Here is a 72089-nt window from a genome sequence, read left to right as displayed (position 1 = left end):
CAAGCCACGATGCAACCGGTCAGCATGCTCTCGACTGTGCACCTGTAGAAGTTAGAGAGAGTCTTCCTTGACAATCCGACTCTCCGTAATCTTCTCAGGAAGTAGAGGCGCTGATGAGCTTTTTTGATAATTGCGTTAGTGTTCTTGGACCAGGAAAGATCTTCAGAGATGTGCACCCCCAGGAATTTGAAGTTCTTGACCCTTTCAACCATCGACCCGTTGATATAAATGGGGCTGTGGGTCCCCCTCCTACTCCTTCCAAAGTCCACAATCAGTTCCTTGGTTTTGCTGGTGTTGAGGGCCAGGTTATTGCGCTGGCACCATATGGACAGTTGCTCGATCTCTCTTCTGTACTCTGACTCATCCCCATCAGTGATACGCCCCACAATAGTGGTGTCGTCAGCGAACTGTCATGGGTATAGAGTGAGTACAGCAGGGGGCTGAGCACGCAGCCTTGAGGTGCTCCCGTGCTGATTGTTATTGAGGCTGACACATTTCCACCAATACGAACAGACTGTGGTCTGTGGACGAGGAAGTCGAGGATCCAGTTGCAGAGGGATGCGCAGAGACCCAGTTCTGCGAGTTTGGTAACCAGTTTGGAGGGGATGATTGTGTTAAATGCCGAGCTGTAATCAATGAATAACAGCCTGACATATGAGTTTTTGTTGTCCAAGTGGTCCAGTGCGGAGTGGAGGGCCAGCGAGATCGCATCCACCGTTGATCTGTTGTGGCGGTACGCGAACTGCAGTGGGTCCAGGCTTTTGTCGATGTAGGAGTTGATTTGCTCCATGATCAACCTCTCAAAGCACTTCATCACCACCGGCGTTAGTGCTACTGGTCGATAGTCATTGAGGCACGTTTATTAGTGATTGGTTACTCTGTTTGTAACTAAATCCATTCACTAGCTTCAGCCTCCACTTGTTGATCTGATGATTTACCTGCACGTATTTTCAATGATACTAATTGCCTGTTTCTTGGTGACAACCAAGGGCTAAGGATATTCATGTGAAAAGACAGGTCAAAGAATTTTTATTTTATGCAAAAACAACCCAGACGTTATTGTTGAAAATATTTTAATTTATTTGGCAGACTGGTTCCATTAGATTGATGATAAAATAACAATGATTTCCATTAAGGAAGTCACCTTTATTTAATTCTAATACTGTAGGACCATTGACTTTAGACTCATGAGTGAATAACTGTATTTACCATCCACTGAGTCCAATGTATAATTGCAGGAGATAACCTATCAATATTGCGTACATGACCATACATAAAACAGAGAGATAGACAGAATTGTAAGTGGGATTAAATCAGTAAACCAGATAAATTATCAACCTAACCTCTTGGAATTTCCAATGATAACAATAGCCTGATTATTTTTCTTCCTCTTCCTGGTTAAGAAGTCATAGAACTATAGAGCATGGAAACAGGCCTAACTGGTTCATGTCGAGCAAGGTGGGTTTCTGGGCTAATCACAGCTGCATCATGATTGGTCATGGCGTCATAGTGTGAAAACAGGTCCTTCAGCCCAACTTGTCCGCATTGACCAACATGTTCCATCTACACTAGTCCCACCTGCCTGTGTTTGGCCCTTAACCCTCTAAACCTACCCTACCCATGTACCGGTCCAATTGCTTCTTAAACATTACGATCGTCCCTACCTCAAGTACCTCCTGTGGCAGCTCGTTCCATACACCACCACCCTTTCTGTGAATAAGTTAACCCTTAGATTCCTATAAAATCTTTCCTCCTTCACCTTAAACCTTTGCTTCTCAATTTTCCCCTGCTCTGGGCAAGATACTCTGTGTGGCTACCCAATCAATTCCTCTCATGATTTTATATACCTCTATAAGATCACCCCTCATTCTTCTGCACTCTAGTTCTAGTCTGCTTAACCTCTCCCTATAGCTCAGAACCTTGTGTCCTGTCAACATCTTTGTAAACTTCTCTGTACCCTTTACAACTTGACAACATATTCCCTATAACATGGTGCCCAGAACTGAACACAATACTCTAAATGCACCCTCACCAACATCTTATATAACTGCAACATGATCGCCCAGCTTCTATACTCAATACTCTGACTGATAGAGGCCAAAAGCTATTTTGACCACCCCTGCAACTCCATTTTCAAGGAACTATGCAACTGCACTCCTAGATCCCTCAGTTCTACCACTCTCCCCAGAGCCGTACTATTCAGTACTATACTATACACATCTTATAGAAACTTACAAAATTCTTAAGGGGTTGGACAGGCTACATGCAGGAAGATTGTTCCCGATGTTGGGGAAGTCCAGAATAAGGGGTCACAGTTTATGGGTAAGGGGGAAATCTTTTAGGACCGAGATGAGAAAAACATTTTTCACACAGAGAGTGGTGAATCTCTGGAATTTTCTGCCACAGAAGATAGTTGAGGCCAGTTCATTGGCTATATTTAAGAGGGAGATAGATGTGGCCCTTGTGGCTAAAGGTATCAGGGGGTATGGAGAGAAGGCAGGTACAGGATACTCAGTTGGATGATCAGCCATGATCATATTTAATGGCGGTGCAGGATTGAAGGGCCGAATGGCCTACTCCTGCACCTATTTTCTACGTTTCATTGTTTCTATGTTTCACTGTATAAGTCGTACCCATGTTAGACTTCCCAAAATACAACACCTCACATTTCTCTGTATTAAATTCCATCAACCATACCTCAGTTCACCTGGCCAACTGATAAAGTACCTGCTACATTTTTGGACAACCATCTTCACTATCTGCAATACCACCCATTTTTGTATCATCTGCCATGTACATTGTCATCGAAATCATTGATATAGAAGACAAACAGTAATGGGCCAAACACCGAACCCTGAGGCACACCACTAGTCACAAGCCACCAGCCTGAAAAGGAACCTCTTTCTCTCTTGAGAAAGATAAGAGGGGAGATTGCACAAGCCGGACCTCCAGGGTTGTTATCTCCGGTTTGCTTCCAGTTCCTCGTGCTGGCGAGAGCAGGAACAGGGAGATACGGGACCTGAACGTGTGGCTGAGGAACTGGTGCACGGGGCAGGGATTTAGATTCTTAGATCACTGGGATCTGTTTTGGGGTAAGGGGGAACTGTACAAAAGGGACGGATTGCATCTTAACAGGTGTGGGACCAGCATTCTGGCAGGCAGGTTTGCCACTGCTACACGGGTGGTTTTAAACTGAATAAGGGGGGTGGGGTGTCGAATGGGCTAGTGGAGGATGGAGTTAAAGGGAAAGGGTTTCTTAAATGTGTGAGCGTAGAGACAGAGGGGTGTAAAATGAGGGTAGAAGCAATAGGTAGCAAGGTGAAAAGTAAAAGTGGCAGGCCGGAAAATCCAGGGCAAAAATCAAAAAGGGCCACTTTTCAACAAAATTGTATAAGGGGTAAGAGTGTTGCAAAAACAAGCCTGAAGGCTTTGTGTCTCAACGCAAGGAGCATTCGTAATAAGGTGGATGAGTTGAATGTGCAGATAGCTATTAATGACTATGATATAGTTGGGATCACGGAGACATGGCTCCAGGGTGACCAAGGCTGGGAGCTGAACATCCAGGGATATTCAATATTCAGGAGGGATAGAGAGAAAGGAAAAGGAGGTGGGGTAGCGTTGCTGATTAGAGAGGAGATTAACGCAATAGAAAGGAAGGACATTAGTTTGCAGGATGTGGAATCGGTATGGGTAGAGCTGCGAAACACTAAGGGGCAGAAAACGCTGGTGGGTGTTGTGTACAGGCCACCTAACAGTAGTAGTGAAGTTGGAGATGGTATCAAACAGGAAATTAGAAATGCGTGCGACAAAGGCAAAACCGTTATAATGGGTGACTTCAATCTACATATAGATTGGGTGAATCAAATTGGCAGGGGTGCTGAGGAAGAGGATTTCTTGGAATGTATGCGGGATAGTTATCTAAATCAACATGTAGAGGAACCAACGAGAGAGCAGGCTATTTTAGACTGGGTATTGAGTAATGAGGAAGGGTTAGTTAGCAGTCTTGTTGTACGTGCCCCCTTGGGCAAGAGTGACCATAATATGGTTGAGTTCTTCATTAGGATGGAGAACAACATTGTTAATTCAGAAACATTGGTTCTGAACTTAAAGAAAGGTAACTTTGAGGGTATGAGACGTGAATTGGCCAAGATTGACTGGCAATTAATTCTAAAAGGGTTGACGGTGGATATGCAATGGAAGACATTTAAAGGCTGCATGGATGAACTACAAAAATTGTTCATCCCAGTTTGGCAAAAGAATAAATCAGGGAAAGTAGTGCATCCGTGGATAACAAGGGAAATCAGGGATAGTATCAAAGCGAAGGATGATGCGTACAAATTAGCCAGAAAAAGCAGCATACCGGAGGACTAGGAAAAATTCAGAGACCAGCAGAGGAGGACAAAGGGCTTAATTAGGAAAGGAAAAATAGATTATGAAAGAAAACTGTCAGGGAACATAAAAACTGACTGCAAAAGTTTTTATAGATATGTGAAAAGAAAGAGATTAGTTAAAACAAATGTAGGTCCCTTGCAGTCAGAAACAGGTGAGTTGATCATGGGGAACAAGGATATGGCGGACCAATTGAATAACTACTTTGGTTCCGTCTTCACTAAGGAAGACATAAATAATCTGCCGGAAATAGCAGGGGACCGCTGGTCAAAGGAGTTGGAGGAATTGAGTGAAATCCAGGTTAGCCGGGAAGTGGTGTTGGGTAAATTAAATGGATTAAAGGCCGATAAATCCCCAGGGCCAGATAGGCTGCATCCCAGAGTACTTAAGGAAGTAGCTCCAGAAATAGTGGGTGCATTACTAATAATCTTTCAAAACTCTTTAGATTCTGGAGTAGTTCCTGAGGATTGGCGGGCAGCAAACGTAACCCCACTTTTTAAGAAGGGAGGGAGAGAGAAAACGGGGAATTACAGACCAGTTAGTCTAACATCGGTAGTGGGGAAACTGCTAGAGTCAGTTATTAAAGATGGGATAGCAGCACATTTGGAAAGTGGTGAAATCATTGGACAAAGTCAGCATGGATTTACAAAAGGTAAATCATGTCTGACGAATCTTATAGAATTTTTCGAGGATGTAACTAGTAGCGTGGATAGGGGAGAACCAGTGGATGTGGTGTATCTGGACTTCCAGAAGGCTTTCGACAAGGTCCCACATAAGCGATTAGTTTACAAACTTAAAGCACACGGCATTGGGGGTTCAGTATTGATGTGGATAGAGAACTGGCTGGCAAACAGGAAGCAAAGAGTAGGAGTAAACGGGTCCTTTTCACAATGGCAGGCAGTGACTAGTGGGGTACCGCAAGGCTCAGTGCTGGGACCCCAGCTATTTACAATATATATTAATGATCTGGATGAGGGAATTGAAGGCAATATCTCCAAGTTTGAGGATGACACTAAGCTGGGGGGCAGTGTTAGCTGTGAGAAGGATGCTAGGAGACTGCAAGGTGACTTGGATAGGCTGGGTGAGTGGGCAAATGTTTGGCAGACGCAGTATAATGTGGATAAATGTGAGGTTATCCATTTTGGTGGCAAAAACAGGAAAGCAGACTATTATCGAAATGGTGGCTGACTAGGAACAGGGGAAATGCAGCGAGACCTGGGTGTCATGGTACACCAGTCATTGAAAGTGGGCATGCAGGTGCAGCAGGCAGTGAAGAAAGTGAATGGTATGTTAGCTTTCATAGCAAAAGGATTTGAGTATAGGAGCAGGGAGGTTCTACTGCAGTTGTACAGGGTCGTGGTGAGACCACACCTGGAGTATTGCATACAGTTTTGGTCTCCAAATCTGAGGAAGGACATTATTGCCATAGAGGGAGTGCAGAGAAGGTTCACCAGACTGATTCCTGGGATGTCAGGACTGTCTTATGAAGAAAGACTGGATAGACTTGGTTTATACTCTAGAATTTAGGAGATTGAGAGGGGATCTTATAGAAACTTACAAAATTCTTAAAGGGTTGGACAGGCTAGATGCAGGAAGATTGCTCCCGATGTTGGGGAAGTCCAGGACAAGGGGTCACAGCTTAAGGATAAGGGGGAAATCCTTTAAAACCGAGATGAGAAGAACTTTTTTCACACAGAGAGTGGTGAATCTCTGGAACTCCCTGCCACAGAGGGTAGTCGAGGCCAGTTCATTGGCTATATTTAAGAGGGAGTTAGATGTGGCCCTTGTGGCTAAGGGGATCAGGGGGTATGGAGAGAAGGCAGGTACGGGATACTGAGTTGGATGATCAGCCATGATCATATTGAATGGCGGTGCAGGCTCGAAGGGCCGAATGGCCTACTCCTGCACCTAATTTCTATGTTTCTATGTTTCTAAGCCACAAGAAAGAACTTTGGATCTTGCCTCAAAAGCCTCTGGAGGACCTGCAAGTAGCTAATGTGATTCCTTTTTTCAGAAGGTAAGTAGAAAGAAACCAGGACCTTATAAGCCAGTGAGCTTCATGTCCGTGGTAGGGAAGCTATCGGAGAGGATTGTATTTATTTCCATTTGGAGGAGAGTAGGTTAATTAGGGACGGTCGGCATGTCTTTGTACACAGCAGATTGTGTCTTACTAACTTGATCGAATGTTTTGAGCAGGTGATGAAGGTGATTGATGAAGATTAAAACTCACTGGATTAACAGTGACAGTTGTATGAATTCAGAATTGGCTTACTGATAGATCAGAAAGTTGTGGTGGAAGGGCAATATTCAGTCTGGAGGTCTGTGAGCAGCGGAATTCTGCAGGGATCTCTATAGTTTGTAATATATATATAAATGATATGGACGTGAACATTGAATTGAACTGAATACTTTATAGTCATGTGACAAAGCACAGTGAAATTCTTTACTTACATACATACCCAAGGTATGCGAATAGTGGCAACATAAATAGTAAGATTAAACGAGAACTTACCAGTTTGAAGTTTGATCTGTATTTTATGAGGAGTTACGATGAGGGATTACGTGAAGAAGCCCGCCAGGACGCATGCGTGTCATACCTCAAAGCAGCGGAGTGAAATCACAGATAACTGTAATGACTAAACATAGTAAGATTAGAGAAGAGATTCCAGTTAAGTATATGATCAGGGTGGGAGCGGAGGGCACGTAATCCCTCATCGTAACTCCTCATAAAATACAGATCAAACTTCAAACTGGTAGGTTCTCGTTTAATCTTACTATTTTACTTCGGAGTCACGTGAGTGACTATGTGAAGATTTTAAAGTCTGTGATTTCATGCCGTGGAAACGAGTCCATGCTTCACGTCTGCCTTGGCTGTGGGAGGAATTATGTTAACATAATTTGGACATGAGTTCGACATTGAAATCATGAAGTTTATTAACACAAATTATAACCCTTTTTTGGGTTTGAATTAATTTACAGAACTTAAATTTTTTTCTGCAAACGTTCCAGGTTTCATTACTGGTTTATTATAAAATAATGGGAATGTTCTTTCCCCGGACCATCCTGCTGCTTCGAGGACTTGGTCCATTGGTACATCCAATTGTATTGCTGCCAATGTAGCTGCAGCTCTGGTGGAATGAGATTTAAAAATGTTAGTATCCACCCCAGCCTGTGTAAGCACCTGTTTCAGCCATCTAGAGATGGTCTGAACTGTCACTCTTTTGTGTGGTTGCTTGTGGCTGACCAAGAGTCCCTTCTCATTGCCTCTTAGGTTTTTTGTTTTCTCTATGTATAATGACAGGTGTCTGACTACACAGAGACGGTCATCTGTAGGGTATGACCTAAATTGTATATTTTGTCCTGCTGATCCCTGTCTGTTCTGCTTTACTAGTTCGTAGATATGGAACGTAATATTGTCAGGTGTGGAGGTCATGTTGTCCAGTCTAAGTTTGTGCAGTGACTGTACCCTCTGTGCCATGACCAATGCCATTAGCATTAGCATGACTGTTTTTAAAGTCAGTCTGTGTAGTGACAGAGCTGTTGCTGGGGACCAATTTCTTAGCGTCTTCAGGACAATGCTTACATCCCAAATTTGGGAGTACCTGGTTTTTGGGGGATTTGTATAAAAGATTCCCTTCATGAGCTTTGTTACCAGGGGGTGTGTCCCTACAGAATAACGCTCTGTTCCTTGCCATAGGTAAGTCGATATGGTACTTCTGGCGCTGTTGATAACCATATAACCATATAACAATTACAGCACGGAAACAGGCCATCTCGACCCCTCTAGTCCGTGCCGAACACATAATCTCCCCTAGTCCCATATAGCTGCGCTCAGACCATAACCCTCCATTCCTTTCCCATCCATATAACTATCCAATTTATTTTTAAATGATAAAAACGAACCTGCCTCCACCACCTTCACTGGAAGCTCATTCCACACAGCTACCACTCTCTGAGTAAAGAAGTTCCCCCTCATGTTACCCCTAAACTTCAGTCCCTTAATTCTCAAGTCATGTCCCCTTGTTTGAATCTTCCCTACTCTCAGTGGGAAAAGCTTTTCCACGTCAACTCTGTCTATCCCTCTCATCATTTTAAAAACCTCTATCGTCCCCCCTTAACCTTCTGCGCTCCAAAGAATAAAGCCCTAACTTGTTCAACCTTTCTCTGTAACTTAGTTGCTGAAACCCAGGCAACATTCTAGTAAATCTCCTCTGTACTCTCTCTATTTTGTTGACATCCTTCCTATAATTAGGCGACCAAAATTGTACACCATACTCCAGAATTGGCCTCACCAATGCCTTGTACAATTTTAACATTACATCCCAACTTCTATACTCAATGCTCTGATTTATAAAGGCCAGCACACCAAAAGCTTTCTTTACCACCCTATCTACATGAGATTCCACTTTCATGGAACTGTGCACAGTTATTCCCAGATCCCTCTGTTCACCTACATTCTTCAATTCCCTACCATTTACCATGTACGTCCTATTTTGATTTGTCCTGCCAAGATGTAGCACCTCACACTTATCAGCATTAAACTCCATCTGCCATCTTTCAGCCCACTCTTCCAACTGGCATAAATCTCTCTGTAGACTTTGAAACTCTACTTCATTACCCGCAACCCCACCTATCTTAGTATCATCTGCATACTTACTAATCCAATTTACCACACCATCGTCCAGATCATTGATGTACATGACAAACAACAGTGGACCCAACACAGATCCCTGTGGCACCCCACTCGTCACTGGCCTCCAACCTGACAAACAACCATCCACCATTACTCTCTGGCATCTCCCATTCAGCCACTGTTGAATCCATCTTGCTACTCCACCATTAATACCCAACCATTGAACCTTCTTAACCAACCTTCCATGAGGAACCTTGTCAAAGGCCTTACTGAAGTCCATATACACAACATCCACTGCTTTACCCTCATCAATTTCCCGAGTAACATCTTCAAAAAATTCAAGAAGATTAGTTAAACATGACCTTCCAGGCACAAATCCATGTTGACTGTTCCTAATCAGACCATGTTTATCCAGATGCTTATATATATTATCTCTAAGTATTCTTTCCATTAATTTGCCCATCACTGACGTCAAACTAACAGGTCTATAATTGCTAGGTTTACTCTTAGACCCCTTTTTAAACAATGGAACAACATGCGCAGTACGCCAATCCTCCGGCACTATTCCCGTTTCTAATGACATTTGAAATATTTCTGCCATAGCCCCTGCTATTTCTACACTAACTTCCCTCAATGTCCTAGGGAATATCCTGTCAGGACCTGGAGACTTATCCACTTTTATATTTCTCAAAAGTGTCAGTACTTCCTCTTCTTTGATCCTCATAGTTTCCATAGCTACTCTACTTGTTTCCCTTACCTCACATAATTCAATATCCTTCTCCTTGGTGAATACCGAAGAAAAGAAACTGTTCAATATCTCCCCCATCTCTTTTGGCTCTGCAGATAGTTGGCCACTCTGACTCTCTAATGGACCAATTTTATCCCTCGTTATCCTTTTGCTATTAATATAGCGGTAGAAACCCTTCGGATTTACTTTTACCTTACTTGCCAAAGCAACCTCATATCTTCTTTTAGCTTTTCTAATTTCTTTCTTAAGATTCTTTTTACATTCTTTATACTCCTCAAGCACCTCATTTACTCCATGCTGCCTATAACTATTGTAGATCTCCCTCTTTTTCCGAACCAAGTGTCCAATTTCCCTTGAAAACCATGGCTCTTTACAATTTTTACGATTTCCTTTCAACCGAACAGGGACATAAAGATTCTGTACTCTTAAAATTTCACCTTTAAATGTACTCCATTTCTCTTCCACATCTTTCCCATAAAACAAACTGTCCCAATTTACTCCTTTTAAATCCTTTCGCATCTCCTCAAAGTTAGCCTTTCTCCAATCAAAAATCTCAACCCTAGGTCCAGTTTTGTCCCTCTCCATAATTATATTGAAACTAATGGTATTGTGATCACTGGACCCGAACTGTTCCCAAACGCATACCTCTGCCACCTGACCCATCTCATTTCCTAACAGGAGGTCCAGTACCGCCCCTTCTCTAGTAGGTACTTCTATGTATTGTTGCAAAAAACTATCCTGCACACATTTTACAAACTCCAACCCATCCAGCCCATTTACAGAATGTGTTTCCCAGTCTATGTGTGGAAAATTGAAATCTCCCACAATCACTACCTTGTGCTTACTACTAATATCTGCAATCTCCTTACATATTTGCTCTTCCAATTCTCGCTCCCCTTTTGGCGGTCATAATACACCCCTATAAGTGTTGCTACCCCTTTCCCATTTCTCAGTTCCACCCAAATAGCCTCCCTAGACGAGCCCTCTAATCTATCCTGCCAAAGCACTGCTGTAATATCTTCCCTGATAAGCAATGCAACACCTCCACCTCTTGCCCCTCCAATTCTATCACACCTGAAGCAACGAAATCCTGGAATATTTAGTTTCCAATCACAGCCCTCCTGCAACCATGTTTCACTGATCGCCACAACATCATACTTCCAGGTGTCAATCCAGGCTCTAAGTTCATCCACTTTTCTTACAATGCTCCTAGCATTAAAATATACACATTTAAGAAACCCACTCTCTCTTATTCTCTGATTATTTTCTTTTTCTTCTCTCTCCCCTACATTTTGGGTCAGAGTGCTACCATTCTCTGCCCCCTGCTTCACACACTGACTGCTAGCTTTCCCAATTTGAGTCCCTCCCCCCAACCATACTAGTTTAAAGTCTCCCCAGTGCCATTAAAGTGATGGCACTGTAATTGAGCCCCTCATCATAGTGGAGGCCTGCCAGATATTCCAGAACAGACGGGATGTTCATGTTCCTGCTGGTGATGTTGTTTTTGTGGCAGAACATTTCCCACTTCCTGATATAGACCAGATACTGTTTTTTAGTTGATTGTGTTTGGGCCGCCGAGATCATGTTTGCTGTTCGGTCCGTTAGTCCCAGTTGTAGCAGTGGTGTTTTCAAACTCTACAAATCAATAAGTTGTGGATCAAGTCTGTGGATCATGCCTTATTGTTACAAAGACTATGCAGCATCGGTTTGTCTGATCAAGCTGTCTGTTGGTTTAAAAACTATCTATCAGGCAGATCCCAGTGTGTGCGAGCAGAAGGTATTACATCTAGCTCTCTTAATGTATCCAAGGGTGTGCCACAGGGATCGGTTTTAGGACCTTTATTATTTACTATTTATATTAATAGTCTAGATCATAAAGCTCCGAACGCAAATTTTCACTTTTATGCTGACGACACAGTGATATATTGCTCTGCGTCTACCCCAAATCAGGCTCTCTGCCAGCTCCAAACTGCATTTAACACTGTGCAACGTAACCTGTGTGATTTAAAACTTGTTTTAAATGCTGACAAGACAAAGGTCATGCTGTTCACTAAAGCTAAATCAAAGCCCTCGGACCTCCCTCCTATCACCACTTTGCAGGGCTCTGTGATTGAATCTGTGTCTCAATATAAATATCTGGGAATTATAATTGATGATTCTCTCTCTTTTAAACCTCATATCCAGCAACTTGTGAAAAAACTAAAGATAAAATTAGGTTTTTACTTTAGAAACAAATCTTGTTTTTCTTTTGAAGCCAAAAAAAGACTTGTTGCTGCAACGTTTATGTCTGTGTTGGACTATGGTGATGTTTTATATATGAATGCATCTTCAAAATGCCTACAGTCTTTGGACACGGTCTACCACGGAGCACTGAGATGTGTTACAAATTTTAAAACCCTCACGCACCACTGCTCTTTGTATGCTCAAGTTGGATAGTTTGCCCTGTCCACCCGCAGACTCCATCATTGGCATATCCTTATTTATAAGACTATCCTCGGTGTTCTTCCTTCATACCTGCAGAAGTATGTAATTCGAAAAAGCACAGGAACCTATCAGCTCCGCTCTGAGGACTTGTTCTTACTAACTGTACCTAAAGTCCGTACTGAACTGGGGAAAAGGGCATTTAGTTATGCTGCTCCTTTCGCATGGAACCAGCTGCAGAATGAACTGAAACTTAAGGAGCTGGTTTCTATAAACAGATTTAAATCCCTTCTTAATGATGTTGAAGCGGACTCTTCTGTCTGTACATGCTTTGTTTGATGATGTTCTGATTGTGACTCTATTTATATGTTCTCTGTTGTTTTTAAATTATTGTCTGTAACTGTGGAACTGTGCTGCTGCCTGTCTTGGCCAGGACTCTCTTGTAAAAGAGATTTTTAATCTCAATGAGACTTCTCCTGGTTAAATAAAGGTTAAATAAATAAAATAAAAAATTATGGCATGGGTGGCTATCCCTTGTTACGGGATGTAGCAATAAGTCTGGTCTATGTGGGATAGTAATACATGGTTCTAATGCCATGTTTTGTACCACTGGGAACCATGGTTGAGTAGACCAATCGGGTACTACCAAAATACCAGACGCAGAGTCTTGTTGTATTTTCCTTAATACCCGATTGATGAGGCAGAAAGGAGGGAATGCGTAAATGAACAATTTCCCCCAATGCAGCGAAAATGCATCTGTCGCTGCTGCCCCAGGGTCTAGTTCCCATGAAACATAATTTGGTATCTGATGGTTTAGTCTGGATGCGAATAGATCGATATCTGGTGTTCCATATTTTGCTGTAATATCAGCAAATACTTTTTTGTTCAACATCCATTCGGTGTTTTCATTAAATTTGCGTGACCTGGTGTCTGCCACTAAATTTAGTCTTCCTGGTAGGTAAGTGGCTGATATCCAAATATCTCTCTGGATACACCATTGCCAAATTGAATTAGCCAGATTGTCACATGATATCGATTTGTTTCCACCCATGTGGTTAATGTATGCTACCACGGTGGTATTGTCTTTTTGTAATCTGACATGCTGGTGATATGACCCAATACAATATGACTTTAGGCCATGGAATGCACCCAACATTTCCAAGTAGTTTATGCCAAATGTGAGTAAAAAAGATGCCTCCTGTGCAGTCCATCTAACTCCACAGCTGGTGATGGTATTGGTGGCTCCCCACCCAAGTGCACTGGCATCAGTTTGTAGTACCATAGAAGGGTTACTGACAATGATTGGGTTGGAACAAAGCCAGATGTTATCTATCCACCATTTTAGTTCCATTTTGGCTTGGATTGGTAGTTTCATAGGTCTGTCAAAGTGACCTCCATTACTTTTGAGTGCTTGTATTTTTGCTCTCTGTAAGTTTTGGTAATGTAGAGGTCCAAATTATGTGGCTGGAAAGGCAGCCACCATTTTACCAATTACTTTTGCTACCAATCTGATGGATGGTTTCCTGATGTCAATGAGGTTATTGCAAGCCTCTATTAAATCTCTAGCCTTCTCCTTAGGGAGTGTCACCGACATGTGAATTGAGTCAATGGTGAACCCCAAATAGTCCATAGTATTGGAAGGCGTTAGTTTAGATTTAAGTGGATGGATGATAAATCCCAGTTTTTCAAGTAACTGTTTTGTGGCTGTTACTGTTTGTATGGCCAATTCCAAAGTTTTGCCCACAATGAGTATGTCATCTAAATATGCCATAACCATGTGTTTACGTTTCCGTAGAAACGCTAGGGCTGGTTTTAAAATTTTTGTGAACAGCCTGGGGGCTGATGATAGCCCATTTGGCAGTGCTTTATACTGGCAGAGTTGTCCCATCCAGTTAAATTTTAAGTAACATCTGTGGTCACCTCGTATAGGCACTGTATAGTAAGCATCTTTTAAATCGATGCTTGCCATGAAGTAACCTTTGGAAATTAATTGTTTAGCAGTAACAAAGGTTTCCATTTTAAAGTGAATATATTGTACAAATGTATTAAATTTTGTCAGATCGATGATGATACGGCAACCATCATCTTTTTTGATTTTGGTAAATATATTAGACACGAATTCTAATGATTCGTGTGGTGTTTCCTCAATTACACCTTTTTTGTAAAGACGCTCCAGTTCTGCTTGTGCCTCTGATTTTTCTTTATCAGAGAGTACGAACACTCGGTTTGGTATATGTTGAACTGGAGGGCTATACTGGTGTATAAACTCTATTGTATATCCCTGGATACTGCCTAAAATGTAAGTATCAGTTGTTAACATGCTCCATGCATTCAGAAAATTGTGTAATCTCCGCCCAACCTCCATGCTCTCCATATTTTTTAGGGATCCAGACCCACCTACCTCCATTGTTACCAGTGGCAGGTTTACTTCTTTTTGTCGTTCCATCGTTGTTGTTGTTGCGCTGGTGTCTGGTTTTTCTGTTTGGTTGGCGTTGGAGGTCCCCGCATCTTCCAAGAAGGCCGGCCTGGGCCATGGCCTAAAAAAGACTCATGTTTGGAATACCGTGCCTTCGAGCTTTCACCAGTTCTACTGGTGGGCGCGTAGGGGTGCTGTCTTTGGCTGTAGTGGGTTTTCGTTGGTGTTCCTTTTATTAGTCCCAGGGTTTTGGCTTCCTCATCGAGTTCTTTTATTTGTTTCGACAGGTTGCCTCCAAACAAGAGTATAGGTGGTTTTGAGGTCCCGGGTTTGCACAGTCCTGCGAATTTTGGGTTCAGTGTAGGTTGTATGGCACTTTTCCTGATGATGTTTATCTCATACTGGGTATTACAGAAAAGTGCCAGTGCGTCTTGTTGGTCCTGGGACATGTCCTTTTCGTCCACTGTACGGGCAAATGCTGTTATCGCTGCGGTCAGTAATTTCAGTACTTTTTGCAATTTTACATCCATACTCCTGACTCGTGTTCCAATGTGTTTCCATATGCAGTTGTTTATGATTGGAACGTTTAGAGATATGCAATTGCCTGGTGCCTGGTGTCTCGCTGTGGTGTCCAGTACAGCCTGCTCTTGTAGCTGGTTTATAGACATGTAGTCTATGCTGGCAGCAAGCTTTGGCTCCAGATTTTTACCAGTCTGATCCTGCTGTATGAAATTGGACACCATGTCCAGTAGGTTCTCTTCCTGCACTCCATGCACACTTGTCTGTTCTTCTGCGGACCCCTCTTCCAGGTCAGCCCAGAACTGACCCGCAGTGCTCCTCTCCTTGATGAGGTGGAAGCATTGTGCAGCCCTTGAAAAGGTACTCCTGTGGGTTTATCATAGGGCCCACAGTGACCCGACTCCATCTCCCGGAGCCTGTCACGTTGAAGCAAATGCTCCATACACCGCTCCATTCGGCTCCAGCGTTCTCGGTCGCTGGCCGCCCGCGGTTGTTCAAAGTCGGACTCCTCTGAGTCCACGACCTTGTTCGTTTTGTGTCTAGCCTTGCCGGCCGGCCGCGTGGATTTGTCCGGTGCGGAGGCAACATCGGGCACAGCTGATCCCACTACGGGTGATCCAAGTGCCATCGGCTGCTGCTGCTGGCTGCCCGCCCGCTGCTCCGCGGTCCTCCCTCCCCAGCTTTGTCGCAGCCCTCGTCTTCTTTGTTTTGTCCATTCCTCCTGTAGCGGGAAATGGGAAACAAATAAGACCGCAGAGTAATCGCTTACCTGCTATTAGCGGCTTTTAAAGCTGCCGCTGCGGGGAACGTCTTTCCACCGCGTCTGACATTTCGCAATGCGTGTAGCGTAATGACACGCATGCGTCCTGGCGGGCTTCTTCACGTAGTCACTCACGTGACTCCGAAGTAAAATAGCGCTGACAATGTTACAAAGTATCCGCACCAGGTCCCCCTTTGTTCTACGCCGCTCCCAAAGTATCCTTCCTCCACGGCGGTCCCCCCTCGCCGGGTCCTCCTTTGTTGTTCCCTCCCACCCGCAACAAGGTGCCCCCCTGTGTCCTCATCGACTGCCGTACCGCCGACCATAGGTTGGCTTGCGAGGCTCCACCGCCGCCGCAAGGTTCTGTCCGACGCAAGACTCCACCACCGCCACAGCCGAGAGACACCACGAGGCCCCACCGCTGGTCCCACCAAGATGCCTCACCACCACCTCCCACAACACAGGCAGGCTTTGCTGCCCCGCTTCTCTGCTGCTTCCTGGGGGACATCTCCGGCCTCCTGGGAGGCACAGATGTGTGATTAGTAAGTTTAGAAACATAGAAATATAGGAAATAGGTGCAGGAGTAGGCCATTCGGACACCAAGAATTTTGCGGTCACAGACTGTGAGCAAGGTTGTCAAAGTATGCAACAGGATATAAATGAGTTACTAAAATGGGCAGAGAAATGGCAGATAGAGTTTAGTTTGAGCAAATGTGAGGTGTTCCATTTTGGGAGAGGTTGGTCAAATTTGGATTGTTTTCTCTGGTTTGCCAGAAATTGTGGAGAGACCTGATAGAAGTATAGAACTTAATGATAGGGTGGACCCTTTCCCAGAACGTTTTTCCCAGGATGGAAATATCAAATACTAGTGGGCATACTTTTCAGATGTGAGGGGAAATGTTTAAAGGAGGCAGGTTTTTTTACACAGGTGGCAAGTGCTTGTAATGTGGTGCCGGGGATGGTGATGGAAGCAGATACAATTATGGCATTGAAGAGACTTGTGGATAGGTACATGGATATGTAGGGATGGGAGGGATATGGATTATGTGTAGGCAACTAGGTGGATCTTGGCATTATGTTCAGTATAGACATTATGGGCCGAAGAGCCTGTTACTCTGCTGTACTGTTTTATGTTCTAGAATTTATCTTATAGAATTTTTCGAGGATGTAACTAGTAGAGTGGATAAAGGAGAACCAGTGGATGTGCTATATCTGGACTTTCAGAAAGCTTTCGACAAGGTCCCACATAAGAGATTAGTATACAAACTTAAAGCACACGGCATTGGGGATTCAGTATTGATGTGGATAGAGAACTGGCTGGCAGACAGGAAGCAAAGAGTAGGAGTAAACGGGTCCTTTTCACAATGGCAGGCAGTGACTAGTAGGGTACTGCAAGGCTCAGTGCTGGGACCCCAGCTATTTACAATATATATTAATGATTTGGATGAGGGAATTGAATGCAACATCTCCAAGTTTGCGGATGACACGAAGCTGGGGGGCAGTGTTAGTTGTGAGGAGGATGCTAGGAGGCTGTAAGGTGACTTGGATAGGCTGGGTGAGTGGGCAAATGCATGGCAGATGCAGTATAATGTGGATAAATGTGAGATTATCCACTTTGGTGGCTAAAACAGGAAAGTAGACTGTTATCTGAATGGTGGCCGAATAGGAAAAGGGGAGATGCAACGAGACCTGGGTGTCATGGTACACCAGTCATTGAAAGTAGGCAGGTACACAAAAATGCTGGAGAAACTCAGCAGGTGCAGCAGCATCTGTGGAGTGAAAGAAATAGGTAACGTTTCGGGCCGAAACCCTTCTTCAGACTGATTGAAATTAGGCATGCAGGTGCAGCAGGCAGTGAAGAAAGCGAATGGTATGTTAGCATTCATAGCAAAAGGATTTGAGTATAGGAGCAGGGAGGTTCTACTGCAGTTGTACAGGGTCTTGGAGGGACCACACCTGGAGTATTGCGTACAGTTTTGGTCTCCTAACCTGAGGAAAGGCATTCTTGCCATAGAGTTAGACTGATTCATGGATTGGACGGGTTTGGAGGTATGGACCAAAAGCAGGTGGCGTAGCTGGGACATGTTGGCAGGTGTGGGCAAGTTGCACCGAAGGGCCTGTTTTCACACTGTATCACTCTATGACTACATTATACCTCCACCATGCATGAATGCTTCAAAATCAAGTGATCGAGTTTTATTGCCAAGCATAGAAACATAGAAAATATGTGCAGGAATAGGCCATCGGCCCTTCGAGCCAGCACTGCCATTCAATATGATCATGGCTATTCATCTAAAATCAGTACCTTTTTCCTGTTTTTCCCCATATGCCTTGATGGCGTTAGCCCGAAGAACTAAATGTAACTCTCTTGAAAACATCCAGAGAATTGTCCTGCACTGCCTTCTGTGGCAGAGAATTCCACAGATTCACAACTCTCTACGTGAAGAAAGTTTGTTCACATCTCAGTCCTAACTGGCCCCACCTTTATTCTTAAACTGTGACCCATGGTTCTGAGCGCCCCCAACATCGGGAACATTTTTCCTGCAGTTACATTAAGTGAAAATCTAGCAGGCAAGCAGGATGCTTTCACCAACCACCCCCATTTGAAGTCCACTATCTTCCACCGTATCTACCCAGTGCTTGGTACTTACTTCCATCAGCCACTGGTTGTCCTTCAGGATGCACCGAGCCGCAGCCTGATCCATGCCGGTCACCTGGGCGAATTCGGCACAGAGACTCTCACGGCAGCGGCGCAACGCTTCGACGCCTCCGACGGCCCGGGACTCTTGCACTGAGACTGTTCAATGGCCGGAGCTGCAGTGAGCGACTCACCAGCCCGGCAAACACTCTCCAGCCCCACTCCCCGTCCGCATCTGTCCCCGCCGCTGCTTCTGCTACCAACACCCGCGGCCCATGCAGTTGATATGAGTTTTGAAATTTTCGTTGATCACAGAATTTCTCACAACAGAGCGAGAGAAATTTGTGATCAGCGTGAGAATTTGGTGAAATGCGTGATTCTCACGCTCAATGCATGGGAGTTGGCAGCCCTGCCTCTCTATCCCCTTCTCCCTCTCCCCCCTCTCTCTCCCCCCCTCTCTCTCTCCCCTCTCTCTCCACCTCTCTTTCTCTCCCCTCTCTCTCTCACTCCCACCTCACTTTCATCCCTCTCTCTCTCCCCTCTCTCTCCCCCTCTCTTCCGCTCTCTCTCCTCTCAAGCCCCCTCTCTCTCCCCCTCCCCCTCTCTCCCCCTCCTCCTCTCTCCCCTGTCTCACCCCTCGCACTCTCTCCACTTCCCTCTCTCTTCTCTCTCCCCCTCTCTCTCTCTCCCCCTCTCACTCCCCCCTCTCTCTCTCCTCTCTTCCCCTCTCTCCCCCCTCTCTCTCTCCATCTCTCTCTTCCCCCTCTCTCCCTCCCACCTCACTCTCCCCCTCTCTCATCCCCTCTCTCTTCTCTCTCCCCCTCTCTCTCTCCACCTCTCACTCCCCCCTCTCTCTCTCCTCTCTTCCCCTCTCTCTCCCCTCTCTCCCCCCCCTCTCTCTCTCCCTCTCTCTCTTCCACCTCACTCTCACCCTCTCTCTCCTCCCTCTAACCGCTCTCCCCTTGCCCTCTCTCTCCCTTCTCTTTCCCCTAACTCTCTCCCCCCCTCTCTCTCCCCCCCCTTTCTTCTCTCTCTCTCCCCCTCTTCTCTCTCTCCATCTCTTCCCCCTCTCTCTTTCTTTCTCCCTCTCTGTCTCTGTCTTAAAAGTAAGTACAATACAACAGAGTTGACGTGGATAAGCTTTTCCCACTGAGAGTAGGGAAGATTCAAACAAGGGGACATGACTTGAGAATTAAGGGACAGAAGTTTAGGGGTAACATGAGGGGGAACTTCTTTACTCAGAGAGTGGTGGCTGTGTGGAATGAGCTTCCAGTGAAGGTGGTGGAGGCAGGTTCGTTTTTATCATTTAAAAATAAATTGGATAGTTATATGGACGGGAAAGGAATGGAGGGTTATGGTCTGAACGCAGGTAGATGGGACTAGGGGAGAATACGTGTTCGGCATGGACTAGAAGGGTCGAGATGGCCTGTTTCCGTGCTGTAATTGTTATATGGTTATATGGTTAATAATGTGGTAAATAAGTATCTAATACATAATGAGATAATACAGTTAATGTACAACTTCTTTTTTCAAATTTAGCAGAATAGAACAGAAAATGAGAGTAGCCAAGATAGAGGAGAAAATAATATCCTAAGCCGTAGTGTTAGTTCGTGAGATAGTTAAGAAAACCCAAAGAAATGGTAGAAAAAAGAGAAGAGAAAAAATTCACTAGCTTCAGCCTCCACTTGTTGATCTGATGATTTACCTGCACGTATTTTCAATGATACTAATTGCCTGTTTCTTGGTGACAACCAAGGGCTAAGGATATTCATGTGAAAAGACAGGTCAAAGAATTTTTATTTTATGCAAAAACAACCTAGACGTTATTGTTGAAAATATTTTAATTTATTTGGTAGACTGGTTCCATTAGATTGATGATAAAATAACAATGATTTCCATTAAGGAAGTCACCTTTATTTAATTCTAATACTGTAGGACCATTAACTTTAGACTCATGAGTGAATAACTGTATTTACCATCCACTGAGTCCAATGTATAATTGCAGGAGATAACCTATCAATATTGTGTACATGACCATACATAAAACAGAGAGATAGACAGAATTGTAAATGGGATTAAATCAGTAAACCAGATAAATGATCAACCTAACCTCTTGGAATTTCCAATGATAACAATAGCCTGATTATTTTTCTTCCTCTTCCTGGTTAAGAAGTCATAGAACTATAGAGCATGGAAACAGGCCTAACTGGTTCATGTCGACCAAGGTGGGTTTCTGGGCTAATCACATTTGCTTGAATTTGGAACTGCATAAACTGATACAAAATACTATTTTGAAAAATGTAACTATCCACTTCCACAGCTTCTTCTGGCAGCTCATTCCAGATAGAGACCACACCATGAGTTAAAGAGCTGCCACTATGGTACCGTTTAAATCGCTCTCCTCTCAGCTTAAGCCTATAACTTCTATATTTAGAATCCTCTAACTTCAGAAAAAGACTGTGAGCAATCATTTTATCCATGCCCCAAGTGATTTTGAACACTTCATAAAGTTAATCCAAAGAAAAGTATCTCAGCCTACTCAGCATTTTTTTATACCTCAAAACTGCAGATCTAGGTAACATCCTGATGATGTTAGAAATTCCTTATTAAAGCTTTACAACCAGAACTGCACACCATACTCACCAAGGACTTATTATACAGCTGCATCATGATTGGTCATGGCGTCATAGTGTGGAAACAGGTCCTTCGGCCCAACTTGTCCGCATTGACCAACATGTTCTGTCTACACTAGTCCCACCTGCCTGTGTTTGGCCCTTAACCCTCTAAACCTACCCTACCCATGTACCGGTCCAATTGCTTCTTAAACATTACGATCGTCCCTACCTCAAGTACCTCCTGTGGCAGCTCGTTCCATACACCACCACCCTTTCTGTGGATAAGTTAACCCTTAGATTCCTATAAAATCTTTCCTCCTTCACCTTAAACCTATGCTTCTCAATTTCCCCCTGCTCTGGGCAAGATACTCTGTGTGGCTACCCAATCAATTCCTCTCATGATTTTATATACCTCTATAAGATCACCCCTCATTCTTCTGCACTCTAGTTCTAGTCTGCTTAACCTCTCCCTATAGCTCAGAACCTTGAGTCCTGTCAACATCTTTGTAAATCTTCACTGTACCCTTTCCAACTTGACAACATATTCCCTATAACATGGTGCCCAGAACTGAACACAATACTCTAAATGCACCCTCACCAACATCTTATATAACTGCAACATGATCGCCCAGCTTCTATACTCAATACTCTGACTGATAGAGGCCAAAAGCTATTTTGACCACCCCTGCAACTCCACTTTCAAGGAACTATGCAACTGCACTCCTAGATCCCTCAGTTCTACCACTCTCCCCAGAGCCGTACTATTCAGTACTATACTATACACATCTTATAGAAACTTACAACATTCTTAAGGGGTTGGACAGGCTAGATGCAGGAAGATTGTTCCCGATATTGGGGAAGTCCAGAATAAGGGGTCACAGTTTAAGGATAAGGGGGAAATCTTTTAGGACCGAGATGAGAAAAACATTTTTCACACAGAGAGTGGTGAATCTCTGGAATTTTCTGCCACAGAAGGTAGTTGAGGCCAGTTCATTGGCTATATTTAAGAGGGAGATAGATGTGGCCCTTGTGGCTAAAGGTATCAGGGGGTATGGAGAGAAGGCAGGAACAGGATACTCAGTTGGATGATCAGCCATGATCATATTGAATGGCGGTGCAGGATCGAAGGGCCGAATGGCCTACTCCTGCACCTATTTTCTATGTTTCTATGTTTCTATGTTTCTCTGTATAAGTCGTGCCCATGTTAGACTTCCCAAAATACAACACCTCACATTTCTCTGTATTAGATTCCATCAACCATACCTCAGTTCACCTGGCCAAATGATCAAGTACCTGCTACATTTTTGGACAACCATCTTCACTATCTGCAATACCACCCATTTTTGTATCATCTGCCATGTACATTGTCATCAAAATCATTGATATAGAAGACAAACAGTAATGGGCCGAACACGGAACCCTGAGGCACACCACTAGTCACAAGCCACCAGCCTGAAAAGGAACCTCTTTCTCTCTTGAGAAAGATAAGAGGGGAGATTGCACAAGCCACAAGAAAGAACTTTGGATCTTGCCTCAAAAGCCTCTGGAGGACTGGCAAGTAGCTAATGTGATTCCTTTTTTCAGAAGGTAAGTAGAAAGAAACCAGGACCTTATAAGCCAGTGAGCTTCATGTCCGTGGTAGGGAAGCTATCGGAGAAGATTGTATTTATTTCCATTTGGAGGAGAGTAGGTTAATTAGGGACGGTCGGCATGTCTTTGTACACGGCAGATTGTGTCTTACTAACTTGATCAAATTTTTTGAGCAGGTGATTGATGAAGATTAAGACTCACTGGATTAACAGTGACAGTTGTATGAATTCAGAATTGTCTTACTGATAGATCAGAAAGTTGTGGTGGAAGGACAATATTCAGTCTGGAGGTCTGTGAGCAGCGGTGTTCTGCAGGGATCTCTATAGTTTGTGATATATATCAATGATATGGACGTGAACATTGAATTGAACTGAATACTTTATAGTCATGTGACAAAACACAGTGAAATTGTTTACTTACATACATACCCAAGGTATGCGAATAGTGCCACATAAATAGCGCTGACAATGTTACAAAGTATACGCACCAGGTCCCCCTTTGTTCTACGCCGCTCCCAAAGTATCCTTCCTCCACGGCGGTCCCCCCTTGCCGGGTCCTCCTTTGTTGTTCCCCCCCACCCGCAACAAGGTGCCCCCCTGTGTCCTCATCGACTGCCGTACCGCCGACCATGGGTTGGCTTGCGAGGCTCCACCGCCGCCGCAAGGTTCTGTCCGGCGCGAGACTCCACCACCGCCACAGCCGAGAGACACCACGACGCACCACCGCTGGTCCCACCAAGATGCCTCACCACCACCTCCCACAACACAGGCAGGCTTTGCCGCCCCGCTTCTCTGCTGCTTCCTGGGGGGCATCTCCAGCCTCCTGGGAGGCACAGATGTGTGATTAGTAAGTTTAGAAACATAGAAACATAGAAAATAGGTGCAGGAGTAGGCCATTCGGACACCAAGATTTTTGCGGTCACAGACTGTGAGCAAGGTTGTCAAAGTATGCAACAGGATATAAATGAGTTACTAAAATGGGCAGAGAAATGGCAGATAGAGTTTAGTTTGAGCAAATGTGAGGTGTTGCATTTTGGGAGGTTGAATGTAAGGGGAATATATATAATTAATGGAATGACCCTTAACAGCATTGATGTACAGAGGAATCTTGGGGACTAGGTCCATATTTGCCTGAAAGTGGCAACACAAGTAGTTAGAGTGGTAATGAAGGCCTATGATATGCTTGCCTTCATTGATTGGGACACTGAGTTTTAGAGTCAGGATGTTCTATTCCAGCTTTAAAGGACTTTGGTTAGGCCGGATTTGGAGAATTGAGTGCACTTCTGGAGCCCCATTACAAAGAATATGTGGAGGGTTTGGAAAGGTTGCAGAGGTTTACCAGAAATATGCCTGGATTAGTTAATATTAACTACAGGGAGAGGTTGGTCAAATTTGGATTGTTTTCTCTGGTTTGCCAGAGATTGTGGAGAGACCTGATAGAAGTATAGAACTTAATGATAGGGTGGACCCTTTCCCAGAACGTTTTTCCCAGGATGGAAATATCAAATACTAGTGGGCATACTTTTCAGATGAGAGGGGAAATGTTTAAAGGAGGCAGGTTTTTTTACACAGGTGGCAAGTGCTTGTAATGTGGTGCCGGGGATGGTGATGGAAGCAGATACAATTATGGCATTGAAGAGACTTTTGGATAGGTACATGGATATGTAGGGATGGGAGGGATATGGATTATGTGTAGGCAACTAGGTGGATCTTGGCATTATGTTCAGTATAGACATTATGGGCCGAAGAGCCTGTTACTCTGCTGTACTGTTTTATGTTCTAGAATTTATCTTATAGAATTTTTCGAGGATGTAACTAGTAGCGTGGATAAAGGAGAACCAGTTGATGTGTTATATCTGGACTTTCAGAAAGCTTTCGACAAGGTCCCACATAAGAGATTAGTATACAAACTTAAAGCACACGGTATTGGGGGTTCAGTATTGATGTGGATAGAGAACTGGCTGGCAGACAGGAAGCAAAGAGTAGGAGTAAACGGGTCCTTTTCAGAATGGCAGGCAGTGACTAGTGGGGTACCGCAAGGTTCAGTGCTGGGACCCCAGCTATTTACAATATATATTAATGATTTGGACAAGGGAATTGAATGAAACATCTCCAAGTTTGCGGATAACACGAAGCTGGGGAGCAGTGTTAGTTGTGAGGAGGATGCTAGGAGGCTGCAAAGTGACTTGGATAGGCTGGTCGAGTGGGCAAATGCATGGCAGATGCAGTATAATGTGGATAAATGTGAGGTTATCCACTTTGGTGGCAAAAACAGGAAAGTAGACTATTATCTGAATGGTGGCCGATTAGGAAAAGGGGAGATGCAACGAGACCTGGGTGTCATGGTACACCAATCATTGAAAGTAGGCAGGTACACAAAAATGCTGGAGAAACTCAGCGGGTGCAGCAGCATCTATGGAGCGAAGGAAATAGGTAACGTTTCGGGCCGAAACCCTTCTTCAGACTGATTGAAAGTAGGCATGCAGGTGCAGCAGGCAGTGAAGAAAGAGAATGGTATGTTAGCATTCATAGCAAAAGGATTTGAGTATAGGAGCAGGGAGGTTCTACTGCAGTTGTACAGGGTCTTGGTGAGACCACACCTGGAGTATTGCGTTCAGTTTTGGTCTCCTAACCTGAGGAAAGGCATTCTTGCCATAGAGGGAATACAGAGAAAGTTCACCAGACTGATTCCTGGGATGTCAGGACTTTCATATGAAATAAGACTGGATAGACTCGGCTTGTACTCGCTAGAATTTAGAAGATTGAGGGGCGATTTTATTGAAACTAGCAGAAGCAAGCTAGATGCAGGAAGATTGTTCCCGATGTTGGGGAAGTCCAGAACAAGGGGTCACAGTTTAAGGATAAAGGGGAAATCTTTTAGGACCGAGATGAGAAAAACATTTTTTACACAGAGAGTGGTGAATCTCTGGAATTCTCTGCCACAGAAGGTAGCTGAGGCCAGTTCATTGGCTATATTTAAGAGGGAGATAGATGTGGCCCTTGTGGCTAAAGGGATCGGGGGTATGGAGAGAAGGCAGGTACAGGATACTGAGTTGGATGATCAGCCATGATCATATTGAATGGCGGTGCAGGCTCGAAGGGCCGAATGGCCTACTCCTGCACCTATTTTCTATGTTTCTATGTTCTAGATTCCAGCCTTAAGTAAAACAGCGTGGGGAAATAATCCTGATGTATAAATCATTTTACTAACAATTTCTGTATCAAGTACTATGGTGCCCAGCTTACATTCTGTCCTTTCCCAATTTGATACCTTGTGTCATCCTAGAATTTGTTTTCTAAGATGTTATCGCATCCAGTATAGCTTGCTGCAATATGGGACCTCTCAGTTCTTTAAATATATTTAACTTTGTTGTTCCATACTTGGAATTCTTGGATGTTCAGTTATTATATTGTTATTTCTAAGAAAGGGATCAGAATTGTAATCTAACTTCACTGACTACCATCCTCATTTCTGTGTTGGAGCTTTGTTTAGCTGTACTGGAATTATATTGATGGACAGAGTCCCAATATTACAATTGTCCATAGCCATCACAGTGCAGAACTTTTGAATGGTCTTTCAGCAAGTTAGGGTACTGTCTAGTTCACCTCTATCCCATTGTGGACATTGGACTTTGTCTCTGGAACTGATGCTCAACAATGCTGAGAACTATATTTTGCACACTTTGCTCTATCTATTGTACTTGAGTTTGACCTGATCATATTTATGCATAGTATTATCTAATCTGATTGGATAGATTTTATAAGAAATTACAGCTTCAGCATGCAGATAGAAACAAGCACAGGTTTTCAGTACACACTGTTGCCAGTGTGGGTCTTCTTTATTTCACGAAAATACACTGCGCATACTCACACATATTCACAAGGCTGATAAGATATTGAATATATCACGACACAAATCATGCCATTAGTACTCAGTACTTAAAGTTACCATTACTATTATATACACTACAGATTTAGATTTAGAGAGTTAGATTTAGCTCTTAGGGCTAAAGGAATCAAGGGATATGGGGAGAAGGCAGGAACGGGGTACTGATTTTAAATGATCAGCTGGCTTGAAGGGCCGAATGGCCTACTCCTGCACATATCATATTTTTCTATGTTTCTATGATAGCACACAAAACAAACTTTTTCACTGTATGTGATAATAATAAATCTAACCTAAACTCCAGAGAAATATTGATGCTAGCAAAGAATTGCAGTGGGGATGACTGGGGCCATGGATTCTCAGTATACTACAAATTTGGAATTCATAATTAATAAGTATTTTTATTACATTGTAGAGCAGTACGAGTACATATATAAACACATATACATCATATTTAAATAAATGTCATTGTTTAAAAATATCAGCTAGAGGCATTGCAGATAGCAACAGAAAAGCATTCAGAATTAGAGGATTAACATAATTTGATTCATCGGTACAATGTACTATGGGCAACATTCAGAACGAAGATAGACACACACTTTCAGTCTAAAGAAGGGTCCCGACCCGAAAGGTCACCTAACCTTTTTCTCCAGAGATGTTGCCTGACCCGCTGAGTTATTCCAGCACTATCTTTGATATAAACCAGCATCTGCAGTTCTTTGTTTCTACATTCAGAACAGCTTTCCTGATGGTAAAAATGTCCAAAAAAAAACAATTTTCTACATGTGGAAATTTAATTTCTGCTTCATCAGTGCAAATAATTGTAATTAGAATACAGTGTTTTCATCAGACTCAGCAGTCAAAGATTGGTACTGTAGCAGATTTGTTTCGCTAAATTGTGGCTGGACAGGGCTTTGCTTTTCAAGCAGTGACACTACGGTACCTACTGTTGTATTTGGATCCAGAAATGTCACGAGTGGCAAATTAATATTTATTTCCAGATAAATACGATTTTGCACCGTTATACTCAGCAGGGAATCAAGGCCAAAGCTGGACAGGTAAGTTTCTTTTGTGAACTTTGTAGGATCAGCATCGCTGACTTCACTCAACAATGCAATGATATACTGTTCATGGATCATTGGTGCATTAGTGGATAAAACTTGCTTTGGACTAATATGTGCTTTATTGATTTCATGGTCCACAAGTGAACGCATTCGTGCTCTGATTGCAGGATTCTGAGAAAATACATTATTGCGTAAATTGAGGAAATTAAATTTACAGATAGCTTGCTGCGGATTGTTTAGTTCCAGGGCTTGCTCAAGATATTTTTTAATTTCCGGAATTTCCAAAGTCATTATTCCATTTAATTCCAGAAATCTTTGGATGTCAACCTTGTTGAGTAATAGTCCAAGATTGAGTGCACCCCAGTTTATACACTGCCCTACTAGTCCGTGATTTCTCCTGTAATGCACAAAGAAATCAAGAAAAGAGTTTGCTGCAGCGTAGTTTGCTTGGGCAGAATTCCCAATGAATGATGTAATTGACGAGTAGCACACAAAATAGTCCAATTGGAAGGATTTTGTTGTATTGTGAAGATTCAGAACTCCTGCAATTTTGGGAGCTAAAACCTTATCAAATAAGGACCTATTTAGACTTTGAAGACGGGTATCGTGTAATACAACGGCACTGTGAAACACTCCTTTAATTGGAATCTTTGGGAAGGAGTAACAAAACTGATTGATCGCCAACTCAACATTTGACTGTTTTGTGATGTCACAGGGAACACTGACTACAGTTGTCCCAAACTGGTTCCAAATATTTTTGAATTCTTCTTTCTTCTCGGTACATGGGGAGCGTCTTGACAGAACAATGACAACTCCTCCACCATGTTCAGCAATAAAATGTACTGTCTGCAAGCCAAGCCCTGTAAGTCCCCCTGTAACTATATAAGCAGCATCTCTACTAAATAGTTGTTTTTGACAGTTGTACACTGGTATCTCTGAAATCTTACTATTTAATGCATTTGCATTCAGATCCACAACTGAGACAGCTTCACTAGTGAGGTAGGACTCTTTCCTAAATTCATCCATATCAGACATCAGTGAGTGAAAGTTAATCCTTGGAAAATCATGCTGCTTGCTCTTTAAGCGCAATGATTTCATCCACTTGTAAACACTGTCTGCCGATTTTTTAAGATACCACGTTTTAAGTATGTTGGCTACCTGCAAAAAGTGAATTTGAACATTATCCTTTTCGTAACCAAGCATGTTCTGAGAAATTTCAAATACTTGGCTATTATCAACGAGAACAATAACATGCTTAGCAGAACAATTGTTAACAATCTTCTTGATGAGGCTTGTTTTAATGGGTGGCAGGAAAAGCAACGCATCAGAACTAAGAAAAGCTTGTGGAAAGTCATTAAGCTCTGATTGAACCTGTACTTTCCAGCCCACTGAAGTAGCTGCTAGAGACAGCACTTTTCTGAAGCAAGATTCTGGTGCTGAGGAATGAATTGCCAAATATTTGTGATGTTTAACTCGAGGCAAAATGTTACAGAGTATTTCCCAGGCAATTGTAAAGTATGAAACGCAGGGCGTTTGCTTTAGTAGTGGAATGTTGCTGCTTTTGAAACATACGGATGCAGGGAGGCTGACGGTCGAATGTGCAGCAACGGGATAGCATACAACAACATGATCTCCTACATTACAGGTTTTTACATCATTGCTAACTGATGTGATTGTACCACTGAAGTCTACAGCAATTAGCTCATGTCCTTGAGTGTTGGTTGTGTTCCAATACAGTGTCTGTCCAAATTTCACAGCAGAGACACTGACTGGAAAGTAATCTGAAGAATGAATGCACATTGCATCGATTTTAACATGCACTGTTTGGTTTGTAGGTTCATTCAATCTTCTTTCTTGTGGCTTTGCATGGAAATCTACAACTTTGTAGGGATTCATTGTCTGGAAAATAATATCTCCACAACCAGAATAAGGTGCCATGTTGTGAATACCGTTGGAACTTATATTGGCTGCTCGTCTGACTTGTGAAATATGGATCTTTCCGAATTGAATCATTACTTCAGGGTAATTATGGGGCAGGCTGATTGTGTGAGCTAATGCTGCAATATCCGTCTCACTGGTAGAGCCAATGTCAATCAGCTGAAGAGAAACCTCTTGAAGCTCTAGAAGACACGATCTGGTCATTCCCCACAAGGCAAAACCTGCAGTGATTTGATCCACTGCTTTTTCTGATGTCCGAAAGGTGACTATTCTGACAGATTTTGAGGATTTTCCCCCTTGAACCAGTTGCAGGATTTGTCGATAAACCTCACAGCAGCCGCTGATGTGATTCACCACTACTTCGCTATTATGGCCAGTTAGGTTTTTCATTCCCCATAAGAACAACACTTCATCGAAGTAGGTCAAATCTGTCACATTGTGCTGTCGTAGAATCTGTGCAACTTCTCTGTCCATCAAGGTGAATGGATCCTGATAAGGAATATATGAGGACTGCCTATGCAAGTGCCTTTGCAGAACTTTGGCAACTCCAACGTTATCTGCAAATACCAATGCTTTAGGTGCAGAAGGACTATCTTTGGCAAGGTTGTCAATTTCCTCCCAAGTATTTTCAAAGGAGAAATTATTGAATTTTGTAGAATTGTCTTGACCAAGAAACGTAATTCTGACATTTTTTAACTCTGCAATGACTATGCCCTTTGTATCTGTAAATGCCCCAGAGACTTCAAAATATTCTGCAGTATTTTTACACATCCTTACGTATAACATCATTTCCTGTTGCATTGGTTGACATACTATCAAACTCCCGATGGAAGTTGGGAACCCTGGTCTCGGGTTTGACATTTGCATTGTCAGAGCAGCACACATTTGCATGTAGTAATCTAAAATAACAGGATGAATGCAGTATTCATGCATCTGCATTACAAGTTCATCTGGTACCTTGATATATGTTATAGCTTCCTTGAGTTCATGTGAATAGAACACTTCTCTGAGGTTTCTGAAGACTGAAGTATACTGGAAGCCTAAAGATGCGATTTGTTCATAGATAACTTCTGCCTTTATCCTTTCATTGGCTCTTTGCAAAACATGTTCAAGGGAAAGAATATTTTCTTCCACAATGCATTCCATATTTTGACAAACCTCTCCTTTTGCATAAGAAACAGTTGCTGCCATAACAGTAAATTCAGTTATTTTATCTTTACTGTTAATTTTGACCTTTAGTTCAGTTGAGTTTGGCTGCACAATGCAAGGATTCAAGAAAGTAATATTCATTTGGCAGAACCCGACAGGTACCTTTGGTTTAATGCTTGCCAAGGCAGATGCTAATGCAAGTTCAACATACATAGAGCCAGGTAATATAGGTACTTCATTGTTTTTGTGCTCCAGCAGGTATGGGGCGGTTGTTAGTGTTAGGTTGTAATTGTACTCCTTGCCATCTTTGTTTGAACTGCTAAGAAGGGGATGCGTTACAGATGATGCATTCTCATTACCTTGCCTAAAATCTTCAAAATTGATGTTAAGCTGAGTGTGGTCAAACTTATAACATGGACACAATGTTGGAACACCCTTGTGTTCTCTGAAGATGTTTTGCCAATTAGGATTGTAACCCATTTCAAACACCCCTGATAAAACTGAAAGCATAGTTTCATAATCTCTTTCTGGCTGCATTGCAGGGAAAACCTGAGTCTCATTTCCTACAATTTCTTTAATGTACCTTTGTAAGGCCCTTCTTGGTCCAATTTCAATAAACACTGCATTTTTAACCTCTGCAACAGCGGTTCTAACAGCTTGTTCAAAAAGAACAGGATTTTCAATATTTCTAGACCAATACGTCCCTGTCACACAATCATTTCCTGAAACCAATTGTCCAGTGACAGTGGAAATTACTTTAATTTTTGTTTCATGTTTCTGTAATTTACCAATCCTCTCTTCCACTGTGTTTAGGATAGGTTCCATCAAGTGACTATGATATGCTGCAGGCACATCCAAAATGTGAAGGAATACATTTTTATCTCCAAATGAACTGTGCAAATCTGTGCGCAATTTGTCAATAGCATTATCGTCACCTGAAACTGTACATGATGAGGGACTATTGAATGCAGCAATGCAGAGTCTCCCTGAATATGAATCGAGTTTGTCTGACACTTTTGACACAGGTAAATTACTAACGACCAGCATTTTCCCTCCTGTTACCGTTGATTGCAATGCACTTCTGTGGTAAAGCACCTTGACAGCATCTTGGAGTGAAAGTATCCCAGCACAATATACAGCAGCAACTTCCCCAACTGAGTGGCCAATGATAATGTCAGGCTGAATTCCCCAGAACTTCAAAAGATTCACGACTGCTACCTGAATGACAAAAAGCAGTGGCTGTGCTATGTCTGGTTTTGTAAGGTTATTGCAGTCATTCTCAATTAAATTTATTAAGTTGATGTCTGTGTATTGTTGGAGTATTTTTTCTACCTCCTCAATCTGTGTTCTGAACCTTGGTTCTATTTGTAAAAGTTGTTTGCACATTCCTTGATATAAAACACCATTACCGCAAAACACAAATATCACGTTTACATCAGACTTGATCTGAGCAACTTCAGTATCTGCAGCTGATCTAAGCTGCTGTTGGAGATGCTCAAGGGAAGAAGCTTTAAATGCTTTCCTGTATCTGTAATTCTTATGGCTTCTTCTACAAGCAGATGTATATGCCAGGTTCTGGAGAATTAGGTCTTCACTTTCCCTTATTTGGTTGCTTGTGTCCTTTATCATCATTCTAACTGAATTCTGGGAGGCAGCAGAAAGCACAAATATTTCCAGTGGTTTTTGTACAGAGTTAGGAACAGATTCTCGCTTCAACTGCCTTATGACTACATGAGCATTTGTCCCTCCAAATCCAAATGAGTTGATTCCTGCCATCTTTTCTTTCTCCCCGTTTTCTTCCCAGTTCTTCACAACAGTTGGAATATGTAGATTCAAAGCTTTTGCATTGATGCTTGAGTTCTCCTCTGAGTAGTGGAGGGATGATACAATTTTTCCATGATGCATCATGAGGAGAACTTTAATTAATCCTGCAGCTCCCGCAGCCGACTCCGTGTGGCCAATGTTTCCTTTGACAGAGCCCATTGTAAGTGGAGGGAAATCTGAATGCCTAGATTGCGCAATAACATTTGATATGCTCGCTGCTTCAGTCGGATCACCAGCTGGTGTTCCGGTTCCATGGGCCTCCATGTACTGAATCTGTGATGGGTCAACATTTCTGGGATAAATACTTCTCAATAACTCTTCTTGCTGCTTCTGGGAAGGTCTGGTGATGGGCGTGACTGCTCTTCCATCTTGATTAATTGCACTACAGACTATTACACCCCAAATATGGTCATGATCTTTCTGAGCCTGTGGATAGGATTAATGAATATATTAATGGTAAAGAAAGTTTATAAAAAAAAAAAAAAGTTTGAAAATAGATACTGATATTTAATTGAATTTTCTTGATGTGAGAACAAAGTATGATAAATATGCTTCACCTTTGCTAGTGGTTTGAGCAGCAAAACTCCACAACCTTCTCCTCTGCCGTATCCATTGGCTTTGATGGAAAATGGCTTGCTCATTCCATCTGGAGATATCATTTGTGCCTTGCTCAGAGCCACGTTGATTCTTGGTTCAATGATGCAGCTCACTCCCCCGCAAACTGCCATCTCACAATCACCTGAGAGACAAAAGGCAACTTTGAACAAAGTCTGCGAGTACCAAACTATGGCTAAATAAAACTTCAGGCCAAATAATTGGGGATTTTTAAGGCGGAGATTAACAGATTCTTGATTAGTGAGGGTGTCACGGGGAGTTATGGGGGAAAAGGCAGGAGAATGTGGTCGAGAGGGAAAGACAGATCAGCCATGATTGAGTTGTGGAGTAGACTCGTTGGGACCTCAAGAGCTACAGAGTTGTCTTCCATCACAGTATGTCAACTCACAACCTGGCATGTTGTTCAATCTGTCATCATGTTAATGCTAGGTTACTAATTGTGATTAATTAACAGTGTGGAACAGCAAGCCAGGAAATAATACCAGGCCCTCCTAAAAATGAGGAAGCAATTTAATAATAATCCATTCGTACCACACAGCAGAATCAGCATTCTTCAGATGGAGCTAACTCATCCCATAACCAACAGACCAGATCAAATTAAAACAATCAAGCAAAGAAGAGGAAGATACTCCATTAACATCCTCACCCTTAATGATGATACACAGGTAAAAATGGTCCGCACACAATGGACCTGTCATTTTTACCTCAGTCTTGGTTTCTCCTCTACCATAGTTGGTAGGTATCTCAACCATCTCAGTTTAATCTCCTATATCTCTGCTCTCACCATATGTGCTCTCACCCACAGCATAGGATTCTCTATGTTCTAGTTCTATACCACCACAGCGTCCATAGCCCACAATATTTAATAGATTACCTCCCTGGCATCTCTTCCCCAACTGTCCCCTTTCAGCATAACAAAGGTTCCATGTCCTCCACAACTCCTTGATTCACTCTTACATCTCCACCAATATCCACTTCCCTGACCATGGAAGCTTCTTATGCAGGTGATGCTAAATGGCCTTTTACCATTTCTCATCTCATTGTCCAGGGACCAGACATTCCTTCTTAGCAAAACAGCAATTCACTTGTACCCTTTCTAGTTTAGTATACTGCACTTTGTGTGCATAATAAGGTATCTTCTGCAAAATATAAAACAAACATGGCATTGACATAGTGTTAGGTAAACTGTTGGGACTGAAGGCAGATAAATCCCCAGGGCCTGATGTTCTGCATCCCAATAGTCAAGGACCCAATGTAACTCCACTTTTTGAGAAAGGAGGGAGAGAGAAAACGGGGAATTATGGACCAGTTAGCCTTATATCAGTAGTGTCCTTATATCTGTTGATTATTAAAGATGTTATAGTAGTGCATTTGGAAAACAGTGACAGGATTGGACAAATTCAGAATGGATTTATGAAGGGGAAATCATGCTTGACTAATCTTCTGGAATTTTTTGAGGATGTAACAAGTAGAATGGATAAGGGAGAGCCAGTGGATGTGGTGTATCTGGACTTTCAAAACGCCTTTGACAAGGTCCCACACAAGATTAAGATCTTGTGTAGGACACAAGGTCCCACACAAGATTTGCAATGTGCAGAATTAGAGCACGGTATTGAGGGTAGGAGGTTGACATGGATAGACAACTGGTTGGCAGACAGGAAGTAAAGAGTAGGGATTAACAGGTCCTTTTCAGAATGGCAGGTGGTGACTAGTGAAGTGCCGCAAGGCTCGGTGCTGGGACCCCAGTATTTACAATATATATTAACGATTTAGACGAGGGAATTAAATGTGACCTCCAAGTTTGCGGATTACACAAAGCTGGGTGGCAGTGTGAGCTGCGATAAGGATGCTATGAGGATACAGGGTGACTTGGATAGGTTGGGCGAGTGGGCAGATGCATGGCAGATGCAGTATAATGTGGATAAATGTGAGGTCATCCACTTTGGTGTCAAGAACAAGAAGGCAGATTATTATCTGAATGTTGTCAGATTAGGAAAAGGTGAGAATCAACATGACCTTGGTGTCCTTGTACATCAGTTACTGAAAGTAGTAGGCCCTCCTCGGTCACGACTGACCATGGGTGATGCATCCTAGTTTGCAGGTGATGTATGGTCGGATGCAAGCCTGGGCGATGTCATATAGAGGACAGGCTGTTGCCCATGCAGCACGTCCCCCCTATCCACATCGCTGATTGATCCAAAGGAACAGCGGGGTCGTTACAGTTTGGCACCAGTGCCGTTGCAGGAGCTGCCAGAGCGAGGTTGTAGACAACGACAAACTGCCTTAGGGGCAGTTCACACTGAAAGTAAGCATGCAGGTACAGCAGGCAGTGAACAAAGCAAATGGCATGTTGGCCTTCATAACAAGAAGGTTTGAGTATAGGAGCAAGGGGGTCCTACTGCAGTGGTACAGGGTCCTTGTAAAGGTATCACGGGATATGGGGAGAAAGCAGGAATGGGTTGCTGATTTTGGATGATCAGCCATAATCATATTGAATGGCGGTGCTGTCACAAAGGGCCGTGTGGCCGGGTCCTCCAACTATTCGTCTTTGTTTCTAAGCATGGTAGACATTCAAACTTTTCCCAGGGTGAACTAGAGAGCATAGCCTTAAGGTCAGAGAGGAAATGTTTAAAAGAGATATGAGGGGAGTGGTAGGAGTGCTGGTGGAAGCAGATACAATAGCAGTGTATAAGAGGCTTTTAGAAATACATTTGGATATGCATGAAATGGAAATATATGGATTGCATCCACGGCGAGGAGATTAGTTTAGCATCATGTTCGGCACAGATATTAAGGATCAATGACCTGTTCTTCTGCTGTACAGTTTATTGTTCTATAAACTCAGGTTGCTTGACTAATTTGTAGAAAAACTGTGTTAAGTCCAAAACCAAGATCCTGAGCTTTCAGTTGTCTAACTAATTTTCTATCCCACTCACACTTTAACTTTTTTCTGATTTTGATCTCATACACTGCTCCAAAGAATCTCAATGTACACTTGAAATACAACCCTTCTTTTTTCTGACTAAAGATATGTTCTTCAGGGTGCAGCAGTGACTTCAACAATTTCATACAACCAGTCTTTCTACTGGGAATCAGAGCATGACAGGTTTAAGTGAAATGGAACTGAAACTGAAGTTTCAGTAAAATGAAGTTTCAGTTTCATTTCACTCGAAATCCAAGGAACTCATTTTACAGTCACAGAGCAAGGAGAAATTATAACTCTGTTTCTCTCTCTCGGATGCTGCCTGGCCTCTTTCTGGAGAATCAAGCACTGGGGAATCTTTTTCACATTTGGCTGCACTTAAATTCATCCCACTCTACATTTGCCACATAGCGATCATTGCTTCTAATAAATGGGTCCACCACAGATCCAGTCTCATCCCGACCCACAAATAAAGAACCACGATGACACTTTGGTAAAAAGTGGAGAACTCTCCATATATCCGAAAACAGAACTCTGGTAAAATTCACTACATTCTCCAATGTGCCAACCTTTGGACCTCCGAGGAACCCAGCACAAAGCTTATGATCCACTGGGCAGTGGTGTGCCTTGCCCTCCTGAATGTCTGAGGGATATGACCTCCATGAGGCATTTGAAAGGAGTGAAGAGCTATCATCAACACTGTTTCTGCAAATGCACTAAATCTATTAGTTAGATAAGAAAACCAACGTCAGTGTTCTCTACCGGCCAACATCGCCAACACTGAGGCTCCAATGGATGGGCACATCCTCTATGATAATCTTTATATGACCAGCCATATCAAACCAATAGCCAAGAAAACACAACGCTTCTACTCCTGTAGAAAGTTTGGCATGTCTCCAACAACTTTACCAACGTCTACAGATGCGTCATAGAAAGCATTTTATCAGGACGCATCATGGCATGGTTTGGGAATAAACTTCATCTAAGACCACAAGAAATTGCACAGAATTGTGGAAGCAACCCAGATCATCACACAAACCAAAATCCCTTCCATTGACTCTATCTACACTTCACACTGCCTCGGCAAGGCCACCAGCATAATCAAGGAAGAGTCACTCCCCGGATATTCCCTCTCCTCTCCCCTCTCCAATCAGGCAAGAGGTACAGAAGTGTGAAAACGCATATCTCCAGATTTGGTGACAGTTACTTCCCAGATGTTATCCAATAATTTAACCATCCTATCACCAACCAGGGAGCGGTCCTGTCCTACCATCTACTTCGAAGATAGAAGTTGGGATGTAATGTTAAATTGTACAAGGCATTGGTGAGGCCAATTCTGGAGTATGGTGTACAATTTTGGTCGCCTAATTATAGGGAGGATGTCAACAAAATAGAGAGAGTACAGAGGAGATTTACTAGAATGTTGCCTAGGTTTCAGCAACTAAGTTACAGAGAAAGGTTGAACAAGTTAGGGCTTTATTCTTTGGAGCGCAGAAGGTTAAGGGGGGACTTGATAGAGGTCTATAAAATGATGAGAGGGATAGACAGAGTTGACGTGGATAAGCTTTTACCACTGAGAGTAGGGAAGATTCAAACAAGGGGACATGACTTGAGAATTAAGGGACAGAAGTTTAGGGGTAACATGAGGGGGAACTTCTTTACTCAGAGAGTGGTGGCTGTGTGGAATGAGCTTCCAGTGAAGGTGGTTGAGGCAGGTTCGTTTTTATCATTTAAAAATAAATTGGACAGTTATATGGACGGGAAAGAAATGGAGGGTTATGGTCTGAGCGCAGGTATATGGGACTAGGGGAGATTATGTGTTCGGCACGGACTAGAAGGGCCGAGATGGCCTGTTTCCGTGCTGTAATTGTTATATGGTTATATGGTTATAAAATGCTGGATTAACTCAGCGGGTCAGGCAGCATTTCTGGAGAAAAGGAATAGGTGACGTTTCGGGTCAAAACCCTTCTTCTTAAATAATTTATGTTCCTTTTCTCCAGAGATACTGCCTGACCCGCTGAGTTACTCCAGAATGTTGTGTCCATCTTTGTTGTAAAGCAGCATCTACAGCTCCTTCCCACCATCCACCTCATTGAAGAGTCTTTAATCAGACTTTACTGGACTTTATCTTACACTAAACATTATTCCCTTTATCCTGTATCCGTACATTGAGGACGGCTTGATTATAATCATGGCCTTTTCGCTGACTGGATAGCATGCAACAAAAAAGCTTTTCATTGAATCTCGGCAGATGTAAAATAAACTAAACTAACTACGTGATTTACATGCCTAACACTAGACTGCTGAAGTTCAAGTGAGTTTATTGTCATGTGTCCCTGTATAGGACAATTAAATTCTTGCTTTGCTTAAGCACACAGAAAATAGTAGACATTTACTACAAAACAGATAAATGTGTCCATATACCATGATATAAATATATACACACATGAATAAATAAACTGGTAGTGCAAATAACAGAAAGTGGTTGCTAATAATCAGAGTTTTGTCCAAGCCAGGTTTAATAGCCTGATGGCTGAGGGGAAGTAGCTATTCTTGAACCTGGTTGTTGCAGTCTTCAGGCTCCTGTACCTTCTACCTGAAGGTAGCAGGGAGATGAGTGTGTGGCCAGGATGGTGTGGGTCTTTGATGATACTGCCAGCCTTTTTGAGGCAGCGACTGCGATAAATCCCCTCGATGGAAGGAAGGTCAGAGCCGATGATGGACTGGGCAGTGTTTACTACTTTTTGTAGTCTTTTCCTCTCCAGGGCGCTCAAATTGTCGAACCAAGCCACAATGCAACCGGTCAGCATGCTCTCGACTGTGCACCTGTAGAAGTTAGAGAGAGTCTTCCTTGACAATCCAACTCTCCGTAATCTTCTCAGGAAGTAGAGGCGCTGATGAGATTTTTTGATAATTGCGTTAGTGTTCTCGGACCAGGAAAGATCTTCAGAGATGTGCACGCCCAGGAATTTGAAGTTCTTGACCCTTTCAACCATCGACCCGTTGATATAAATGGGGCTGTGGGTCCCCCTCCTACTCCTTCCAAAGTCCACAATCAGTTCCTTGGTTTTGCTGGTGTTGAGGGCCAGGTTATTGCGCTGGCACCATATGGACAGTTGCTCGATCTCTCTTCTGTGACTCATCCCCATCAGTGATACGCCCCACAATAGTGGTGTCGGCAGCGAACTTGATGATGGAGTTCGCACTGTGGTTCGCTACGCAGTCATGGGTATAGAGTGAGTACAGCAGGGGGCTGAGCACGCAGCCTTGAGGTGCTCCCGTGCTGATTATTATTGAGGCTGACACATTTCCACCAATACGAACAGACTGTGGTCTGTGGACGAGGAAGTCGAGGATCCAGTTGCAGAGGGATGCGCAGAGACCCAGTTCTGCGAGTTTGGTAACCAGTTTGGAGGGGATGATTGTGTTAAATGCCGAGCTGTGATCAATGAATAACAGCCTGACATATGAGTTTTTGTTGTCCAAGTGGTCCAAGTGGTCCAGTGCGGAGTGGAGGGCCAGCGAGATCGCATCCAACGTTGATCTGTTGTGGCGGTATGCGAACTGCAGTGGGTCCAGGTTTTTGTCGATGTAGGAGTTGATTTGCTCCATGATCAACCTCTCAAAGCACTTCATCACCACCGGCGTTAGTGCCACTGGTCGATAGTCATTGAGGCATGTCACCTTACTCTTTGTGCACCGGTATAATTGATGCCCTTTTAAAGCAGGTGGGGACCTCAGACCTCAGAAGTGAGAGGTTGAAAATGTCCGTAAAAACTCCCGCCAGTTGTTCCGCACAGGTTTTTAGAACAAGAAGCAGGCCTGTTCTACCGTGGACTTGATTTCTAATTGCGATTTGCACTAACGCGCGGCCTTGTTTTTGCACATTCGTTTTCTTTTCACCGTGTTGAATAATTTATGTTTTGTGTGTTGTCTCAGTCTATGTGCCTGTGATTCCACCGCAAGCAAGATTTTCATCGTACCTATACTTCATTGTACGCGTGCATTTGAAAATAAAATTGACTTGATTTTGATTTATTCAAAGAAAAACAATGTGCTCTTCTGGCGACATCGCCAACATTCATCATACAATCACCTCCAAAACAATTGAGCAGATCACTTATTTACTATTTACTACTTACAGGACTTGGCAGTGCTAAATTGGCTAAAAAGCTATTTGCTTTAAATTAAAATTATTGGTTTTGCAGTACTTAGGGATCATGTGAAGATCCTCATAACTACAGATAAATGTACTTATGTTTTGACAGTGATCCTATAGAAATTGCCGAGAAAGTCCTCCTAGCTAATCAGCTCATTGGTCCTGCGCTTTGAAACACAGTCAGAAATGGGCTGGAGGTCAGGTGCTCTTACATCCCTCCTCCTGCTCTGCCCCACCCCCCCCCCGCCCCACCCCCACCCCGGGAAATACGGTATTTAAAAACATATAGCACTAAGAAATGTACTTACCGCATTACACGAACTCCATTCTTCTCTCTTTGTTTCCTGAGATACTCTTCAGATAATGGCAATCCATATTTGAAAAACCCGCTAAGAGACTAGCGCTGCACCTGCGCAGTAGGCTGCTGCACCTGCGCAGTACGGCAAAGGCAGAATTTCTGCTGCCTTCAGCTCCCCTTGAAATTGTCAGCTTGAAGCAGCGCCGACGGCACGTGGGCTGCACAGACCTTCGCGTGTTGCAACTGCTGTGGATGAAAGGCACGGAGAATTATGCCTAACTAAGAGATTGATCTCTTAGATAGGCATAATTCTCCCACGCCTTTACTATTTATATTTAGTAATTACCATTTAAAAATTTTAGTCAGGTTAGGCAGTGCCTCTAGATGGCTCTAAAGGACTGGCTCATGAAGTAAGTGATTTACGAGACTTACCATGTTGACCAATACATTATCTGGGTTCAAAGTCCCATGCACGTAAACATTTATTTTTCACCCAATACTTCCTTAGTCACAATAGTTTAGATTCTTGAAAATACATAATCATGAAGCATTTGGAAGCAAAAATCAAGTTAAATGTAAAAGGGGCTGCCAACTTGGTTTCACCCATTTGCACTATCTTACAGAATTTATTTTTTGCACAGGTGGACATCATATTGAATTTAGTTTGTTGTAAAAAGAGCTGATACATGCTTTTCATTTAATTTGTGAATAATAAGTAAGTGTTTACTGTCAAAAAAAAATATTTCCTGTACCTTGCTTTATGGCTTGAGCAGCATAATGTAAACCCACAAGTGATGAAGAACATGCTGTATCAATAGCCAATGATGGTCCAGTAAGGTTGAAAGCAAAAGAAATCCTGTTCGCTGCTATACTCATTGCTGATCCTGTCCCATTATAATGGGTGATATTTTTGGCAAAGTTATTTGAAATCCCCTCGTAATCACGATTCATGAGCCCTAAAACGTGAAGGCAAGGATAAAGTGTCATATAGTGATGATGAGTATATTACATCTGTATAGGTTAAACAATGTATTACATTGTGTAGAAATTAGAGCATTCATTTGGCATTACTATCCAAGCTACTCCAAACACTTCCTCCTGATCATTCTCTCAAAATCCTATTCCCCTTCCAGTCCTATTTCCATTTGCATTTACCACAGGAAAATTCACTATAATTTATAATTGAAATTTCAGTTTCCCATCAGCCATTATTTACTCTCAAACATATGCAGTTTATGAAATGGATTTTGTGTTCAAAATGTTAGTGGAGTTCACTGTTTGAACACGCAAATCACACGGCAATTTGCTGTGAATGCATTTGCGCAATTAGATCTGTAAATCAAGATGGTCTCCAAATGCTACATAAAACAAATTCTATGATATATAATAATCGAAGGGCCGAATGGCCTACTCCTGCACCTAATTTCTATGTTTCTATGTTTCTATAACTAAGTCTCCCAGAAGAGGTTAGGCCCTAAATTCATCTTTGTAGATGACCATTTAATGCAATAATAATTCTTAATATTTCCCAAATAATCTTACTGAAATGTCACACCTCAAACTTCTATGCCCGAGGGAAAAAAGTCACAGTCTACCCAGCCTCTCCTTATAGCTCAAGCCCTCCAGTCCTCATAAAATCTTTTCAACACCCTATCCAGCTCAATGTCATCCTTCTTGTATCTGAGTGACCAGAACTGCACACAATGGGGTCTCACCAACAACTTGTACTATTATAACATGATGCTCCAACTCTTGTACTCAATACCCTGACCCATTAAACCAAGTGTGTCCAAAATGTCTTCATTCCACCCTTTCTAATCATGTCGGCACTTTCAGGGAACTCAGTACCTGAACCTCTTGGTTTCTCTGTTCTACATATTCCAGGGCCTTGCCATTTACTCTGTAAATCCAGCCTTGGTTTACTTCACCAACATGCAACACCTCCCACTTGTCTGAGTTAAATTCCATTTATCATTTCTTAACGCACTTCCTCAATTATTCTCGATCCTGTTATAATCATAGATAACCTTCTTCACTGACCACTACATCACCAGTTTTGTTGTCATCTGCAAATTAACTAACCATGTTAACAACATTGTCATTCAAACCGTTAATAAAGGTGACAAACAACATTTTTGGGGAATATGTCCTAACACATCACCTTTTTCCTACATTTCTTAGCTTCCAGGACCTACTTCACAGTAAATACACATTGGAAATATTCATTTAACACCTCACCCATCTCTAATGACCCCACAGTGATCATTTAAAGGGACCTATTTTCTGCTTGGTTAGCCTTTTGATCTTAACATATTTGGAGAAGCTACCCTGTGTCCTGTTTTATACTCCACTCATTTCCTCTTAAGTGTACTTGTATATCTTTTATACTTCTCATGGGATGTACTTGATCTTTGCTGCCTACTATACCAGACATACATCTCCTTCATTTTCTGGACCAGTGCCTCAATACATCTCATCACCCTGGGTTCCCTACTCCTGCCAGAATTGCTTTTAACTCTGACAGGAACATGCTGTCCTTGACCTTTCCGTATTTCACTTTTAAAAGCATCCCACTTGCAGATGTCCCTTTATCTGCCTCTTGCAATCAACAAGACCCTGTCGAATACTTTGAAAATTTGCCTTGGGAAATTTAGGATTTTAATTTGTGGACTCAACCATAGACAGGGTGGTCACATCTTCTTCCCATGGGAGGATTATCAAAAATAAAATGGCATAGACTTAAGCTGAAAGGTAGAAGTTTTAGAGTGGAACTGAGGCGATACAGAAGATAGTCAATAAAAGGAACGATGCCAGAGAAGGTGGTGGAATCAGATACAATTATTACACTCAAGATGCGTTTAGACAAACATTTAAATAGACAAGGCATAGAATTCAAACCCAATGTGTTGTAAATGGGATTACAGTAGATTCCACCAAGGATCTAAAACACGACTGGCTATCTACCGGCAATACACTACAATTCTCCAACTGGGCACTGAGATCTACCCTGGCTGCGATGTGCCGGCACCAGCAGGACCTCGCATTGACTCTCCCGCATCGGGCCTCACTCACCCAGACCTGCAACGGACCCCAACTATACTTCATCCTCCGGAAGGTCCACCTCTTCAATCAACGACTCCTGGACCACCTTATCTCCACCAAGGACCTAATAAATTGGGGAGTCTGCATCCTGCTGGCATGAACATTGAATTCTCCCAATTCTGTTAGCCCTTGCTCTCTCCTCCCCTTCCTATCTCTACCTCAGCCCTCGGGCTCCTCCTCCTCCTCCTCCTCCTCCTCCTCCTTTTTCCTTTCTTCTCCCCCCATCCCCCATCAGTCTGAAGAAGGGTTTCGGCCCAAACGTTGCCCATTTCCTTCGCTCCATAGATGCTGCTGCACCCGCTGTGTTTCTCCAGCATTTTTGTGTACCTACAGTAGATGGGTATATAGGTTGGCAAAGACATGGTGGACCAAACGGCCTGTTTCTGTGCTGGATAATACTAAGACTCTTTGACTCCATGGCTTCCCATAAACATTGAAGGAAATCTAGGATTCCTTGTCCAAAAGGCAATGGTTGTAAAGTGAATTTACTCAGTCAAAGGTGGGTGAAGTTCCTTTCAATAAGATCATGAAACATGTTTTGGGGTCCAAGTAACCAGGTCTGATATGCATGTTCTAGCAATATCTACTCACCAATGAAAACACCCGTTTTACTCCCACTGATTTCTTCCATAGGAATTCCTGCATTTTCAAACACTTTGTATGTGCATTCCAACAGAAGTTTATGTTGTGGGTCCATACTATTGGCTTCGATTTGCCTTATGTCAAAGAGGTTGTGATCAAATTCATTAAACCTGTTAATTTAAAAAAAAAATAAAGTTTGTGTTAACAGCCAGCGAGTGCTCCAGTGTGATCACATATTCATGGACTGCAAATTCATCTGAAGAACCTTGGAAATAAAAATCATTGTGGTCACTTCATAACTAATCTCCTGTTGAATTATTGGATTGACAGTTTGGATTATCTGGAAAACTTTCACAGAACTTTAGCAAAAATGTAAACTGCATTATGTCAAAGAGCAATGAAAATCAATTAAAGATAGACTGCATAATTTTAAGCAGAATGCAAAATCGGATATATTTGATTTAATGTTCATTTATGATTGGGATAAAACAAAGTTAAATTTGTTACTAGTACAGTTATATCATTAACTTTGCCAATTTAACCTGTTTGTACCAACTGTGTTGGCCACTTTCACACCGAGCCCTGACCAGCAACCTCTGACAAATGGTTAAAATCTTTGCCCTCTTAATAGCATCGCGATGATGATCTGCAGATTTAATTCCGAGTTCAACTAGACCTCAAGATTAAACAGTACATTGATCTTTATTGATTTATAATTATTGATATTTATCATTCAATTTGTCATGTTGTTAAATGTTTTACAGGTCATTACCCTTCGATTAAACTTGCTCGTTTTGTGATCATTTTCCCTGCTTTGTTGCCATCAGTGTTATACCAGAATGTTGTATCGAACCGATTTGGTGGAATGTCAACCACACAGTTCCTTCCCTGAAGAAGAACTTTCCAGAAATTATCAATGCCTTCGCCTGGAAAATGAAAGAAAATCATTTGGATATTAACTGTCTTTACCCTTGTATTTCAGTTATTTGTCTGTGTGGAGGTAACGTTTCATGGACCAGGCCAGTCCCCTGTGTAGTGTCAATATTCTGCACCTATGCAGTAAGAATTAGCAGCTTTTTTTTATTTTTATTTTTTTTATTTTTTTTTATTAGTACAGTAAATTACAGTAATACACATCACATATATCTTATTACATTTGTTGTACCACTTCGTTTATCGAGCTTTAAGAAATGTAGAAATAAAAGAAGGAAAGTGAGCAAGAGTCGTGAAGGTGCAGGAAAGTGTTGGGAAAAGAAAGCCCCTTAGGGAAGAAGTTAGAGAAGGAAGTAAAGAAAGGAAATAGACCCTAGAAAGAAAAGGAAAAAAGGAGAACCAATCGCTCTATTATAACGCAAAACTCCGCGAAAAAGGATATACCAACCGTGTTTTATTTTTACCCCCGTTACCAGATCCTGGTACCATTTATTTTTTAAATTACTATTAAACCTTATGCTTGTAATAGTTCCATAAATGCAGACCACGTCTTTTGGAAGTGGTCTGCTTTGCCTGCTAGGAGGAGTCTCATCTCTTCCAGGTGTAATGTTTCGAACATGTTAGAAATCCACATTTTTATTGTTGGTATTGGAGCGTTTTTCCAGAATTTGAGTATAAGCTTTTTTCCCCATTATTAGCCCGTAATTAAGTAAGTTCTTTTGAAACACCTTTAGTTCGGGGTTACCTTCCGATATTCCAAAAATGATCCATTCTGCTTTTGGTACAAGTTTTATTTTAATTATTTTTGTGAAGATTTCAAATATTTTGTTCCAGAATTTTTGGATTTTTATACAAAAAACAAAAGAGTGCGCTATGGTAGCTTCTTGTGACTGACATTTATCACAAGTGGGTGAGACATTGGGGAAAAGTTTATTTATTTTAGTTTTTGAATAATATTGTCTATGTAATGTTTTGAATTGAATTAGAGTATGTCGTACGTTGATCGAGCATTTATGCACATATAGTAAGTGTTTATCCCAGCTCTCTTTTGAAATTTTTATAGCTAGTTCTTGTTCCTAGTCTCTTCTAATACCATCGGTTGTAGGTATTTCTATATTTAAAATAATGTTGTATGTATGACATTAGATTTGCTGATTCAGCCTTTGTCTTCATGGCTTCATCCAATAAGTCTGGGGACATGTTATGATAGTCTTTTGTGTATTTTTTCAGATAGTCACGGATTTGAAGATATTTAAAATATTGATTATTTTTCAAATAATATTTGCTCTTTCTGATGCTTCAATGTGTCAGTTTCTCTGATGTCTGGAGGGAATTGCCAACAGTTCTGAGTGGAGACACATGAGACTAGATGGTGCGATCTTGAGCAAAACACAAAGTGCTGGAGTAACCCAGCGGGCAGGCAGCATCCGTGAATGGAATGAACAGATGATGTCTTAGCTGGGACACATCTCAAGACTAAATGTGGCAGGAGGGAAAAAGCTGAAAAACAGCGGTGGGAACAGGACAAAGTCTGGTCAGTGATAAGTGGGTACAGATGTGGGAGGTTATAGTGAAAGCTTGTGATCAAATTAATTAAAGCTGTTAATTTATTTTTGACAAGTAAAATTTGTATTAACAGCAGACAAGTATTTTCTGGGGTGCTTGCGTGTTTGTGTATTGTAACTTTTTCTGAAGAGCCCTGGAAATAAAAGTCACAGCTCGCGATAGTGTTATAGAGTCAGAGCATAAAAACAGGCTCTTCGGCCTAACTTACCCATACCGACCAACACGTCCCATCTGCACTAGCCACATCTACCTGCGTTTGGCCCATATCCCTCTAAACCTGTCCTATCCATGTACCTGTCTAATTGTTTCTTAAACGTTGCAATGGTGCCTCCCTCAACTGCCTCCTCTAGCATCTCCTTCTATACACCCACCACCCTTTGTGTGAAAAAGTTGCCCCTCAAAAGCCTTTAAACCTTTTCCCATTCACCTTAAACCTATGTCCTCTGGTTCTCGATACCCCTGCTCTTGGCAATAGACTGTACTTCTACCCTATCTATCCTCTCATGATATTATACACCTCTAGAAGATCACCCCTCATCCTCCTGCGCTCCAAGGAATAGAGTCCCAGCCTGCTCAACCTCTCCCGATAGGTCTCACCTTCGGGTCCTGCCAACATCCTCGTAAACCTTCTCTGTACCCTTTCCAACTTGACAACATATTTCCTGTAACATGGTGCCCGGAACTGAACACAATACTCTAAATGCAGCCTCTCCAATGTCTTATATAACTGCAACATGACTTCACAATGTCTATACCCAATACTCTGACTGATGCCAAAAGCATTTTTGACCACCCTATCTACCCATGTCACCACCTTCAAGGAACTATGTACCCAAACTCCTAGATCCCTCTGCTCTACAACACTCCCCCAAGCCAAACCATTCACTTTGTAAAGTCCTGCACTTGTTAGAATTTCCAAAATGCAACACCTCACATTCTGTATTAAATTCCATCAACCATTCCTCAGCCCACCTGGCTAACCGATCAAGATCCTGCTGCAATTTTTGAAATCCATTTTCAGTATCTACAGTACCACCCACTTTTGTATCATCTGCAAATTTGCTAATCTTGCCATGTACGTTTTTATCCAAATCATTGATATAGATGACAAACAATAATTGGCCCAGCACCAAACTTTGAGGTACACCACTAGTCAGAGGCTCCAGTTAAAGAAGCAACCTTCCACTATTACCCACTGCTTCCTTCCACGAAGGCAATTATAATATAACCATATAACAATTACAGCACGGAAACAGGCCATCTCGACCCTTCTAGTCCGTGCCGAACACATAATCTCCCCTAGTCCCATATACCTGCGCTCAGACCATAACCCTCCATTCCTTTCCCATCCATATAACTATCCAATTTATTTTTAAATGATAAAAACGAACCTGCCTCCACCACCTTCACTGGAAGCTCATTCCACACAGCCACCACTCTCTGAGTAAAGAAGTTCCCCCTCATGTTACCCCTAAACTTCAGTCCCTTAATTCTCAAGTCATGTCCCCTTGTTTGAATCTTCCCTACTCTCAGTGGGAAAAGCTTTTCCACGTCAACTCTGTCTATCCCTCTCATCATTTTAAAAACCTCTATCAAGTCCCCCCTTAACCTTCTGCGCTCCAAAGAATAAAGCCCTAACTTGTTCAACCTTTCTCTGTAACTTAGTTGCTGAAACCCAGGCAACATTCTAGTAAATCTCCTCTGTACTCTCTCTATTTTGTTGACATCCTTCCTATAATTAGGCGACCAAAATTGTACACCATACTCCAGAATTGGCCTCACCAATGCCTTGTACAATTTTAACATTACATCCCAACTTCTAGACTCAATGCTCTGATTTATAAAGGCCAGCACACCAAAAGCTTTCTTTACCACCCTATCTACATGAGATTCCACTTTCAGGGAACTGTGCACAGTTATTCCCAGATCCCTCTGTTCACCTATTCTCTATCCATTTAGCTATCTCTCCTTGGATCCCATGCAATCTAACCTTCCAGAGCAGCCTACCATGTGGAACTGTCTGGTTCTCCTGCTGAATGTGGGGTATCTAGGACATGAAACCTCCCGCTCCATTTACTCAGTCGTTTTGTGGGCCTGCCCGCACGATGCCTTTACTGTGCAAAGCTCAAGCTATGCACAGATCTCCATCATTCTGAATTGTGGATAGACACAACGTGCTAGAATAACTCAGCAGGTCAGGCAGCATCTCTGGAAGAAAAGGATAGGCGATGTTTTGAGTCAGGACCCTTCTTCAAACTACCAGGCTGAAGAAGGGTCCCGACCCGAAACATCACCCATCGTTTTTCTCCAGAGATACTGCCTGACCCGCTGAGTTACTCCAGCACTTTGTGCCTATTTTTGGTATAAACCAGCATCTGCAGTTCTCTTTCTACATTTTGAATTGTGGTTTTTCTTGCCAGCAACTCAACCAGACACACCCAGTACTTGATATGACTGGGTGTCTTGCTGCTAATGGTAGGTTCTGCTTCAATAACTCTGACAAATAGCAAGGCATTATTGACCCTTTGTCAGAACTCAAAGGGCCATTGATCTTAGAGTTGCAGCCTGACCTGCTGTGTATTATGCGGCACTGTTATTATTTCAGATTTCCAGCATCCACAGTTGGTATGATTTTCATGAGGATAATCATGTTTTTCAAAGAACGTCTGAGTACTTGCTGCCAGAAGGGATCAGAAGCCACCTGATAAGGCTAATCCTCATCAATGTTACCTTAACTTCCCTCCTGCTTCACAAATATTGATATATCCTTGAATCCAAAATATGAGAATACATTGGCATTTTTTGATCCTGTATGACCAGCACGAAATAAGTGCGCATTTTCTATTTTCCATGATAAGACTGCAGCTGATTGAACCAACTATTCTTTGCTGCAAGCAGGTTTCTTTATTCCTCTCTTTCTGGTATAGCCTTAATTGGAGGGACTCAATTGGAAGAAAATGAGTGTCTTCGTTTTACTCACCAAAAAATTATCAAGCTGAGATAAATCTATTTAGGAAGATGGTTTCCCCACCATCTTAAGATTGTAAATGGGTGGCCAAATACCTTCACCTCTGTGCCATGGCTAATGAGATGGGGTTTTTTATTTATTTATTTTTTTTTATATTTTTATTAGAAGTAGACATATTATAAAGTATAGTTACATATTATAGTAAAAAAAAAATTCATATACATCAGTCATACATTATTAAAATTTTCCATTATCAATTACTTCTGCTTCTAGTGTTTTTATTTTTTTATAGAAAAAGAGAGAAAGAGAGGGTAGAAAGTTACAAATAATTTTTTTTTTTTAAAACAACACAGAAAAACAAAGGAGGTGGAATGGGTTACCTGTAATACGTCAATGGAGATAGGTTCGTAGATTATAAAGTATAGCTTTTCATCTGATCCTGAGTTCAAGTTTCAGTTGGGTCCTCGTGCTGTGCCAATCTATCCCTTCAGATAGTTAATGAATGGAGCCCAGATTTTATCGAAAAGATCTTGTTTGTCCATTAAGACAAGTCTAATTCTTTCTAAGTATAGGGTCTCCGACATTTCCGTAATCCACATTTTAATTGTGGGGGTTGCAGGGCCTTTCCAAAATTTTAATATAAATTTTTTCCCGATTATTATACTGTAGTCGAGGAAATTTCTTTGGTTTGTTGTGAGTGTTAAACTTCCGGTTGCGCCATGCTAGGCTAGCAATCGCAACTTTTAGCTCCGCTCCTGTGGAAACCCGATTTTTCGCGTTAAAATCGGGTCTGGAAGTCGGGACCAATTCAAAAACTCACCGGAGCCCCGGGACGTCGCGCTTATGACGTCATCAGTAAGCGCTGCAATTTAAAACGGAGGGAAAAGCATTTTAAATGAAAAAACCGTCTCCAGCTCAGAGCCCTCAGAGAACAATCTCAAAACTGCTGAAAACACAGAAAACTGAAGAACAGACCTCTGAGGTAGAGTCTGGAATGGCTACAAGATCCAAGACTGAGATGGCTACTAAGGAGAAAAATGAAATGGAGGAGATAAAGAGCTCGGTAAGAGATTTGAGAAAGGATATTGAGGCTGGAAATTCAAAAATGTTGGAAAGCATGGAAAATATGAATGTTAAATCAATGGAAAATATGGCAAACATTAATGCTGGTAATCAAAAAATTATTGACTGCATTGGCATTATACAAAAACGAATTGAGGATGTGCATGAAGAGCTAATGCGCAGAATTAAGAAAGGCGAAAATGAAACTGAGAAGAAGTTTGAGGCTGTGAATGTAATTGTTTCCTCACATGGAACCGAAATAAAGGACATGGAAACAGTGGTTGAACAAATGGCTGAAGATACGCAGGGAATGAAGACAGAACCAGACAGCCTCAAGAGTCAACTGGCGAAAGTCTCAGATAAATGCCTTGATCTTGAAGCTCGCTCACGACGCCAAAATCTACGAATATTGGGAGTAACAGAAGGGGCAGAGGGGAACAACGCTCGTGAGTTCACTGCCAACCTAATCAAACATGTACTCAATCTACCTGTGGAACCGGAAATTGAAGTGGCACATCGAATACCTAGATTTAAGCCAAGAGCACAAGCAGATCCAGCCCACCCACAACAGATCATAGTCAAACTTCGGGACATTTCAGCACTTGAAGAGCTGATGAAAAAAATCAAATATGGAGTGAAGATGACCTTTGGAAAAGACACTATCAAACTCCTTCGGGATTATCCCTTTGAGATCGTTCAAAAGAGAAAAAAGTTTGAACAGACAAGACAGATTCTCTATGGTTAAAGATGTTAGATGCGGTGTTTTTTATCCGGCTAGAATGCGCATTACTTTCAAGGGGAAAGAGAAAACTTTCACTAACTCGGACGCATCTTATAAATAAGCCAAAGAGATTGTCGAAATCGCAGAAACAGAAGATTAATCACACCAGCGGGAGGATATGGATAGTTTCTTATCTTTCATTATCTTACAGAGAACACCCGAAGACAAGGGAAGAAATAACACTCTCTAAAAGCTTAAAATGGAAGCAAATTTCCACCTGCGTTTGTCTAGACATCTTATCTCCTTTGGACGCTTTGGAATTTAACTCAAGGACATCCTTTGTTCAAAATGAAGGAAAGACTGATAAGCTAACCAAAGATGAACAACAGAGCCGAATGTGGAAAACACCCCAAGGACGAATGGCGAATTAAGATTTTAAAACAGTTTTACAAAATATAGAGAATTAATAATTACTAACAATACTAATATAGAAATATAAATGGAAACTAACCTGAACTATATAATGGGTAAAATGTAATAATCTGCTTATAAGACTGACTTGCTCGTATATAGAGATGACAAATTTTAGAATTAACGTAGATAATACGGAAAGGTTAAGTGATATGTAGTTCGTGTGAAGAAGGGAGGAGACTCAGGCACCTGGCATAATTCCAGGAGCCTGTTTCTGGTTAACCCTTACAGCTGACAGCTTACTTTTTATCAAAGATATAACTAACTATAAATAATTAGTAGATGAAAATGTTAGATAAATAAATTTCACAGTAGCTGAACACAGATCGGATACTGGCTGAATGAAATATATATATATATATATATATATACAGATATAGAAAATGCAACGGGTGAAATTTAGCTGAATTTGAAGTGGCACCGCCTTCTTAGGGATAGAATAATAAAAGGAGCGGAGCTAACAGTATATCATCAAGTTCGGAAGTCGAATAAATGTCGGACCCCACAGACGCGTGGGACACGCATTACAATGTCGAACACTTCAGACACTGTAATTTTACCTGTCAAATTTATTTTTTTATCACAATATGTCACTATTATGTGGTTTTTTTTCAAGGAAAATCGCAAAAGGGATATACCAAGGAAGTTAATAATATATACGCCCCCCAACTATCCAGAGTCCTGAGGTATGGATGCACCGTAATAAATAAAGGTACTAAAATCAGAGAAAATGCAAGATGATAAACAAAAGAAAATGGGAGGAATCACACTGTGTAGCTGGAATATAAGGGGTATTAATGAACCAATTAAAAGGGGCAAAATTCTAGCTCAGTTGAAATCATATAACACGGACATTGCGTTTCTACAAGAAACGCACCTTAAACATCAAGACCAGATGAGATTGAGGGCGAAATGGATAGGCCAAACATTTCACTCCTCATATACATCGAAATCCAGAGGCACCGCAATTATTATTCGCAAAGGAATACCATTCAAATTAAAGAATATTATATCAGATAAGGAAGGGAGATACCTTATAGTCACAGGAGAGATCCATGCTACGCCAATCACTTTGGTAAACATATAAGCGCCCAATTTTGATAATCCTCAATTTTTTAATAAAATCCTGAATAAAATCGCAGAATTTAACTACCAAAATGTTATAATTGGAGGAGACTTCAACTGTGCTTTAGATCCGTACTTAGATAAATCGATGCAAAAACAAAGAGGTAAAATGAAATCTAAAACTAGTGAACTCTTAAATACATATATAAAAAATACAAATATAGCAGACGTTTGGAGGATTGCGAACCCGACTGGAAGGGAATACTCGTTTTATTCAATGGTACATAAAACATACTCACGTATAGACTATTTCCTAGTAGATTAAAAACTAATTCCTTATACTCTGAACCCTAAATATCACACCAACACGATTTCAGATAATTCCCCGCTTACTTTTGTTTTAAAACTGGAAGGAATCTCTATGAACAAATCGTTCTGGAGGTTCAACTCGCAAATTTTTAAAGACCCACAAGGGAGTATATAACTAAAAAAACAAATGGATCTATTTTTTGAGATAAATGATACACCAGATATATCGCCCACTTTATTATGGGAATCCTTCAAAGCATTTATTAGAGGAGTCATTATTTCATATCAAGCTTTTCAAAACAAAAATAATAAAAATGAACAAAGACAATTAGAAGAACAAATCAGACAACTAGATATAGATAATGCTAAAGATCCAACTATGGATAAACATAATAAATTTAATACTGAAATTTAAGCTAAATAAATTATTATCAGAGAAGATTATAAGATTATTCCAAATTACAAAACAAGAACGTTTTGAATTTGGGGATAAACCCCATAAACTTTTGGCACGCCAACTGAAAAAACGGGAAAAAGATCATGCAATTTTAAAGATTAAATCAGATAGAGGGGAATTATTAACACTACCTAATGATATTAATAAAAGATTTGCTCAATATTATAAGAATTTATACACATCGAAAACTTACAATAATAAAGTTTCAGAATTTTTGAACGATTGTAACCTCCCAAAACTAGAATTGAAGGAACAAGAGGAACTGGGAGCACAAATTACAGCTAAGGAAATAGAAGACACAATAAACACACTTAAGAATGGAAAAACACCAGGACCTGACGGATTCAGTAATGAATTTTATAAATGTTTTTACGACACAGTGACCCCACGTCTACAGAAAATGTATACATACGCTTTTAAAGAACAAACCTTACCTGAAACACTAGCAGAATCAACGATCACACTAATACTTAAAAAAAATAAAGATATAGAAGAACCAGGATCATACAGAGCTATTGCTTTGTTAAATACAGATCAAAAAATAGTAGAGAAAATACTAGCTAGAAGACTAAGTCAATATGTCAGTAAATTAATAAATAAGGAACAAACGGGATTTATACCTAAGAGACACTCATTTAATAACCTGAGACATCTGTTTAACATAATGCACTCTCACAAACCTCAAGAACAAGAGTTATCTATCATTTCATTGGATGCAGAAAAAGCGTTTGATCAAGTAGGTTGGGATTATATGATTAAAGTATTGCAAAAATTTCAAATGGGAGAGAGCTTCATCGCATGGATAAAATTGTTATATAACAAACCCACGGCTAGAATACTAACTAATAATATACTATCTACGAAATTCCAATTATCAAGGGGCAATAGACAAGGATGTTCATTATCACCGCTATTATCTGCTCTGGTAATTGAACCTTTAGCTGAAAAAATCAGAACACATCCTGACATCTACGGTTATTATACAAAACATTCAAATAACAAAATATCCTTATACGCAGACGATGTACTACTGTATATCACAAAACCCCAAATCAGTATACCAAACATATTAAACCTAATTGAGGACTTCGGATCTTTCTCAGGATACAGAATAAATTGGAACAAAAGCGAAATTATGTCGATAAAACCAAAAGACTCAACACATCTTTTGAAATTCCCCTTTAAAATAGCCACAGAAAAATTTAAATACTTAGGAATTGAAATCACTAGAAATTATCACGGTATGTTTAATGCTAATTATAGCCCCTTACTTAAGAAATTAAATAATCTAATTAAATTCTGGAAAACGCTGCCGATGTCTTTAATAGGTCGAATAAATGCTATAAAAATGATCTTTTTACCACAAATCCTATATTTATTTAAATCAATTTCAATATATCTTCCAAAATTTTTTTTCCAAAAATTAGACTCAGACATCACAAACTTTATATGGGATTATAAATCCCACAGAATACAAAGAGCACACCTTAGTAAACCAAAAGAGATGGGTGGGCTAGTGCTCCCTAATTTTATGTACTATAATTGGGCAGTAAATATTAAAAATATGATTCACCTGCTGGACAACTCTGCCCAGCAGGTGGATTGGATTGTAATGGTGAGAGAGGACTGCGCTCCGGGTAATACAGGAGCGAGTCTCCTCTCACCAACGAATTTGAATAACAAAAATTATAATAAAAATCCAATGATACATAGTACAATCAGAACTTGGAAACAAATAGGACTTCCGGTGGCGCTATGGAGTAGGAGAGACTCGCGCCAATTAGCTCCGTGAAAAAAACGAAAAAACGGGGGGGAAAGACAGATCCTACCTGCAGAAAACGGCACCGATTGTTTTGCAGTAAGCCCGTGACGTCATCAGGCGCGCGACACCGGCAGTATGTCGACTCAACATACTCCCCCCCACAAGACAAAAAACGGCAAGACTAAAGAGGTAGGCCTAACTGAAGCCTCGGCCTCAGGTTTAACAGCATCCCGAGAAGACATCTCAAAGAAGAAGAAAAAGACTGAGTTGGAAGAATTAAAAACGTTTCTTAAGGAGGAACTTAAAAATCTTAGACAGAACTTTAAAGAGGAGCTGACATCTTTTTAAAAAGAAATTAAAGAACAAAGAAGATGTTACAGAGATTGTACACGAAGTCCTTGAAGACTGGAAATTAGATATGGAAAGAAATATGACTCAAAATGTTGAAGAAGTAAATGAAAAACTGAATATGATGGAATCCAGATTTGATTCTAAACTTGAACCTATTCTCCTGACATTAAACCAACACCACAAGATTGTAAAATAACTTGAGGAACTTGCTGAGACAAGCACCGCAACTACAAAACAACTCATCACTGAGAACCAACGCCTATCAAAGTTATTGCATCAAATAACTGAAAAATGTATAGACTTGGAGGGACGACAGAGGCGTCAGAACTTAAGAATCGTGGGCATCCAGGAAGGCAGAGAGGGGACTCGTGACCCCCGTGAATTTGCTGCAGAAGTACTGAAAACAATTTTGAACCTGGACCAGGCGCCATTACTTGCCCGAGCGCACAGAGTGCCGAGACGTCCCCCAAAGGTGGGCGACCGACCAAGAATAATGATAGTAAAGGTCCAATATGACCATGTATTGGATGACATGATGAGGAAAATTGGCAAAAGCAGAAATCTTGTATATGAAGGAGACAAGATTAGCGTATTCAGAGATTACCCTGTGGAAGTTGCTAAGAAAAGAGCGTTGTTCACAGAAACAAGAAGAATACTGAAGAACATAAAGAATCTGAGATATGGACTGTTATACCCCGCAACACTAAGAGTCAGTTACGAGAAGAAGGAATACTTCTTCATCAAGCACACGGAAGCATTTGAATTTGCCAAGAACATCGATGACAAGATCGAAGATTGAAAAATATTCAACACTTAACACCTACCTGGATACTGCTATCTCGCAGAGAAGATATGGAACTCTAAACTATTATATTTAAGAGTTGCCTAAAATTCGCAATAAGAATTGGGTAAATATCCTGCAATGGATATATAATACTTACATTCTAGTACTAACCTCTAACAACTAATAATAATCAAGAATACTAACTAACACTAACTAATGATAATAAGATTATTTAGATTAATTAATAATTAACTAAAAGTATGAAATATAAGTAAAGTGTGATTCAGGTATTTTATAATGAGAAATGTATGGCGGCTCTCTCTCTGATGTTTTCGTTTTTGATTATTCTTTGATAAATGTTTATATTATACAAAACTAACATTTCAATTTGAGACTACTAATTATACCATTAATGGAATATAATCATTATTTCTTTCCCCCCCCCCCCCACAAATTGTATGCATCGAATTGGAAACTTTCCTTTCAAGGAAAGTACGGAGCTAGTATTTTTATAAACCAAAAGCTACGGAAGTCCATAGATGCTTAGCCACATTAGGGTGGCTATCACTAACTGCACTAATTGTAGTTGTAGTTGCTTTTCTTTTTTACTTTCCACACTTTACTAACCCAATTTGCTATCACCTTTTTTATCTTATATCATATTATATTTTGTATTTGGAATGGAATTGCATATTTTATTTAAGGAGATATGTTCGGATGGAAAACAGACGTGACCTAAAATTCACCTACCTGATGTTCAAGTATAAGGTAGGGTTGAGTGTGCTGAATCATCTGCTCTACCACTTAATCACAAGATGCAAGACATGAATATAAAAATTGGGGGTGAGGGAATTAAATTCTGTAGTTGGAATGTTAAGGGAATTAATGAACCTATCAAGAGAGGCAAAGTATTAGCTCATTTAAAATCATTGAAGACAGATATAATATTTCTCCAGGAGACACAGCTTAAAAAGGAAGCACAACACAGATTGAAAGCAAAATGGCTTGCTAAAGCGTACCACTCTTCATTCTCACATACATCTAGAGGTGTTGCAATATTAATTCGTAAAGGTATACCCTTTAAACATATATCAACGATAGAAGACATTGAAGGCAGATATATTGTAATAATAGGGGTTATACTTAAAAAAGGTGACTCTCCTCAATGTGTATGGACCAAATTTTGATAGCCCTCTGTTTTTTAAGAGAATTCTTAACAATATCCCGGAAGGTACACAACAAAACTTAATAATCGGTGGAGATTTAAATTGTACATTGGATGCTTGTTTGGATAGATCATCAACTCAAAGAGAACTAAAATCTCGATCAAGTGAATTTTAAAATTCATACATTAATACTACTAATATTAAGGACGTTTGGAGAATTGAAAATCCATCGGGCCGAGAATATTCATTTTACTCACCAGTACATAAAACTTACTCAAGGATAGACTATTTTTTAGTAGATTCAAAACTTATCCCATTTACCTATAACTCACAATATTATAACATCATAATCTCAGACCACGCTCCATTAACATTTATGATCAAAGTAAACGGAATGGCAGAGACACAGTCACAATGGAGATTTAATCCCCAAATCTTAAAAGATAAGTCATGTAATGAATACCTAGTAAAACAGATTAAAATGTTTTTTGAGGCTAACGATAGCCCTGAAATCTCTGCTTCCCTTCTTTGGGAAACATTTAAAGCATTTATACGAGGAGCATTAATTTCTTCCCAATCATTTTTTAATAAAGAGAATAGGGCCAAACAACAGAAACTGGAAATGGAAATAAAGCAATTAGACACAGAAAATGCAGCAGCACCATCCACGATAAAACACAATAAAATTGCAGTATTGAAATATAAATTAAACAAGATATATCCAGACCAAGTTATAAAACTTTATCAACATACAAAACAATTAAATTTTGAATTTGGTGACAAATCACAAAAACTATTAGCGCGTCAACTTCGCAAATTGGATGGGGAAAAACCAATATACAAAATTAGAACAGACAAGGGAGAAACATTAACACTGCCTAAAGATATTAATGATAGATTTCTACAATACTACCAAAAATTGTATTCATCTAAAATAACAGAACAATCAACGGGAATGGAAACATTTTTACAGAATTGTAAGTTTGCGGGTCTAGATCAGAAAGAGAGAGAATTGCTAGGGGCTGAAATTACGATAAAAGACATCGACGAGTCAATCAAATCCTTAAAAAACGGAAAGTCTGCAGGACCCGATGGTCTAAATTCTGAATTTTATAAAAAAAATTATGATTTGCTTTCCCCACGCCTACAGACAATGTACAAATACTCAACAGAAACTCCCAGAAACTCTAAATGAATCTACAATCATACTCATACCAAAAACGGACAAGGATCTTGAAGACCCAGGTTCATACAGAGCTATAGCCCTCTTAAATACTGATCAGAAAATATTAACTAAAATTCTATCTAATAGATTGAGCTTAATGATCAGCAAATTAATACATCCCGACCAAACAGGGTTTATCCCCAAACGGTATTCATTTTATAATCTGAGAAGATTATTTAATATTATATACTCCAATAGAATCCCTAACGCAGAGCTAGCAATTATCTCGTTAGATGCTGAATAAGCATTTGACCAGGTAGAATGGCCATATTTATTTTCGGTGATGGAAAAATTTAAACTAGGAGAGAAGTACTGTACATGGGTTAAATTGTTATATTCTAATCCAATAGCTAGAATATTAACAAACAAAATGTTATCAACTAAATTTAATCTCTCTAGAGGCTGTAGACAAGGATGCTCACTATCCCCACTATTATTTGCTCTTGCAATCGAACCCCTAGCAGAAAGCGTTAGAAACCATCCAGCAATATTTGGATACAATACTAGAGACACAAGGAATAAAATCTCCTTATATGCAGATGATATACTAATATATATTACAAAATTAGAAACTAGTATTCCAAACCTATTAAATCTAATAACTCAATTTGGTCAGTTTTCGGGATATAGAATTAATTGGAATAAAAGCGAAATCATGCCAATAACAAAATTCAATTTACATACAATACAACAATCCCCTTTTAAAATAGTTAAAGATAAATTTAAATACTTAGGAATCTATGTAACTAAGACATATACCTCTTTATTTAAACTAAATTTCCCATCCTTACTGAATAAACTACATAAGAATATTCAATACTGGAAAACACTCCCCATTTCTATGCTTGGGAGAATTAATGCTATAAAAATGATTTTTTTACCGCAATTGCTGTACCTACTTCAATTAATTCCGATATATATCCCAAAAACTTTTTTCAAAAAAGTCGATTCCATTGTTACAAGTTTTGTCTGGGATTATAAGAATCATAGAATAAGTTAAAAACATTTATGTAAGTCAAAGATAAATGGAGGTTTGGCTTTGCCAAATTTCTTATTTTATTTTTGGGCAGTCAATATTAAAAACATGAATTTCGGGCTGGAAGAAATGGATCAACAACCAGATTGGCTAATGATGGAAAAGGAAGTCTGTCTACGTTTTGAAATTGGACCGATCATATTTGCCCCCACAAAACTGCACAAAAAAACCTATAAAGAAAACCCCATAATGCATAGTGGAATACGAATTTGGAAACAAATAAAAAAAGATTTAAAATTGAATAATATACCACTCTGCCTTCCCATTGTAAATAATCCTTTATTCAAATCATCCTTTATGGACAAAGGTTTCACACAATGGAAAAATGTTTTCCAAATATATCAGTCAATTTCAATTTCAAAAATATCAGTCCAGAAATGTTTAAGTTTTATACAGTTTGCAAACGTATGTGTTAAATTAGCCTCTAGATGTAGACATTTATCACAAATAGGAGAGATTTGTGGGAAGTTTCTATTTAGTTTTATTTTAGAGTAGTGTAGTCTATGTAAGACCTTGAATTGTATTAAAGTATGTCTGGCATTTAATGAACATTGATGTATTTGTTGTAAACTTTCGTCCCACATATCTTTCGTTATAGGGTGACCTATTTCATTTTCCCATTTGTATCTATATGGTTCAGTCGGTGGTACCTCGTTGTTTAGTAGGGTGTTATAAATATAAGCTATTAGTTTTTCAGTATTAGGATGCTTGTTCAAACATTCATCAAGAATTTCTGATTCCCTACTCCTGTAGACTTGTGTATTAGATTTAACATAATCTCTAATTTGTAGATATCTGAAGAAATTATTTGAGTGCATTCCATAATTCTGTTGTAACTCTTGAAATGAAAGAAAAGTGCCTTTCCCATAAAGATGTCCTATATTTTTGATTCCATAATTTTTCCATTGTGTGAAACCTTTGTCCATAAAGGATGATTTGAATAAAGGATTATTTACAATGGGAAGGCATAGTGGTATATTATTCAATTTAAATTGTTTTTAATTTGTTTCCAAATTCGTATTCCACTATGTATTATGTGGTTTTCTTTATAGGTTTTTTTGTGCAGTTTTGTGGGGGCAAATATGATCGGTCCAATTTCAAAAGGTAGACAGTCTTCCTTTTCCATCATTAACCAATCTGGTTATTGATCGATTTCTTCCAGCCAGAAATTCATGTTTTTATATTGGACTGCACAAAAATAAAATAAGAAATGTGGCAAAGCCAAACCTCCATTTATCTTTGACTTACATAGATGTTTTTTACTTATTCTATGATTCCTATAATCCCAGACAAAACTTGTAACAATGGAATCGACTTTTTTGAAAAAAGTTTTTGGGATATATATCGGAATTAATTGAAGTAGGTACAGCAGTTGCGGTAAAAAAATCATTTTTATAGCATTAATTCTCCCAAGCATAGAAATGGGGAGTATTTTCCAGTATTGAATATTCTTATGTAGATTATTCAGTAAGGGTGGGAAATTTAGTTTAAATAAAGAGATATATGTCTTAGTTACATAGATTCCTAAGTATTTAAATTTATCTTTAACTATTTTAAAAGGGGATTGTTGTATTGTATTTAAATTGAATTTTGTTATTGGCATGATTTCGCTTTTATTCCAATTAATTCTATATCCCGAAAACTGACCAAATTGAGTTATTAGATTTAATAGGTTTGGAATACTAGTTTCTAACTTTGTAATATATATTAGTACAGCATCTGCATATAAGGAGATTTTATTCCTTGTGTCTCTAGTATTGTATCCAAATATTCCTGGATGATTTCTAACGCTTTCTGCTAGGGGTTCGATTGCAAGAGCAAATAATAGTGGGGATAGTGAACATAGAAACATAGAAACATAGAAACATAGAAATTAGGTGCAGGAGTAGGCCATTCGGCCCTTCGAGCCTGCACCGCCATTCAATATGATCATGGCTGATCATCCAACTCAGTATCCCGTACCTGCCTTCTCTCCATACCCTCTGATCCCCTTAGCCACAAGGGCCACATCTAACTCCCTCTTAAATATAGCCAATGAACTGGCCTCGACTACCCTCTGTGGCAGAGAGTTCCAGAGATTCACCACTCTCTGTGTGAAAAAAGTTCTTCTCATCTCGGTTTAAAAGGATTTCCCCCTTATCCTTAAGCTGTGACCCCTTGTCCTGGACTTCCCCAACATCGGGAGCAATCTTCCTGCATCTAGCCTGTCCAACCCCTTAAGAATTTTATAAGTTTCTATAAGATCCCCTCTCAATCTCCTAAATTCTAGAGAGTATAAACCAAGTCTCTCCAGTCTTTCTTCATAAGACAGTCCTGACATCCCAGGAATCAGTCTGGTGAACCTTCTCTGCACTCCCTCTATGGCAATAATGTCCTTCCTCAGATTTGGAGACCAAAACTGTACGCAATACTCCAGGTGTGGTCTCACCAAGACCCTGTACAACTGCAGTAGAACCTCCCTGCTCCTATACTCAAATCCTTTTGCTATGAAAGCTAACATACCATTCGCTTTCTTCACTGCCTGCTGCACCTGCATGCCTACTTTCAATGACTTGTGTACCATGACACCCAGGTGTCGCTGCATCTCCCCTTTTCCTAGTCGGCCACCATTTAGATAATAGTCTGCTTTCCTGTTTTTGCCACCAAAATGGATAACCTCACATTTATCCTTGTCTACAGCCTCTAGAGAGATTAAATTTAGTTGATAACATTTTGTTTGTTAATATTCTAGCTGTTGGATTAGAATATAACAATTTAACCAATGTACTGTACTTCTCTCCTAGTTGAAATTTTTCCATCACCGAAAATAAATATGGCCATTCTACCTGGTCAAATGCTTTTTCAGCATCTAACGAGATAATTGCTAGATCTGCATTAGGGATTCTATTGGAGTATATAATATTAAATAATCTTCTCAGATTATAAAATGAATACCGTTTGGGGATAAACCCTGTTTGGTCAGGATGTATTAATTTGCTGATCACTAAACTCAATCTATTAGATAAAATTTTAGTTAATAATTACTGATCAGTATTTAAGAGGGCTATAGCTCTGTATGAACCTGGGTCTTCAAGATCCTTGTCCGTTTTTGGTATGAGTATGATTGTAGATTCTATGGGTTTTAAAGGCCTAGCATGTAATGTTATCCCGAAACACGGTGGGGTCAGGCAGGCTGCTGCTGTCTTGGCATTGATCCACCAGCTAATGTGCCAATCTAAGCAGATTCTGAAAATACTGAGAACAAGTATTTTTTTCTGGAAGTGGATATGCAAATTTTTTTTTTTTTAATTCCCTGGAATCCCCAGTAAAACCTAAAGACCCACCCATCAAGGAGAAGACACTAATTATTTAAATCCATGAATTCAATAAAACTAACTTTGGTCAACTATAACATCTTCAGTATTCTACCTATGAAAGTCGTGCCCAACATATATAATAGTGTATAAAGAGAAAACTATCTGGTGCTTTGATTTTAACTGGCCTTGCTTTAATTGTATTATACACAGCCATAAGAATCACCAGTGTTCTTAAAGACATGAAAAATGGGCAGGGGGTGCTGCAGACTGACCAAACTAAGGGGACAGAAAATTGGCTGTGCCCATTATAGGAACGTCATTGACCTTCGAGAACTTTTTCAATTTTCTGAGCGCTGGAAAAATCAGCCATAATTTGTCAATCATATTCAGTAATGTTGCTGAAAGGTTAGTTTTCCTTCGATGTTTTCCTTACCTCCAGGAAAATTACACCCTATTCCGATAATAGCTATATCTTCACCGTTTTTTTCCATTTTCCACCTTTTGAACCTATTGCTCGAATGAGAATAAAACAAAATTATCGTTTTTTGAGATATTTGCTTGTCAGATTCCATGAACACTCTTGTTTTTGTAGAATCGTATTATGCAGCAAAAAAATGACATCATCTTTCTTTGAATTACTGGTGAAGAGTACGGACAATTGTTACAGGATGCTCTGATACAAAGCTGAAGTGACTGTTACCATGCTGTTTCCTGTTACCGCTCTGACTCTAAACTCCCTATCGTAATCAGACACCATTGTCTGTAAGAACTCAGATCTAACCTTAATCACAGGCAGCCACTGAATTTATATTTATAGAATACAACCCCACCTGATTATGTCTGTGATCTGTCAACTCCTCCATTAAAGTGAGAAAATAGATTATTCTATCCTTTACTAATGAATATAGATGAAGATCCCAGCCGGGTAGGTTCAACAGTTATAGGAGCAGAATTAGGCCATTCAGCCCAATCATCTTTCCCTCTCAACCCCATTCTCCTTCTTTCTCCCCATAACCCCTGATACCCATAATAATCAAGAATCTGTCAATCTAGCATGCAACTAAAGCTTTTCACTGTATCTCGGTACATGTGACAATATCTATATTACTAAAACTCTGATCTTGACCGCTTTTGGCACACTGTGGCGTGATTTCCGAGAGAGCGCCGCCACCTACGGCCATCATGTTTGGCCACCTCGCCCTTTCGGGACCGGAGGAGTTTTCTCATCGATGAAAAGTCAGAGAGATATTAACTTTTTTAAACGATTTGCCATTCTCTCTGCTGCCCCTGCTGGTGGAAGGGGGAGAGACTATAAAACCCGGAAGTGGTGTGTCTCACTCACTCTTCAAGATGGAGGAAGCCAGAGGGTCACATTTCTCTGAGCTGTGAATAACACTGAACACATGTCTACTCAACTGTGAGTGCTCTTAATGTGGTTCTAAAATGCATGCAAAGTGTTTATTGGTTCTAAAATGCTTGCAGAAAGTGTCTCTACCGGTTCTAAAATGCTAGCAAAAAGTGTCCATTGGTGCTAAAATGCTTGCAAAAAGTGTTTATTGGTGCTAAAATGCTTGCAAAAAGTGTCTATTGGTTCTAAAATGTTTGCAAAAAGTTTATTGGTTCTAAAACGTTTGCAAAACGTGTCTATTGGTTCTATAATGCTTGCAGAAAGTGTATTTTTTGGTTCTAAAATGCTTGCAAAAAGTGTCTCTAATGGTTCTAAAATGCTTGCAAAAAGTGTCTCTAATGGTTCTAAAATGCTTGCAAAGAGTGTCTCTATTGGTTCTAAAATGCTTGCAAAGAGTGTCTATTGGTTCTAAAATGCTTGCAAAAGTGTCTATTGGTTCTAAAATGCATGCAAAATGTGTCTCTATTGGTTCTAACATGCTTGCAAAAAGTGTCTATTGGTTCTAAAATGCTTGCAGAAAGTGTCTCTATTGGTTCTAAAATGCTTGCAAAAATTGTCTATTGGTTCTAAAATGCTTGCAAAAAGTGTTGATTGGCTCGAAAATAGTTGCAAATAGTGTCGATTGATTCTAAAATGCCTGCAAATAGTGTCGATTGGTTCTAAAATGCCTGCAGATAGTGTCGATTGGTTCTAAAATGCCTGCAAATAGTGTCGATTGGTTCTAAAATGCTTGCAAATAGTGTCGATTGGTTCTAAAATGCTTGCAAATAGTCGATTGGTTCTAAAATGCTTGCAATAGTGTCGATTGGTTCTAAAATGCTTGCAAATAGTGTCGATTGGTTCTAAAATACTTGCAAATAGTGTCGATTGGTCCTAAAATGCTTGCAAATAGTGCCTCTATTGGTTCTAAAATGCTTGGGGAAAGTGCCTCTATTGGTTCTAAACTGCTTGGAAAAAGTGTCTATTGGTTCTATCATGGTTGCAGAAAGTGTCTATTGGTTCTAAAATGCTTGCAGAAAGTGTCTATTGGTTCTAAAATGCTTGCAGCAAGTGTCTCTATTGGTTCTAAAATGCTTGCAGCAAGTGTCTCTATTGGTTCTAAAATGCTTGCAGAAAGTGTCTCTATTGGTTCTAAAATGCCTGCAGAAAGTGTCTATTGGTTCTAAAATGCTTGCAGAAAGTGTCTCTATTGGTTCTAAAATGCTTGCAGAAAGTGTCTCTATTGGTTCTAAAATGCTTGCAGAAAGTGTCTCTATTGGTCCTAAAATGCTTGCAAATAGTGCCTCTATTGGTTCTAAAATGCTTGGGGAAAGTGCCTCTATTGGTTCTAAACTGCTTGGAAAAAGTGTCTATTGGTTCTATCATGGTTGCAGAAAGTGTCTATTGGTTCTAAAATGCTTGCAGAAAGTGTCTATTGGTTCTAAAATGCTTGCAGAAAGTGTCTCTATTGGTTCTAAAATGCTTGCAGAAAGTGTCTCTATTGGTTCTAAAATGCTTGCAGAAAGTGTCTCTATTGGTTCTAAAATGCTTGCAGAAAGTGTCTCTATTGGTTCTAAAATGCTTGCAGAAAGTGTCTCTATTGGTTCTAAAATGCTTGCAGAAAGTGTCTCTATTGGTTCTAAAATGCTTGCAGAAAGTGTCTCTATTGGTTCTAAAATGCTTGCAGAAGTGTCTCTATTGGTTCTAAAATGCTTGCAGAAAGTGTCTCTATTGGTTCTAAAATGCTTGCAAAAAGTGTTGATTGTCTCTAAAATAGTTGCAAATAGTGTTGATTGGTTCTAAAATGCCTGCAAATAGTGTTGATTGGTTCTAAAATGCCTGCAGATAGTGTCGATTGGTTCTAAAATGCTTGCAAATAGTGTCGATTGGTTCTAAGATGCTTGCAAATAGTCGATTGGTTCTAAAATGCTTGCAGATAGTGTCGATTGGTTCTAAAATGCTTGCAAATAGTGTCGATTGGTTCTAAAATGCTTGCAAATAGTGTCGATTGGTCCTAAAATGCTTGCAAATAGTGCCTCTATTGGTTCTAAAATGCTTGGGGAAAGTGCCTCTATTGGTTCTAAACTGCTTGGGAAAAGTGTCTATTGGTTCTATCATGGTTGCAGAAAGTGTCTATTGGTTCTAAAATGGTTGCAGAAAGTGTCTATTGGTTCTAAAATGCTTGCAGAAAGTGTCTATTGGTTCTAAAATGCTTGCAGAAAGTGTCTCCATTGGTTCTAAAATGCTTGTGGAAAGTGCCTCTATTGGTTCTAAACTGCTTGGAAAAAGTGTCTATTGGTTCTATCATGGTTGCAGAAAGTGTCTATTGGTTCTAAAATGGTTGCAGAAAGTGTCTATTGGTTCTAAAATGCTTGCAGAAAGTGTCTCTATTGGTTCTAAAATGCTTGCAAAAATTGTCTATTGGTTCTAAAATGCTTGCAAAAAGTGTTGATTGGCTCTAAAATAGTTGCAAATAGTGTTGATTGGTTCTAAAATGCCTGCAAATAGTGTCGATTGGTTCTAAAATGCCTGCAGATAGTGCCGATTGGTTCTAAAATGCTTGCAAAGAGTGTCTATGGGTTCTAAAATGCTTGCAAAGAGTGTCTATGGGTTTTTAAATGCTTGCAAAGAGTGTATATGAGTTCTAAAATGCTTGCAAAGAGTGTCTATGGGTTCTAAAATGCTTGCAAAGAGTGTCTATGGGTTCTAAAATGCTTGCAAATAGTGTCTATGGGTTCTAAAATGCTTGCAAAGAGTGTATGGGTTCTAAAATGCTTGCAAAGAGTGTCTATGGGTTCTAAAATGCTTGCAAAGAGTGTCTATGGGTTCTAACATGCTTGGAAAAAGTGTCTCTATGGGTTCTAACATGCTTGCAAAAAGTGTCTCTATTGGTTCTAACATGCTTGCAAAAAGTGTCTCTATTGGTTCTAACATGCTTGCAAAAAGTGTGTGTGTGTGTGGTGTGTGGTGTGTTCGTGGGTGTGTTCGTTTGTGTGTTCTGCTTGAAATGTTGTGAAATTGGCTTGGAGTGCTGTGAGGTTGGACCTGCCGCCTGCACTCCGTGATGACTTTTGAGGTAAATTCTCAGATTTTCTTTGTTAAAATTTGACTGCTTAATCTCTCTATATTATAAAAAAAATTATATCAAAAGCAAAGCGTTATCAAAATGCTTGGGGAAAGTGCCTCTATTGGTTCTAAACTGCTTGGGAAAAGTGTCTATTGGTTCTATCATGGTTGCAGAAAGTGTCTATTCGTTCTAAAATGCTTGCAGAAAGTGTCTCTATTGGTTCTAAAATGCTTGCAGAAAGTGTCTCTATTGGTTCTAAAATGCTTGCAGAAAGTGTCTCTATTGGTTCTAAAATGCTTGCAGAAAGTGTCTCTATTGGTTCTAAAATGCTTGCAGAAAGTGTCTCTATTGGTTCTAAAATGCTTGCAGAAGTGTCTATTGGTTCTAAAATGCTTGCAGAAAGTGTCTATTGGTTCTAAAATGCTTGCAGAAAGTGTCTATTGGTTCTAAAATGCTTGCAGAAAGTGTCTCTATTGGTTCTAAAATGCTTGCAGAAAGTGTCTCTATTGGTTCTAAAATGCTTGCAGAAAGTGTCTCTATTGGTTCTAAAATGCTTGCAGAAAGTGTCTATTGGTTCTAAAATGCTTGCAGAAAGTGTCTCTATTGGTTCTAAAATGCTTGCAGAAAGTGTCTATTGGTTCTAAAATGCTTGCAGAAGTGTCTATTGGTTCTAAAATGCTTGCAGAAAGTGTCTCTATTGGTTCTAAAATGCTTGCAGAAAGTGTCTCTATTGGTTCTAAAATGCTTGCAAAAAGTGTTGATTGGCTCTAAAATAGTTGCAAATAGTGTTGATTGGTTCTAAAATGCCTGCAAATAGTGTCGATTGGTTCTAAAATGCCTGCAGATAGTGTCGATTGGTTCTAAAATGCTTGCAAATAGTGTCGATTGGTTCTAAAATGCTTGCAAATAGTCGATTGGTTCTAAAATGCTTGCAGAAAGTGTCTCTATTGGTTCTAAAATGCTTGCAGAAAGTGTCTCTATTGGTTCTAAAATGCTTGCAGAAAGTGTCTCTATTGGTTCTAAAATGCTTGCAGAAAGTGTCTCTATTGGTTCTAAAATGCTTGGGGAAAGTGCCTCTATTGGTTCTAAACTGCTTGGAAAAAGTGTCTATTGGTTCTATCATGGTTGCAGAAAGTGTCTATTGGTTCTAAAATGGTTGCAGAAAGTGTCTATTGGTTCTAAAATGCTTGCAGAAAGTGTCTCTATTGGTTCTAAAATGCTTGCAAAAATTGTCTATTGGTTCTAAAATGCTTGCAAAAAGTGTTGATTGGCTCTAAAATAGTTGCAAATAGTGTTGATTGGTTCTAAAATGCCTGCAAATAGTGTCGATTGGTTCTAAAATGCCTGCAGATAGTGCCGATTGGTTCTAAAATGCTTGCAAAGAGTGTCTATGGGTTCTAAAATGCTTGCAAAGAGTGTCTATGGGTTTTTAAATGCTTGCAAAGAGTGTATATGAGTTCTAAAATGCTTGCAAAGAGTGTCTATGGGTTCTAAAATGCTTGCAAAGAGTGTCTATGGGTTCTAAAATGCTTGCAAATAGTGTCTATGGGTTCTAAAATGCTTGCAAAGAGTGTATGGGTTCTAAAATGCTTGCAAAGAGTGTCTATGGGTTCTAAAATGCTTGCAAAGAGTGTCTATGGGTTCTAACATGCTTGGAAAAAGTGTCTCTATGGGTTCTAACATGCTTGCAAAAAGTGTCTCTATTGGTTCTAACATGCTTGCAAAAAGTGTCTCTATTGGTTCTAACATGCTTGCAAAAAGTGTGTGTGTGTGTGGTGTGTGGTGTGTGGTGTGTTCGTGGGTGTGTTCGTTTGTGTGTTCTGCTTGAAATGTTGTGAAATTGGCTTGGAGTGCTGTGAGGTTGGACCTGCCGCCTGCACTCCGTGATGACTTTTGAGGTAAATTCTCAGATTTTCTTTGTTAAAATTTGACTGCTTAATCTCTCTATATTATAAAAAAAATTATATCAAAAGCAAAGCGTTATCAAAATGCTTGGGGAAAGTGCCTCTATTGGTTCTAAACTGCTTGGGAAAAGTGTCTATTGGTTCTATCATGGTTGCAGAAAGTGTCTATTCGTTCTAAAATGCTTGCAGAAAGTGTCTCTATTGGTTCTAAAATGCTTGCAGAAAGTGTCTCTATTGGTTCTAAAATGCTTGCAGAAAGTGTCTCTATTGGTTCTAAAATGCTTGCAGAAAGTGTCTCTATTGGTTCTAAAATGCTTGCAGAAAGTGTCTCTATTGGTTCTAAAATGCTTGCAGAAGTGTCTATTGGTTCTAAAATGCTTGCAGAAAGTGTCTATTGGTTCTAAAATGCTTGCAGAAAGTGTCTATTGGTTCTAAAATGCTTGCAGAAAGTGTCTCTATTGGTTCTAAAATGCTTGCAGAAAGTGTCTCTATTGGTTCTAAATGCTTGCAGAAAGTGTCTCTATTGGTTCTAAAATGCTTGCAGAAAGTGTCTATTGGTTCTAAAATGCTTGCAGAAAGTGTCTCTATTGGTTCTAAAATGCTTGCAGAAAGTGTCTATTGGTTCTAAAATGCTTGCAGAAGTGTCTATTGGTTCTAAAATGCTTGCAGAAAGTGTCTCTATTGGTTCTAAAATGCTTGCAGAAAGTGTCTCTATTGGTTCTAAAATGCTTGCAAAAAGTGTTGATTGGCTCTAAAATAGTTGCAAATAGTGTTGATTGGTTCTAAAATGCCTGCAAATAGTGTCGATTGGTTCTAAAATGCCTGCAGATAGTGTCGATTGGTTCTAAAATGCTTGCAAATAGTGTCGATTGGTTCTAAAATGCTTGCAAATAGTCGATTGGTTCTAAAATGCTTGCAGAAAGTGTCTCTATTGGTTCTAAAATGCTTGCAGAAAGTGTCTATTGGTTCTAAAATGCTTGCAGAAAGTGTCTCTATTGGTTCTAAAATGCTTGCAGAAAGTGTCTCTATTGGTTCTAAAATGCTTGGGGAAAGTGCCTCTATTGGTTCTAAACTGCTTGGAAAAAGTGTCTATTGGTTCTATCATGGTTGCAGAAAGTGTCTATTGGTTCTAAAATGGTTGCAGAAAGTGTCTATTGGTTCTAAAATGCTTGCAGAAAGTGTCTCTATTGGTTCTAAAATGCTTGCAAAAATTGTCTATTGGTTCTAAAATGCTTGCAAAAAGTGTTGATTGGCTCTAAAATAGTTGCAAATAGTGTTGATTGGTTCTAAAATGCCTGCAAATAGTGTCGATTGGTTCTAAAATGCCTGCAGATAGTGCCGATTGGTTCTAAAATGCCTGCAAATAGTGTCGATTGGTTCTAAAATGCTTGCAAATAGTGTCGATTGGTTCTAAAATGCTTGCAAATAGTCGATTGGTTCTAAAATGCTTGCAGATAGTGTCGATTGGTTCTAAAATGCTTGCAAATAGTGTCGATTGGTTCTAAAATGCTTGCAAATAGTGCCTCTATTGGTTCTAAACTGCTTGGAGAAAGTGTCTATTGGTTCTATCATGGTTGCAGAAAGTGTCTATTGGTTCTAAAATGGTTGCAGAAAGTGTCTATTGGTTCTAAAATGCTTGCAGAAAGTGTCTATTGGTTCTAGAATGCTTGCAGAAAGTGTCTCTATTGGTTCTAAAATGCTTGCAGAAAGTGTCTCTATTGGTTCTAAAATGCTTGCAGAAAGTGTCTCTATTGGTTCTAAAATGCTTGCAGAAAGTGTCTCTATTGGTTCTAAAATGCTTGCAGAAAGTGTCTCTATTGGTTCTAAAAGGCTTGCAGAAATTGTCTCCATTGGTTCTAAAATGCTTGCAGAAAGTGTCTCTATTGGTTCTAAACTGCTTGCAAAAAGTATCTATTGGTTTTAAAATGCTTGCAAAAAGTATCTATTGGTTTTAAAATGCTTGCAAAAAGTGTCTCTATTGGTTCTAAAATGCTTGCAAAGAGTGTCTATGGGTTCTAAAATGCTTGCAAAGAGTGTCTATGGGTTCTAAAATGCATGCAAAGAGTGTCTATGGGTTCTAAAATGCTTGCAAAGAGTGTCTATGGGTTTTTAAATGCTTGCAAAGAGTGTATATGAGTTCTAAAATGCTTGCAAAGAGTGTCTATGGGTTCTAAAATGCTTGCAAAGAGTGTCTATGGGTTCTAAAATGCTTGCAAAGAGTGTCTATGGGTTCTAAAATGCTTGCAAAGAGTGTATGGGTTCTAAAATGCTTGCAAAGAGTGTCTATGGGT

General features: G+C 40.4%; 1 protein-coding gene across 1 annotated transcript; it reads right to left on the bottom strand.

The window, feature by feature from the left end:
• Nucleotides 1–26957: 26957 nt before the first annotated feature.
• LOC116985399 (highly reducing polyketide synthase PKS6-like) lies at nucleotides 26958–45216 on the bottom strand. Its single transcript, XM_033040204.1, has 5 exons — nucleotides 45041–45216; nucleotides 44278–44438; nucleotides 41337–41540; nucleotides 33147–33328; nucleotides 26958–33015 (listed from the first exon to the last, which is right to left on the bottom strand). The coding sequence occupies exons 1-5, from the start codon at nucleotides 45214–45216 to the stop codon at nucleotides 27442–27444; spliced, it is 6297 nt and encodes a 2098-aa protein (XP_032896095.1). The 3' UTR covers nucleotides 26958–27441.
• Between the last annotated feature and the right edge of the window lie 26873 nt (nucleotides 45217–72089).

The sequence above is a fragment of the Amblyraja radiata genome, chromosome 2, assembly GCF_010909765.2.
Source record: "Amblyraja radiata isolate CabotCenter1 chromosome 2, sAmbRad1.1.pri, whole genome shotgun sequence".
NCBI classification, from domain to species: Eukaryota; Metazoa; Chordata; class Chondrichthyes; order Rajiformes; family Rajidae; genus Amblyraja; species Amblyraja radiata.
Note: the sequence above shows the minus strand (reverse complement) of the source record. Positions and strands in the feature narration are given on the sequence as shown.

What these genes read in the sequence shown, in the direction of transcription:
- LOC116985399 (XM_033040204.1), bottom strand. Translation starts at nt 45,216, where the DNA reads ATGATTTTCTTTCATTTTCCAGGCGAAGGCATTGATAATTTCTGGAAA. An exon ending in CGAGCAAGTTTAATCGAAGG is followed by an intron (nt 44,439 to 45,040) that starts GTAATGACCTGT and finishes TTAAATTAACAG; the next exon opens with GTTTAATGAATTTGATCACA. An exon ending in TGCTCAAGCCATAAAGCAAG is followed by an intron (nt 33,329 to 41,336) that starts GTACAGGAAATA and finishes TTTGTCTCTCAG; the next exon opens with GTGATTGTGAGATGGCAGTT.